The 72,089-nt window shown below is 30.3% G+C and overlaps 3 protein-coding genes across 7 annotated transcripts in view; 1 reads left to right on the top strand and 2 right to left on the bottom strand.

The window, feature by feature from the left end:
• Nucleotides 1-24,270: 24,270 nt before the first annotated feature.
• On the top strand, nt 24,271-25,868 carry LOC122851959 (Golgi SNAP receptor complex member 1). The gene is made up of 5 exons (XM_044151493.1): nt 24,271-24,393; nt 24,581-24,756; nt 24,856-25,037; nt 25,114-25,182; nt 25,265-25,868. The coding sequence occupies exons 1-5, from the start codon at nt 24,360-24,362 to the stop codon at nt 25,500-25,502; spliced, it is 699 nt and encodes a 232-aa protein (XP_044007428.1). The 5' UTR covers nt 24,271-24,359; the 3' UTR covers nt 25,503-25,868.
• Nucleotides 25,869-26,748: 880 nt separating this feature from the next.
• On the bottom strand, nt 26,749-60,819 carry LOC122851957 (protein strawberry notch). Of its 4 annotated transcripts, none has more exons than XM_044151489.1 (8): nt 60,780-60,819; nt 46,759-46,852; nt 46,538-46,636; nt 46,205-46,441; nt 45,973-46,104; nt 42,301-45,756; nt 27,265-27,390; nt 26,749-27,194 (listed from the first exon to the last, which is right to left on the bottom strand). In XM_044151489.1, exons 2-7 carry the CDS (start codon nt 46,823-46,825, stop codon nt 27,284-27,286), a joined length of 4,098 nt encoding a protein of 1,365 aa, XP_044007424.1. In that variant the 5' UTR covers nt 46,826-46,852; nt 60,780-60,819; the 3' UTR covers nt 26,749-27,194; nt 27,265-27,283. The 4 variants fall into 4 exon arrangements, with proteins under 4 accessions (XP_044007424.1, XP_044007423.1, XP_044007421.1 ...); XM_044151488.1 differs by lacking the exon at nt 60,780-60,819 and adding an exon at nt 51,779-51,926; XM_044151486.1 differs by lacking the exon at nt 60,780-60,819 and adding an exon at nt 47,098-47,407.
• Nucleotides 60,820-70,927: 10,108 nt separating this feature from the next.
• Nucleotides 70,928-72,089, bottom strand: part of LOC122851958 (prenylcysteine oxidase-like) — a 2,369-nt gene continuing 1,207 nt past the window's right edge. For both annotated transcript variants that reach the window (XM_044151492.1, XM_044151490.1), the window contains exons 3-6: nt 71,987-72,089; nt 71,780-71,903; nt 71,352-71,701; nt 70,928-71,269 (exon numbers count right to left, since the gene is read on the bottom strand). The exon at nt 71,987-72,089 is cut by the window's right edge and continues 352 nt beyond it. In XM_044151492.1, the coding sequence (XP_044007427.1) occupies nt 71,009-71,269; nt 71,352-71,701; nt 71,780-71,903; nt 71,987-72,089 (838 nt within the window). In that variant the 3' untranslated portion in view covers nt 70,928-71,008. The remainder of the gene's footprint in view (nt 71,270-71,351; nt 71,702-71,779; nt 71,904-71,986) is intronic.

Here is a 72,089-nt window from a genome sequence, read left to right as displayed (position 1 = left end):
AACTTCTATCTTACCAACAAAAGTTCTTCCTTCAGTTGGTATCTTCTTTACCTACCGCGTTGTGTCGAACAAATCATAAAAATCTCGCTTTTGATTTCGATAGAACATGCTTGTAAAATACTAATGTAAGCATTGATTAATTTATGTCCTGAGCAAAGTAATAATAATTGTTCTGTTTGCTAATTGTGTCTTTCTGAATACCTAACATTATCCACATTAAATGACTTCGCATAATTAATATAGCCAAATGCATTCGCCACATTTAGATTAAGAATTAAATTAAGGGATTACCCCTGCATATCTAGAGACCTCTTGCGTATGAAATTTAGAAACATAATATTTCTATGAGTGCGAACGAGATAAAAAAGAAAAAGAAAATCTTGTTTCTCACTTCAACTTGAGTATTTAGACAAAGACAAAAATTTATTTTTATTTATTGTAAAATAAAAAGGTCTCAAAGCCTTATTAATTTTTATATCAAAACTTTCCTTATTGTTTCCTCTATCTATCTGTAGTTTTTGAAAAAGCTATCTGCGTTTTCCATAAAATGGCTAACCAGGTTTCTAAAAACTAAACCGGACTCTCCATAAGAACCTATGTATAACCTTCAAAAAAGTAGCCTACTTTAGTAATTAATTACTAAGTAATTAGCTACAAGAAAATTATCAAAAAATTTGAGCGTATGTATTATTATTTCATTAATCTGCTCAAAAAATTTCAAGGCTCTATCTGCGTTTTTGATTGGTAATGGTAATCCCTTAATTCCCAACTGTAAAAAATCGTCATTAAAAAACTTACAGATTCTCTAATTCGCAATACCTGTAGCTTCTTTTATTCAATGGTTTATTAATTACAAGAAAACTGATTATGACTTATGTGCGTAGTATATAAATGATTCTACGCGAAATTAACATACGAGCGTTAATTAGTTTTGTGACATTTCTTTACTGCATATATATCTGATTCCATAATAATTCATCCTAGAAAGCATTATTATTCCATTAAAATAGGATTCTCAATAATAATTTCGTATCAAGAATTCATTAACCAATTAAATTCAATAAAAAAGGATGTCACACTCGCTATCACTTCGTAATCGTATTTTATTCGTTCAGCCAATAATATCATTCAAATGATAATAGTTGGAATTTGCTTTTGGTTTCTTTTCATCAATGTGATGTCTAATTAAAAAAATTTATTATATCAAATTGGTTGATGATTTATTTTTCATACAACTATAATTACAATAGAAATGTTTTATAATTATTTTTAATATTTATAAATAAGTTTAAAAAAAGGTAATAATTTAATACAATTCTTTGAAATTTCTTATGTTATAAGTAAATCATTGACATTTTTATGATTTCTATCAGTTGATGCAAATTAATTGGTACTTTTACACTCTTCAATTGGCTAAAGTTTTGAATAAAAATATTTTCGGTCAAATGTTTCGCGCTGTAAAACGCCCGCTTAGTGATTTTTAAACACCCTCTACATTGTATTTTTAGGGACTTTTTATTTCGTGCAGTTCTACCACTCTGATGAACAAGATTTGGCCGCCCTGTCCTCAAGCCATATTGGTACATGTAATTTATTTGTTATATAAATATATATAATATCAAGGAAAACCAGTTTTAAGGAATTAATGTTGCTTGAAACATAATTTTTTGGCAACATTAATTTTTTAGCTCCATCCTTTCCTTAGCTACTGCTTTTCCTCGGACATTTTCTATTTATTAAATAAATGATATACATGTCATTTTATTTTTAAAAGATGGAAATGTCCAAGAAAAAGCAGTAGCTAAAGAAAAGATGTAGCTAAGGAATTAATGTTGCTTAAAAAAGAATTTCTTTGGCAACTGTAATTCCTTAGCTCCATCTTTTCCTCAGCTATTATTTTTCCTTGGGATTTTTATTTATTTAAAAAATAAAATGCATGTAATTTTATTTATTAAATAAATTAAAATGTCCAAGGAAAAGCAGTAGCTAAAAAAAAGATGTAGCTAAGAAATTAATGTTGCCAAAAAATTATGATTTGAGGAATTAATGTTGCTTTAATTTTAAATAACTAATTTTTTAAATAAATAAAAATCCCAAGGAAAAATAGTAGCTAAGGAAAAGATGGAGCTAAGGAATTACAGTTGCCAAAAAAATTCTTCTTCAAGCAACATTAATTCCTTAGCTACATCTTTTCCTAACTACTATGTTTAATTTTTATTTATTTAATAAATGAATTACATGTATTTATCGAATAAAAAAAAATTGTAGCGCGAAGGTTCCACTTTTATTCGTAGAAGGCGCTGGGAACGCAATGTAAGATACCTCGATGTATGAAACCGATGATGTAAGATGCGGTATCTTACATGGTATCTTACCTACCCAACACTGCTGGGTATAGCACTACGTGTATTTCGGTAGGGGCTCATTTGGCAGTCTAGTTCCTCCCGATTCAGCAGACAAGGTCTAGTTATTTTAATATCAAATGACAATCCCATTTATTTTCTACAATATCGGTCTCAATTCTACATTACCAGCTCGAAAGCAGATTTCGTCAAATAAATTGAAATAATATTAAAGAAAGCATAATTTATATTTTTATTTCAATCCAATTTCAATCACAAACTTGTCATAAAATTTTAGAATTTAAAATTTTGAAATTAAATAAGTAAAAAAATATTGACAAATTGCTGAAATAAAAATATTGCTAATATTTTTCCCATAGCTTTTTATTTATTTAAATAAATAAATGGTCATAGGAAAAATGGTAGCTAAGGAAAAGATGTTGTCACATGTTAATTTCTACGAAATTAATTTTGCCAAAGAAATTAACATGCAGGCAACATCCTTTCCTTAGCTACCATTATCCCTATGACCATTTATTTATTTAAATAAATAAAAAGCTATGGAAAAAATATTAGCTAAGGAAAGGATGTTGCCTGCATGTTAATTTCTTTGGCAAAATTAATTTCGTAGAAATTAACATGTGACAACTTCCTTTCCTTAGCTACCATTTTTCCTATAGCTTTTTGTTAATTTGAATAAATAAAAAGCTATGGGAAAAATAGTAGCTAAGGAATGCATGTTGCGTACTTGTTTATTTCTTTGGCAAAATTAAATTTTTATAAATTAATATGTAAACAACATCCTTTCTTTAGTTTCCATTTTTTTTATAATTTTTTGTTTGTTTTTATAAATTATTAGAAGCATAGAAAATTCAATTAATTTTCATAAGTTCAAAAAATGCCGATAAATGAAATGTAGGTAAAATAGTTATTGAAAAGTCGGTCTTGTAGAAAGTATATATCGTCTTGTTTTATCTGTCTGTCTGTCTCATTCTCTGTGTCTTTCTACGACGAAAATTGCTCTTCTGCGTTAATGTACGGTCCACTGGTTACAAAAAATAAGCCCCTACCAAATACACGCAGTGCTATACCCCTGATATATGTTGTAACCGATTTTCTGACCTGCACGGCGAGAACTATCGGCCAAGGTTAACAACGAGGATTTCTCACCATCCTCCTCTAAATCACCGGGGGGAGCCATGTTGGTTATCTCGGAAGCCAACAGCCGTAGGAGTAACGAGAACAAAATACGAGAACCTAACTCAGTCTTAGAAATGGTAGAGGGGCGCGGTCCACCTGATCGGACTATGAAATACGTAACCAAACCTGAGGGAACTATCGTGAACCAAGTATAGTGTGTTGCATACGCCTATATTACATTATATTGCGACTATACTACAGCAAAATACTGACGTCACAAGTATCATAAGTGTAGGAGCAAATATTCTACATATGAAATGAGTATTTTGTATAGGGAACCATACAGCGATCCATCCGTGACCAGGTTTTACACATACGTCGCCTTTGCAATAATAATATATCTCAACATTATTATTATTGTTATTATTTACAGCGATCCATTCGTGAACTCACACATACACATTTTGTAGCGAGAATATAATATTTATTATTATTATAATGAGAGAACCATATAGCGTGATCATTAGTATTAGTCTGCCATTGGAAATCCGGACAGAGTTTCACCAGGGCTTAACGTCTGATACCTAGGGAACCTTTACGAGAGATCCAACGATGTCGAGAGGACCAGTAGTGAACCAAGAGAGCCAGTCAAGAGAAGGTGATCAGTACGAGAGCCAGACAAGTTGTGTCGTCTAACGATAGCGTTCTGTGCTAAGCTACTGTGAGTCCTCTGAATCCCCACTCGCGCGCTCTCCCACCTATCGTCCCGGACATGCGCAGCACGCTTTCCTAGCCCGCAACACGAATAGGTATCCGATCCAGCCCGTAGCCTTCGGAGAGTTCGTCTTTTCGACGGATGGAGGGGAAAACTAGCACCGGTCGAGGTTTAACGTATCAAGTCTACTACGGGACCTCGAATATATACGAAACATGTGCCACACTGACACCACTCGTAGTAGACTTGACCCTCCACAGTGCCTATGCAGTGACCCTTAGAATTATTAACAATTAACTCCTATTAATTGTTAACAATTCAGTTGACATGCAAATAAATAATTAGAGCTCTTTTGTTAATTATTTATTTCGAGAACCAGCGAAATGATAAATTTCGTTACAATGTATACTTGCTAACGTCCTATCTCTACAATAAGTGGATTTCCTCCATGGTCAACGGTGCAGACTCTATCGTTTTCCTTGTCATGTGCTTACCAAAACGACGCGCGCATGTGACGCTTAGAGAAAGTTAGGTGCTTTCTTTTGACTGCGTTCTTTGGCCAGTTTTTTTTCACGCATTCTGACCGCGCAGTTGCGCAGAAGTAGAGAAATCAAGTAAAATTTTCGAAGTAAATATGTGTGCGTTACACACACTTACAAGAACTTGAAAACTCACGTGCTTTTTCACCTTTGCGCAAATGCGTGGTCGTGATGCGCTAAAAAAAAATTGACGAAAGAACGCTGCCAATAGGTGCTTTCTTTTGTGTATTTTTTTTTTTTTACTTTAATGCGCATGATCATGCACATGCGTATGTCATGCGAAATTGAGGAGAGAGCAGTGGCGTCGAAACAAATAATTCTCAAAAAATAAGAATTAAAACATGGCTGATCCAGCTCCTTATGTCCTACGCTTTTGCAATCTGACTTTTTGCCGACTGCGCATTTAAATGCGCATGCGTAAAAATAAACAGGAAAAAAAATAAACACCCAAAAGAAAGCACCTTTTGTGTATTTCTTTTCCTGTTTATTTTCGCGCATGCGCAATGAAATGCGCAGTCAGTAAAAAGTCAGTTTGCAACAGCGTAGAACATGAGGGGCTGGATCAGCCATGTTTTAATTCTTATTTTTGAGAAATTATTTGCTCAACGCCACTGTTCTCTCAACAAGTTGGCATGACAGGCGCATGTGCATGATCATGCGCATGAAAGTGAAAAAAAATAAATACACAAAAGAGGTGCTTTCTTGACTATGGTGATTCAGAGACTTTTCCATTTTTTTGATGGTTGTAAGTCTTTAATCGTTGCTTTTAATTAAATTTCCAAAATTCCTGATTCCATGATGAAAGCCTAATTCAAGAAATACAAAAGAAAATATGTAATTAAGGATATAAATTAAGTAAAACTGACAAAGGGTGCATTCCTTTAATAAAAAATTTTTTTTCGTTTTGCAATTTCGCCTTGTAATACCGGCCGAAATTTTATAGAAAAATCTGTTTCTTGTAGTGGCAGTACTGGCACATGACATTATTTTTTTTGGCTTCCAATTATTAGATGAATAACTGTTCAATGTTCATATCAAACTGAAATAAATAGATAATTGACTTGTTGTGATTGTTTGTTATTGTCACATAGGTCGTACCACACATTATCGTAAACTGTAAAGCCTAGAATATTGCATAGAGAAATTTATCACTTTTGTCGTTGTTTCTGTTTTTAGTTTTTAGTCGGTATTACAGGGCAAAATTGCAAAACGAAAAAAATTTTTTTATTAAAGGAATGCACCCAAAACAAATAGAACATACTGTTATTTTTGTTGATACGAAAGAAACACATTTTAACTTTTTAGGGTATATAAAATTCATCATTTCCAAGTGGTACAAGTGCTAAGGTTCCATCAGGTTTGTTTTATGTCATCCTAATCGCAACAGAAATAAAAGACTTTAAAAAAATCATGCCTGTTATTTTGGCACATGGAGTACTTCACCATCATGGTGCACTGTGATTTAAGCGAGCTACATTTGTAACAATAAATAAATAACAGCGTTTCAATATTAATGTTAGTACAATCAATAAGGACAGTTCTAAAAGGAATTCTAAAACAAAAGGTTATGTGTTTGCTTTAATAAAAAATAAGTGTAATACCTACCGAGTATGCTAATAAATGCATTATTTATTCCTCTTACTGCAAATTATGTATATGCAGATTGTGCATAAGACGTAGGTGTGTATCATTCATATTTTGCAAGAATTAATATTTAGTATGTAAATGTGACAGACTGACAGCTGACGGAGTTCTTTTCTAGAAATATTATAATTATTTTTCTGCTCGGTTCATTCCTATGCAAGCAAGCAAGCAGGAAGACGTGCATGTCTTCCCGGCCGATAAACTTATCTAAGGGATTACCTCGGCCAAATTTTGGGGTATAGGAGAGGGGATAAAGCCTATGTTTAAAACATTGGTCCGAGAGCCATTGCCAACCTCAAAAAGATGAATTTTTTATTTTTTTTTTTTTCGATAAAACAATAGTTTTTTGAAATAATTATTGTATAATAATCTATTATTATCAATCCCTGAAATATAATTGATCAACTGTTTATTCTTTTAAACATTTATTCAATAGTTAAAAAAAATGTGTAAATCGTGAAAAACCGCAAAAAAAAAAAAAAACGGTTGGTTGTACTGAGAGTGCGGTTGTGTTAGTGTATGATAGGCTTGCGGCAATGTCTCCCGGTTCCAATGTACGAAAAGTCGCGACAACAAATATTATGTATCCCCAGAATCTAGTTACCACACATTTCCAAGTCAAAATATTCCTAACTCAATAAAATCTTTTCAACAAAATTTCTAAATTCCGAGTTTTGTAATCACAACTTTTTCTTATCACAATAATATGGAAAAGACAATAAAAATAGTCTATTTGTTGTTCTTCAGTTTTGAATTGTTAATTAAACGATAATTAATGCAAAATTATTGTAATAAAATTGAATTGGAAACAACATCAAATTGATACTTATAATTATATTCAATCAGCTAATTCGCTGAATAAATTATTAGCTTGAACAAAAATTATAATATACATATTATCTATGTAACACAATTTCTTTTGCACACATAGTGCGAAAGACACTTTTTCTCTTTCGGATGATTTTCTTTTGTGCATTTTGACTGAAAATCATGTCGGTACAGTTGAGTTCTATGGTTAATTGTATTGTCTCAAACGATAAGTGAGCTGTTGAGCTGAACTGTTGTTCGGTAACTCAGTTTTCAAAATCAAGTATGATTATCATTAATTAGGGTTTGATTATTAAAAACAATAAAGTAATTTATTATCAGTTATAAATTTTATTTTCATTTGTATTGCCTCCTGACGTTCAGATTTAGCTTGTTTAACACATTCGTTAAAATGTTCTAACATTTCAAGACAAAATTTATAAACAACATTTGGAAATATTTGACCGAATAATAAAACTGATGAATCAATAACAGCAACACCAAGTAGTAATTGACCAGGTACTATTTTATTTGATAAAAGTGGACGATAAAGACAAAAAAAATTGTGTTCAAGAGCACCAGATCCAGCAGCACTATTGTGGCTGCAACTAAAAAAAGAGAATAAAAATATGAAATAAAATTAGTATAAATAATAACAACTCGACAATTAATAAAGAATTTATGCGTGTATATAGGTGTATAGGTGTATATTTTCTTTTTTTTTTATTCCAACAATACGACTCACGACGATTTGGTTCCATCTTTGCGTGGAATATATTCTCTAAAGTCATTTGTATTTTTTTCAAGCCATGTACTACCAACACGTACTTCACGATGTGAATGTAACTAACGTTGAAATTTGAATGACCTTTTATTATTTCACCAGTACCTTTTAAACCACGTCATAAAAAACCAGACATTAATATATTTAATACATCATCAATTACCATAATGATGACGAAATATTTTTATGATTTTTTTTATTAAATAATGAAACGAGAAAAAAATGAAACGGCAATTATGAATTGGGCACCACCATTTAACACAAGTTACTCTGTTTTTCATGTTGAAATTTTACCTGAAAATTCAACTCTTAATAATTCAATAATATCAATTGACATATTACCACCCCAAGAATCTTACATAACAATAAAAAATTTAACAGCTGGTGAAACATATAAATTTAAACTTTATACAATTTTAAATTTTAAAAAAAGCCTACCAATTACAAGTAAAAATTTAACAACAAATCCAAATAAACCTAGACAATCTAATGTACTATTCAAAAATGAAACAACATTACATGGGTATATTTTCACACTACAATATCAGCATTGCTCCATCTGATGCAACGCAACACCCCTTTATCAATTAAAAAATAATACAAATACTTCATCATTAAATAAAGCAATATTTAATAATTTAATACCAGGAAAATTATACAAAATAATTATAACAACAATATCAAATAATAAAAAATTAATTCCACAAATTCTACAACGAACACTACCATTAATGCCAACAAATTTAAAAATAAATAATAACAACTGAAAGTTTTAAAATAACATGGAACCCACCGAATAAATTATCACAGTTTGATTATTATAAGATAACATTATTAACCGATGAATCAACAATACTAAATCAATTAAAAAATCCACTCTCAATTTTTGATATAAAAATAAAACAACCAGATGATTGTGAATGTTTTGAAATAGCTCAAGTATTCAAGATAGTGTACATGTACAAATAAATTATTCAGAAATTGATGATGTTATTGATATACAAATTAATATTAATAATAAAAAAATAATAATTGATGATATTTTACCAGGTAGAAATTATACAATAATATTAAAAACAATGAGTAAAAATATTGTATCAAATAAAAATATAATTTATCAAATAAATAGACCATGATTCAATGATTAATCAAATTGTAATAACAAAAAATTCAGATATATCATGGAAAACAGATGTTAATTTAAGACAACAAAAATTTCAAATAATTTTAATAAGAAATAATACAAATACAGTGTTATCTAAAACAACAATTGAAACGAAATTAATAATACCAAATATTTATCCTGGTGCTTGTTATGAAATTATAATATTTTCAATAAGTTATGGTATAAATAGTAAAATAAATAGTGATATTATTATTAAACTATGGACTTATACATCAGTTTTTATACGTTGGATTGCACCAAGCAAATCATTGTTTAGTGAATTTATTGTTTCATATATTGCAAGTGATAATTTTAAATGGATAAAATTAACAGCAATAAATATAACTGAATAAAAAATAAGTAATTTAATACTTGGTAAAAAATATGTGATAAGAGATAATACAATTAGTTATGGTGTTGAAGGTAATTACCCAGCTGAAATTAAACATATTATTGCACCAAAACCAGTAATAAGTGTTATTGTTATTATTATTATTTATTTTATTGAAAAATTATTCAATATTTAAAAGTATATTGCCAAAAATTCAATGGTGTTAATAGGGTGACATCTACTGAAGCTTCTATTAACTAGACCATCAATGTTGAAAAGTAGGTTCCTATTTCCATTATAGAAAACATCTTTAACGACGTGTTACCATTCGATTTTCAGTCAAAATGCACAAAAGAAAATCATCTGAAAGAGAAAAAGTGTCTTTCGCACTATGTGTGTAAAAGAAATTGTGTTACATAGATAATATGTACATTATAATTATTGTTCAAGCTAATAATCTATTCAGCGAATTAGCTGATTGAATATAATTATAAGTATCAATTTGATGTTGTTTCCAATTCAATTTTATTACAATAATTTTGCATTAATTATCGTTTAATTAACAATTCAAAACTAAAGAACAACAAATAGACTATTTTTATTGTCTTTTCCATATTATTGTGATAAGAAAAAGTTGTGATTACAAAACTCGGAATTTAGAAATTTTGTTGAAAAGATTTTATTGAGTTAGGAATATTTTGACTTGGAATTGTGTGGTAACTAGATTCTGGGGATACATAATATTTGTTGTCGCGACTTTTCGTACATTGGAACCGAGAGACATTGCCGCAAGCCGTATTATATAGCTGCTGCGGCTGTATGTGTGTATCAATGTGGGATTTATTACTGGCGTTTTTAAACCTACGCGCCACAACATGGCGGATCACTATTCGGTGTTGCCAAGCGTACATTAAAATATAGTAGACGTCAATTTAGGGATGTGCGATATCACCAATATCGATATTATCGGATATCGCGATATCAAAATACGATATGGTTATCGAACCAATATTTTGGCGGAGTAATATCGGATATTCGATAATATCGAGGTAAATTGATTTTACCAACTGTTAACAAAAAAATGGTCGTCTATTTTTAAATTCAAAATTGATTACTAATAATAGAAATTAAATCGTAAGCTAATTAATACGTATACTTGGTTTTTTATGAAACGACTCGGATATTGCCATTACTTATTATTGAATTATTCATTTATTCATTTAATCATTTCAGATAAATACGCGTATTAATAACAAATTATGGAAAAATGATATTTGTTTCAGATAAATTGATAAATTGTTTCAGCTGTACCAACTTGCTTAGAAACACATAAAGAATAAATAAAAATATAACCTTTCTTATTTGTTGACAATTTGATATTTTGACAGTCAATCATTATACATATGTACTATACATGTGTAAATATAAATAAACAAATTTATTAATAACGCTAACCATTGTTGTTGTATTTTCTTAATGTTGGCTGTATCAAAAAATACTAGTGTGAAGTTAGCGGTTCTATGCTGAAAATGCTGCACGCAGCATTTTTTCAACATAGTCCTCGGCGGCCATTTTCTAGTAAATTTCTAGTGAGATATAATGAAACAAGTGCTATGGCATAGAACTTGATCGAAAAACTATGCTAGTGGCCACATGCCTTAATAATTGGGAGCCAAAAAAAATAATGTCATGTGCCAGTACTGCCACTACAAGAAACAGCTTTTTCCTATAAAATTTTGGCCGGTATTACAGGGCGAGATTGCAAAACGAAAAAAAATTTTTTATTAAAGGAATGCACCCAGCACCCGTATTCAGAGGATATTCTCATCAGGGCGTTTTTTTTTCGATGGTGGCGTTTGTGAAGCTTTTCTATGTGAAATCTATATAAAAAAAATTTTGTCAAGCGCCATCAGCGGACAAAAAAAGCCCTAATGAGAACAATTTTGCCCCGTGAATACGGGTGCAGGTCGTCGCACAAGCACCAAACATGGCCGACTTTTAGGCGCGCAATATTTAAACCATCTTTATAGCTTACATCTGGTCTATAACAGAAACAGTATATAACAAGAAGTTAACACTTAATTTTTTTCAATTAATAATTAATTAAATATTCTGAAAAATTGACAAAGTTAGCAGACAGTTTAATATAAATAGTTGTAAAAAAGTGAAACAAAAGTTACTCGAAAAATATAATTTTTTCTTTTTTAATATAAAAATAAAATAATCGAATACAATTTTTTATCTGACAACAAAATATATTTTTTTGGCTTCAGTAGGCTTTTGCCTGTCGCATACTATGAATAAGTAAATAAAATAACTCAATTAAAATGTTTTTTAAAAATGGACAATTTTTCGAATACATTAAAAAGCTTGTTAAACTTGTTTTTAATTTTTTCTCGTTTTCTTTCTGACTGTATCCTTTTTTCTCATTCAACTCGTAATTCACAGTCTAAACTAATATTTATTTTCTTTAAGCTTTCTACTTCCTAGTTTAAACTCGAAATTTCATGGTGATAAAGACGATGTTGATTTTGAAGCATGAAATTAAATTCTATTATATTTTTTCATTATTTCTGCTTGTAATTCATCAGCAAGAATTGATAAAAAACTGTTGAAAGTATCAGGATAAATATTATGAGTAAAAATTGATACTAAATGATCCTCATCTAAGTTTACTAGTGGCAATTCAATCTGCTGCTCATCGCTTGGTAAAGATTTGGTATTATTAGACTTTGGTAACTTGAATAAACTCTTTTTGTTGTCAGTGGTATATTCATTTATAATTACATCAAGCAATGGTCTGGAAAAAGATTTACCTAAGTTTATTGTTGACAACTGCTTTAGTGATTCAAATGAAGTCCAACTAACATCATGTACTAAAAAAAAATAACTATTAATATTTTTTTATCAAGACAACTTTAATATAAGTTAAAATTCAATGTTTATTCTTACTCACGTTACTTTTATTTCGGTGGATTTTACTCAAATAATCTATCAAAACATCACCAAACAAAGTTGGTACTGCATTTGGTTTTAATTTTTTTTGAGCCATCCTGACGATGTTGTTCATATTGAGATTCATCATAATGGATTTTCATAAATATATCTGTGAATATCAATATTTTTTAACTAGTAAACTAATAATTTTGATCAGAAAAAAGAAAATTATGTGAAGAAATAAACTTACATCACATAACCTTGAGCTTGGTTTTATTGTTTTCACACAATTTTAGATGGCTGTTAACTTCTTTGAAGATAATGTCAATTTGTATTGGTTGTGGCCACAAATAGCTTTCATCGTTCTTTACTGAAAAAAACAGATAATAAAATAATGTATAGTAAATAATGAATAAATGATAGTTTTAAGCAATAGTATTTAAAGAAATATTGACTTACGGTGTAACTAAGTCACTGAGCTCATTTTTAAATAGTTTTGTGTTGAACTGTCTACCTAAAGAAGTTCAGATGTTGAAATGATTATGCATGGACACAGCCCTGGTGAAAATAATTTTGACAAAATTTGACAAAATTTGTCAAAAATTATTTGTCAGATTTTGTCAAATTTAGTCAAAATTTGTCAAAATTTGGCAAATTTTGAGAGGAAATTGGGACTCCTCAATTTACGGACAATCTAATTTTGTTAAATTTTGGCAAAATTTGACAAATTAAGGTCAATTTTGTCAAATGATTTTGTCAAAATTTGACAAATTTTGCTAAAATTATTTGAATTAAAAAAAAAAAAAAAAAACCTAGTTATGTTGTCTGCATAATCATATTATGTACCCAATTTCCGACAGTTATATATCATTTTCATAAGTTTAACACATCATCTATAGAAATCTGTCTATCTGTTCAATATTTCCATATGAGTGATGGATATATGATTTTCTCTATATACTAACAGAACATTACATGTTTGCATGCGAGAAACATTCATCAATATTTTATTTTCTATTTTGTTCTAATTAATTAATATCATCAGTAGCAAAGAAGGTAACAATTCGACGATATCTTCCGGTTTATAGATAAATTTTAAAAAATTATCAAATTCATATAATTTCTTCTAAATTAACGGTTTAAAAAAAATTTGGCAAAGTTTGAGAAAATTTGTCTAGATTTGACAAATTTTGTCAAATGTATTCAAAATTTTTCGAAAAAAAATAATTTTTTATAATTGACAAAATTTGACAAATATTGCCAAATATTGACAAAATTTGACAAATTTTGACAATATTTATCAAAAAAAAAAAATTATAATTTACAAAATTTGTCAAATATTGCCAAAATTTGAAAAAAAAAATTTATCAAAAAAAAAAGTTTATTAAGATTGACAAAATTTGACAAATTTTGTCAAATGTTTTTAAAATTCATCAAAAGAAAAAATTTATTAAGATTGACAAAATTTGACGAATATTGACAAAATTTGACAGAAAAAATTTGACAAAATTTGTCAACATTAGACAAATTTTGACAAATTTTGTCAAATGTTTCCAAAATTTATCAAAAGAAAAAATTTGACAAAATTTGCCAAAATTAGTTAAATTTTGTCAAAATTTGCCAATGTTTACCAAAAATTGAAGATTTTGGCAAACTTTAACTAATTTTGGCTAATTTTGACTTATTTTGTCAAAATTATTTTCACCAGGGAGCTGTTGACAGCGTCTTAACAATATCCCAAGCACATACATTTATTATGATAATTTCCGTCAATCGTGAATTATTAGGTATAAATATTGTATATTATCCAAATTGTTTTCACCGTCTTATCAATTTAAACAAAATAATTCGATAAACAATTATCACTGAATATGACAGACCATACACAAACCATTTGTTTTGATTTGTTTATTAATAATAATAACAATATTAAATATAATATAGCGAATAATGCATGCGCGCGCCGATTTTTATTTTTTTCTTGCGTGCGTACGTGCAATCGTACGATTGCAAGTACGCATACTTTGGTGTTTTCTGTGTGCGTTCGTACGATTGCACGTAAGCACTCAATGTCCCTACCCGGCTTCCGTAGAATTCAGCCTTTAAAAGCCTTGCAAGACTATAGCGGTGTAGCTGCGTGAACCTGGCACCCCACTTTATCGTAGAGACTTGTAGTATGGCTCATTTTGAAGGTCTTAATTTGTAGTAATTTGTAGTGAAAAGGGTTTAATTTGTAGTTCAAAAATTAAGGGTGAAAAAAGGGTTAAAAGGTACTTTCTTCAAAAATTGACTTAGAGCGATGAGAGTAGGGCCAAAACGTTCGTTGGAATTTGTAGTAATTTGTAGTAAAAAGAGTTTAATTTGTAGTTCAAAAATTAGGTGTGAAAAAAGGGTTAAAATGTACTTTCGCAGAAAATTGAAGAAAAATAGTAATGAAGAGGTCAAATAGCTTTCTTAGAATTTGTAGTAATTTGTAGTGAACAAATTTTAATTTTGAGTTGAAAAATAATGACACAAAAAAAAAATTTTTTTTTTTGGAGCAATAATCATGATAAAATTGCATAACTTTTTTGTTGACAACCAGAAAAAAATTACGAGTAAAATAAATGGAGAAAAAATCGTGAAAAATATAAATATATTTTTACTAAACCAGTTTCCCAAAAAAAAAAAAGTCAAAAAAGTGGAAAAAAAAATTTTTTTTTTACTCCAAAATATTGAATACTAAATAACTTTTTTATTTATTGACCAAAAAACAAACTAAAATATTGGATAGATAGAAAAACATCCTAGCTAATTTGTAGTGAAGAAATTGGAATTTGTAGTTGAACCATTTGTCCGGAAAAATTATTTCTCTCATATAATACCTTAATAAATTATTGCGTAACTTTCTTATTTATTGACCAAAATTCAAACTAAAATATTAAATAGATAGGGAAACATCCTAGCTAATTTGTAGTGAAGAAATTAGAATTTGTAGTTGAACCATTTGTCCGGAAAAATTAATTCTCTGACATATTCCCATTAATAAAATATTGCGTAACTTTTTTATTTATTGACCAAAATTCAAACTAAAATATTGAGTAGATAGAGAAACATCCTAGCTAATTTGTAGTGAAGAAATTAGAATTTGTAGTTGAACCATTTGTCCGGAAAAATTATTTCTCTCATATAATACCTTAATAAAATATTGCGTAACTTTTTAATTTATTGACCAAAATTCAAACTAAAATATTGAGTAGATAGGGAAACATCCTAGCTAATTTGTAGTGAAGAAATTAGAATTTGTAGTTGAACCATTTGTCCGGAAAAATTAATTCTCTCATATAATACCTTCATAAATTATTGCGTAACTTTCTTATTTATTGACCAAAATTCAAACTAAAATATTGAGTAGATAGGGAAACATCCTAGCTAATTTGTAGTGAAGAAATTATATGAGAGAATTAATTTTTCCGGACAAATGGTTCAACTTCTTCTTCACTACAGGATACTCTCATCTACAATTGAGTTTGATCAATAAATAAAAAGTTACGCAATATTTTATTAATGGAATATTTCAGAGTAATTTTTCCGGACAAATGGTTCAACTACAAATTTTAATTACACTACAGCTAGGATGTTTCCCTATCTATTTAATATTTTAGTACGGTCAATAAATAAGAAAGTTACGCAATAATTTATTAGGTATTACATGAGAGAAATAATTTTTCGGACAAATGGTTCAACAAAATTCTTTCTTCACTACAAATAAGCTAGGATGTTTTTCTATATCCAATATTTTAAGTTTGTTTTGGTCAATAAAGTTATTTAGTATTCAATATTTTGGAGTAAAAAAAATTTTTCCACTTTTTGACTTTTTTTTGAAGGAAACTGGTTTTAGTAAAAATATATTTATATTTTTCACGATTTTTCTCCATTTATTTTACGTAATTTTCTGGTTGTCAACAAAAGTTATGCAATTTTATCATGATTGCTCCAAAAAAATTTTCTTTGTCATTATTTTTCAACTCAAAATTATTTGTTCACCTAAGCATTATACTATTTCTTCACTGCAAAACATCCCTTTTCTTTTACTACTCACCCTTACACCAGCCAAGTAAGCAGCAAAAACTTTCACCTCTACGACAAGCCACACGCTTTTTGTCTCCCGCGCTATAGAAATCTCATGCAAGTTCTTGCACGAAAAAATAGAACATGTCCCTTTGGCTGCGATAGTCTTGCAAGACTTTTTAAGGCTGATTTCCACTAAAATTCTAGTAATTATCTAGTGATGAAAGATCTTGCTGCAAGATTTTGCAAGCATTTCTATAGCGGTGTCTCCACGCTATAGAATTGCTCGCAAGATCTTGCAGCAAGATCTATCATCACTAGAATTTTGGTGGATTAACCTTGCAAGACTATCACAGCAAATGACCATGTTCTATTTTTTCGTGCAAGATCTTGCATGAGATTTCTATAAAGGCTTGTGGCCACTAGCATAGTTTTTCGACCAAGTTCTATGCCATAGTACTATGGAAGAAAAAGTTCACATATAACGGCTATAGGGCAGCGTTTTAATCGTTTCTTGATACCAACTTGCTTACAAACACATAAAAGATAAATAAGAATATAACCTTTCTTATTTGTTGACAATTTGATATTCTGACAGTCAATCATTATATATATGTACTATACATGTGTAAATATAAACAAACAAATTTATTAACAACGCTAACCATTGTTGTTGTATTGTTTTAATGTTGGCTGTATCAAAAAAAACTAGTGTGAAGTTAGCGATTCTATGCTGAAAATGCTGCGTGCATATATGTAATCAAGAAGACTAGAAACCAGGAGAGTCAACTATGTACATTGGGAATGGGACAAAATATGTCGTGAAATAAGGCTTGTACATTTGGCCACGGAGAGGCGCTTTCGGCGTCTCGCGAACCAAAATTGTTCACAATTGTTGTTGATATTTTAATGCTGATTTGTACTATTTCACGTATATCAATTTGATATCAAAATACGCCACAAGTTTGTTATCTAAATTTATACAATAAATTGATTGTATGTAATAATTTTTGCTAAAAGAAAGATGTAGCTAAATAAATTATTTCGTAGTCTAAAAAAATTGCTCAACTATTCGCCACAAATATTTTAATTTATTATAGAAAATGTTACCAAGAAATTAATCTAGACAACATATAAATTTATTTGGCCACATCTTTCCCTTAGATACATTTTCTAATAGCTATTTAATCGATTAATTATGGAAAATATTTTCTAAGAAAAGGATGGAACCAAATAAATAAATTAACAGTCTAAATTAATTCTTCAATTATTTGCCACCAATATTTTGATTTATCATATATAATAATTTATATATGATAAAATAATTGATTTAGCCAAATAATTTAATTTGTAGTCTATATTATATTTTTTATGATAAATAAAAATATTGGTGGCAAGTGAATAAGGAATTAATTTAAATAGACTGTTAATTTATTAAGTATATGTATTATATGTATTATATTCAATACATGTGTGCGTGGTTCGTGGGTCGACAACAGCGCTGAAACGGCGTTTTTATAAAGCCCCTGTGTAAAAGTTTACGACGTTTTTGGTCCCATCCAGCCTATCCCCCACTACAGGGAGTTGACTCTCCTGGTCTCTAGTCTTCTTGTATGTAATACTCTTATATTGCTAGTGTCCTATCTTTACAATGAGTGGATTGTTCTCCAGAGGCAACGATGCAGACTCTAGCTGTGTTCGATGGTCGTCTCGGCTCAGTTCCGTCTCACTTACGGCTCACTTATGGCGCTAGCGACGTACAGTTGTTTGAAGAACTACAAGGGCACAAAATCTCAATACAGGTGCCTATCTATAGCTGTGTTCGATGGTCGTCTCGGCTCAGTTCCGTCTCACTTACGGCTCACTTATGGCGCTAGCGACGTACGGTTGTTTGAAGAACTACAAAGGCACAAAATCTCAATACAGGTGCCTATCTATATCATCACTGTAAATAAACAATATTTATTGGGGCATTAATACAGTGATGATATAGATAAGCACCTGTATTGAGATAATGTGCTCTGGCCAATTGTATCGAAGCTACAACAACCTCATCACTGTAAATAAACAATATTTATTGGGGCATTAATACGGTGATGATATAGATACGACCTGTATTGAGATACAATGCTATAATAGCATCAACTTTCATCACAAAATAATATTTATTGGGGCATTAATACAGTGATGATATAGATAAGCACCTGTATTGAGATTTTGTGCCTTTGTAGTTCTTCAAACAACCGTACGTCGCTAGCGCCATAAGTGAGCCGTAAGTGAGACGGAACTGAGCCGAGACGACCATCGAACACAGCTAATATCGGCTTCCTTGTCGTGTATTAACGAAAACAACGCGCGCATGTGACAAGAGTGGGGCACTCGGGAAATGTCGGAAGCTCACTCACACTACTCAAAAAATAAATAAATATAACCTTATTAAAATCTCAATATTGATGTTTTGATTAAATTTTGGAGTATTTTTTAAATTCTTTTTTAATTGAACACTTTTGCTTAAGGTTTTGTTTATATATTTTTTTGTGTAATGTGGTGTCATGCCCAAATGTTTTTATAATTATTTGGTTTTTATTTTGTAGCACTACTGATAGCTGACTATTTACACTGCATATAAATACAGTGCCTCCGTAATTTAAATCACAAGTTCGACAGTGTCGAACTTGTGACTTATCTCACGGATTTGCGCATGCTCAGATCGCTCAGAATTATGTCGGCCATGTTTACAAGCGAAATGTTGCTTGTCGTGAGTGCCCTTACATACATGGTAGAAATACTACAGGTATGGCAGTGCGCAGCCTGGTTTGGCCGCTGTGAATCGACCAATCAAAACGTCACCTTCTCGCCACAAAAATAGAAGACTTTATGCGCGCGCGATACAAATTTGTTAAGAAAATTTTCAAGTTTTTTTTAAATTTTTCAAAAGTTATCATATTTATTCAACTAGATTTGGTATATTTTATAATGATTCACATACATCAATAATAAAAATTAATTAGTTATATTAAATAAATAAATCCAAGTATAATAAATACAACACAACCTCCATTGTTTGTGGCATAAAAAAAACAACAATAATGAAAATATTATAATTTATTTGTTAAACTGTCTTGGTTTTTTTATTTTTCTGATTTTTTATAAACATGCTCCACATATATTTATTAGTATTTACAACAATATAAAAAATAGTTGTCAAAACAGTATGTTAGAGAGAGAGGCTCTTATAATAGAGATTGCGTGTTAGAAAGAAAAGCAAAACAGCTCGATGGCGCGTTGTTGATTGGTTGAAAAAATAAGGCTGCGCAGAACGCGACGAAAAAAGCATGGACTACTGCCATACCTGTAGTACTTCTAGTGTCCAATTCACAGGGCATTACAATTTAGGTCTTTTTTCCTCCACTGGCGGCGCTTGTAGAGCTTTTGTATCTGAAATCTATATAAAAAAAATTTGACAAGCGCCATCACCGGCAAAAAAAAGCCCTAAATTGTATAAAATTTGCCCTGTGAATTGGACTGCTGACTTCTACCATGCTTACATATATGGTTCTGTCTTTTTTTTTGGTCAAGGGCTCATGTCAGCGCTGCAGCTGGTAGTTTTTCGAACTGACTTACTCCGAAATTGAGGCTTCAGTGACAGCCTATGCTTTAACACAGTAAAAAAGCAAAGCTTGCACTACCTATTCACCTCCATGTACCCTCTGCAGCAACTGTAATTCCTTAGCTCCATCTTTTTCTTAGCTACTGCTTGTTTTTGGGATTTTTATTTATTTAATAAATAAATGACATGTATTTATCGAATAAAAAAAAAATTATGGCATGAAGGTTTCACCAAAAAATCATAGAAGGCGCTGGGAACGCAGTGTAAGATACCTCGATGTATGAAACCAATGATGTAAGATGTATCTTACATGGTATCTTACCCACCCAACACTGATGAAGACTAGAGTTCTCTAGAGTTCTCTAGTCTTCATGATCGCAGCCCGGCTTGCGGCCCGAAGCGCTAGTTTCGGTTACACCGTTCAGGGTGAACATCCGAAAAATAAAGTCTCTTTAAGCTCATTTAGTCCGTAATAGGGATATTGAATGTCGGTAAATATCCAGTTGGCACTATGTCCGACTTGAATACTTTACGTAAATCGACTTTTCCTAGTTACATATTAACCTATTTTGCTTTTATCCGATATAATGTTATGCCACAAGATGAATGATAAATAAGATATATTTATTATGTTTAAGAGTTATAATTTTCGATGATATATTTTTTTTTATTTTCTCATATTTTGTAATAATAAATTTATGACACTATGTATTTCTATTAATTAGCATATTTTAATTTTTTAATTTTTTAAATTCATGTTATTACGATATTTATCATAATATATGAGTCACCTTTTAACAAAAAATAATGTTCAATAATTATACCGAATACGATAAAAATCACTAGTAATTTTTTACGAGTTTGTGTCTATGAGTTTGTGTCTATTCATCGTCTGAAAAAAAATCCGTCTTATATTTATATGTAGAAATAGATTACAGACAACAAATAATCAACGGTAAAATCTATCGTAAAAAAATTGGTTCATCTATATACATGGAGTACTCTTATTATCAAATTCCGCTAGTACGAATGAGCCAAAAACGATTTTAATCAAATGTATATATAGCTAATTCTACTTTTCTATATTAAAATTATTGTCCGTTTAATTGATATAGCCGAATAATAATCTATGTATATTATTTTACAACCTCTTTTTGTTTTCAGATTCAATCAGCTAAGCCGATCAATAGCTTTCTGAAGTTGTATTTTTATTGTCTAATCATATATTCATTTGTTCTATATTTTTCGCAATGTATTTTCTCCGTTCGAATATATTAACCATTATAGAGTTTCTGAAATTTAATAAAACCCTAGTGATGACTCCATCATAATTATGTAACACTAGATTTTTACAATGGTCAGATTTGCATTTGTTATTAAAACGAAATACTAGAAATCCTGATTCATCCGCAAAATTAATCGATAAATAGGGCCCTGTTTTACTAACTCTTTTGGCAAAAGATGGCGACACTATTCAAATTTATTTAAAATTTATAGACATAACCTCAAAATATGCTGTCAAAATACATACATCAATGTTGTTATTGTTGTTGTTGTTGTTTTTTTTTTTTATAGTTACATCATTTATAACATCAAAAATTTTTTATTCACAATTTAAGGCTATGTATAATAATAATAACAACAACAACAATGATAATAATAATAATCGTAGAAAAACTGTACGCCTAGAATTTCTGCCTTATCGACGGTATTTTTTGGGTGATAAATTATACGGCGGATGAATCAGGATTTTCACATTTTGGATTTTGTAGAGAACCGTTTAATTAAAAACCATTATTTACATAGTTGTATTAACGTTGCATGCACACAAGCGGTCAATAATCTGATTATATTATTTTCACTTTTGACTATTGTTTATTCTTAAGATTGAAAACTTTAACGACTCAGGGTGACAGATGATTTTCACGGTGGTATGACTATGAAATTGGTGTAACAATACAATAGGCCTAAGGTACAATTATACGATGCTTAAGGTACAACTAGGGCAAAATGAGAGACATCTGGCGGATGTTTGCTAAAAACATTATATATTCATGAGTGCGAAAAGGACGAAAGATTAGAAAGAGAATACTGTTTCTCACTTCCACTCAAGTATTTAGACAAAGACAAAAATTTATTATCCTCTATTAATTAAAATTGAATATTAAAATCTATACTAAATTTGGGTGATGATTTTTCGTCTTTTTTTCTAGTTTTATCCTTTAGTTTTTGGTAAATATGGCATTATTTTTTCAAGTATTTCGATGGGGTATTATGAAAAGCCGAACATCATTTTCCATAAGAGCCTATGTTTAACCTCAAAAAAAGGACCATCTTTAACAGTTAATTAATCAAAAAAACATCTTATAACAAAAAAACTGATTAAAGAAAAAGGTGTATCGTTATTTCAATTATCTACTCTATAAAATTCGTGAAATCGTCATTATTTTTAATTTTCCCTAGTTGTACCTTAAAAAGTTCCATAGCATTTTTATAGAATTGTTTATTCGAATTAACTTTTTTTGATTGTGCACAAAAATAACAGCTTCCTATTTTCGAAAATTGGTGTAGAAATAGAATATTAATTTTATTGAAACAATATTTGCGGACACATAACTATTTGGTTGTTAAGTGCAAATTCAGAATTCTATTTTATTATCGTTTATAAAGTGGCATTTAATTCTTTATCAATATTTATTAAAATGATAAAAAGTTGTAGAATAAAATTCGCTTTTATCACCAACTCGTATTAAGAGAATCAAAAGTTTAGTGTGATAATATCATATATTTTCCAAATATATGAACAAAAAAAAATTATACTTTTATCTAATAATATTTTTAGTAAATATTATCAACTCACATGAAACATAATTTTTTTTTAGTAGAATTCAGTAAACGGCAAAAAAATGTTTATCATTTTCAATATAATGCAAACAACAATATTCGAAATCTCTAAATTCGTTCTAATCTAATTTATGAATGATAATTATAAACGTTAATTAATAATTTCTATTTTTAAGAGTTCGGCCCACTTTAAGAAAAGTTCATTTACGAAGCTTACACTTCAGAATTTGGAAAGATCCGCTAGTCGGCTAAACCATTACGGCGGCAACTTGTTCTAGCTCACAAATCACAATAGATGGAATCGCAATACTAGGTGTGTTCGTTCACTTTTCACACCGAGCGTATGCACGGAGCGTATGCAAGGAAGCGCTAGCGTTTTGCGGTCATTTGAAGAAACTGTAGTAACTAACATTTACTATTTATTTATTGCTATTCGTTTTTTCCAGTTCTTTCGCTCTCTTTCATTATTATTAATTGGTAATTTGTTCTTGCGTCCGAGAAAAAATTATTAAATTAACAAAATAAACACAATGACTGAAAATAACGAATGTTTAAGTAAATTTTAGTTACTAAAGTTTCTTCAAATGACCGCAAAACTCTAGCGCTTCTTTGCATACGCTCCGTGCATACGCTCGGTCATGGTAGAAATATATACCATGTACGCACACAAATTCATTGCGCATGTATGGAAGCCGAATCCCCACTCTTGTCATTGCCTAAATCTTCTAAGGACTGCGACAGAGAGATTGTCTGCACCGTTTGAGGAACCAGCGTTCCACTTATGGGAAAGCATGGTAGAAATACTACAGGTATGGCAGTGCGCAGCCTGGTTTGGCCGCTGTGAATCGACCAATCAAAAAGTCGCCTTCTCGCCACAAAAATGGAAGACTTTATGCGCGCGCGATACAAATTTGTTAAGAAAATTTTCAAGTTTTTTTTAAATTTTTCAAAAGTTATCATATTTATTCAACTAGATTTGGTATATTTTATAATGGTTCACATACATCAATAATAAAAATTAATTATTTATATTAAATAAATAAATCCAAGTATAATAAATACAACACAACCTCTATTGTTTGTGGCATAAAAAAAACAACAATAATGAAAATATTATAATTTATTTGTTAAACTGTCTTGGTTTCTTTATTTTTTTGATTTTTTATAAACATGCTCCACATATATTTATTAGTATTTACATCAATATAAAAAATAGTTGTCAAAACAGTATGTTAGAGAGAGAGGCTCTTATAATAGAGATTGCGTGTTAGAAAGAAAAGCAAAACAGCTCGATGGCGCGTTGTTGATTGGTTGAAAAAATAAGGCTGCGCAGAACGCGACGAAAAAAGCATGGACTACTGCCATACCTGTAGTACTTCTACCATGACATGTTCCATTTTTTCGTGCAAGAATTTGCATGAGATTTCTATAGCGTGGAGACACCGCTTAAAATGGCCAAGATGACTGAAGGAGTTAATTGGGAAGGTAAAATTAATAAATTTAACATTTGTATAATCTTTCTTAATGCAATCATACTTATATTAATAAGTAGTTGATCATACTTTGATAAGATGAAAAGTTTATTAGTTCATACAACAAAAAATTAATGCTTGAATAAAATAGTTGACAGATTAGTACAAAATTGTTTTTTTTTCATTTTTATATTTTACAGATTTTCGTAAACAAGCAAGACAATTAGAGAATGATATTGATGCAAAACTAGTTTCATTTAGTAAGCTTGGGCTTAATGCTGCATCCATTCAATCCCGAACTGATGAAGCACCACTTCTTAATGAGGAGCACATTTTCGAGAACATGGCATCTGAGATTGAGTCTTTGCTGTCCAAAGTAAACAATAGGCCATCAATAAGCTACTTTATTTATTGACACTTTGATAAGTATTCATTTACTTCAGCTACCACTGAATTATTTAATGTTATTATTTAGCTCTCTTCAATAAATGAAAAAATGAGTGGGGTTCAAGCGAACGGAGCAGCAATGCTACATACAATGCAACGTCACAAAGAAATATTGAAAGACTACAAATTAGAATTCAATAAAATCCAAAATAATTTCACCAGTAGAAAAGATCGGGAAGATCTATTGGGCAGTGTCAGAAAGGATATTAAGTAATTTTTAACTGTGATTTTTGTTGTCAGGATTATCAATCTATACATTATTAATTTTCTTTTACTTTTTGTTTAGTAATTATAGAAGTGGTAGTGGCTTGAACAGACGAGAAATGTATTTGAAAGAAAATCAACACATACATAAGTATTACTTGATGTTTTTCTGAATAAGATCGCCACTAAATAACTTATTTCATTTAACACTATAATGACATGTTTGATTCCAGCTCCGACCACCTTATAAATGACCAGATAAGCATTGCTATAGAAACACGAGATCATCTGGTAAGCCAACGTCAAGCCTTTAAACGTATTCAAACAAGATTTAATGATCTGTCAAATCGTTTCCCTGCAGTTAAGAGTCTCGTTCAAAAGATAAGCATTAGAAAACGACGTGATTCTTTAATTCTTGGTCTTATTATTGCTCTCTGCACGTTTTTAATGCTTCTTTACTCGTTTCGTTAGTTTTTATGAATCCATAACTTAATTTTTTTTAAATAATAAACATTATGCTTGTTAATCTCAAAGATCAATTTTTATTTTCCTTCAAAACTATAATCATTCGAAGTTTATAGTATACTATATTAATACAATTGTCATGCAAAATGTCATGATTAATTAATTTCAAATTTTGATATTTATGACGAACAGTGGGCTGTGAAAAAAAAGTTTTGAATACAGAAAATTTTGTGGAAAAAAAAGGGGTCTTTTGAAGATTAAACTGTACAAAAATATATTTTATACGATCCTGATAAGTTTTTTTTCAGTCTTATGTATATAAAAATAAGTTTAGAAAATTAAAATAAAATAAGGCTAAAAATTCAAAGAGTTGGAAATTGATTCTATATTATTAAATAATTTCTACTGTTATTAAATTCATTTCACTAAATTGTTTTTTTTTATGCTAATGTAGTATGTTAATTGTAAATTTAAGATATATATATATATGCAAGAAGCATTTTTAATTATAAATAACTACTAATTTATTACCAAGAAATTCATAAAATAAATTTTATAAAAACATGAAAAAAAAAAATAATTTATCTAAAATATTTATGTATTTTTTGTCTCCTGTTTATCCAGGTCTTATTAATGCTGATTGAGTAAGATAGTAGTAAGCTCCACTAATAATTATGATTTTTACATATATTAAAATTGAAGTATGAATAATATATTCAAGTTTGAACAAATATTTTGAAAAACATTTAAATATTATTGTTACAGATTTTTTTTTTCTTAATTAAGTGCAAATAAAAAAAAAAAAAAAAAAAAAAAACTGTTAAAAATAAATGAACAATAAACATTTATTTCTTTGTTTTAATAAATTATCACTTTAGACGTATTTTTTGTTTATTTGTGAATAATTGATTTTTTTTCAATTTCACTTTTGTTTTTTGAATATAAATAAATATATCGAGTCTAAATAAAATACTTAATAGACACTTAAAATTAATAATTAATTATCAGACGAATATTCTTTCTGCCAAAAGGAATAATTAAACCAATCAATCAATTGTTTGTCTTCTGAAGTATTTTCAATGATATACAAGTGACAGAAGTGTATATTGAACTCACTAATTCTTTTCAATATTAAAGAAAAAGCTGTTGAGTTGCCAAGAAATACGATAAAAGTACTATTTTTTAAATTATCAGTAAGCAAGAATATTTGCGAATTCTTAAAAAAGATAAGTTTCTCGTTTATAAGAGCACCTCGACTTTATTCCTCACCGACTATATTTTTTTTTTCTCAACAAAATACTAGATTATTTATAATTCTTCTTCTATCAAGTTCACGGAATTCAAAATAATTTATGATATATATCATTAGTTGACGAGGCGGCATTAAATCATATTACAATAATAAGAAAATAAAAAAAAAATGTAAATAGAATTTATCAGTAAAGAAGAGAATCGAATAGTACACTAGACAATATCGTTTCGTAACTGAAAGAAAAAATGATGCTTCTAGTTTTTGTTAATAAATTACCGTCTACAGACATTAGTTTAATTTCTTGACTTTAATAGAAGTTATTTTTTTTGCTTTAACATTATTATTCTTCTTATTATTATATTATTATTTTTGTAAATGGTCTTCATCTGGTGAGATCTAGTTCGTTGCTTATCACACGCGATACAGTCTATTCAGTCCTGGGTTATCTGAAATATAAATAATTATTGTAATAATCAATACTACAAAAATCAGTCATATACTTAGTCAAAATTTTACCTCTGTGACACGAGTGTGTTTAAAAGGTTTGTTCCTCAGTTTTTTCAGCGTCAGCAGACAGTGCATTACGAAGTGGTTCCATGCATGATTTTGGAATCAATGTGCCGACAATTTTCATTCCATCATCTGAAAATTTTTAAACTAATTCTAAAAAAAGTAACGAACGATTGAAACCTGTAATCATTTTAAAATTAAAAATGTGTGTAGAGAAAGGGTGATATTTTTAACGCTCATTCTATCGGTAAGATATAAGTATACCTTAAAAAAATAGTGTGGACAAGCTGGGTTTCATTCCTCAAGCCACGAAGAATTATTTTAGTGGTAGACCCATAGAAGCATATGACTAACACTATACTGAATTTTTTTTTTTTCAATGAAAATACATCAATTATTATCTAGCGTTTATATAGGTGACAAAATATATTCAAATGATGCGTTTTTTTTTTTCATTGATAAAATAACTCATCAGCAATTATGAATTTTTGCTTCAGATTCGGATCTAAATGCCTGACCAGGGCCAGATCCAGAACCTTGATCCATTTTGGATCCAAATGTCTGACCAGGACCGGATCCAGTATCTTGATCTGTTTCTAATCATGTATCCTAACTCTATCCTGACGATAACGTCAGACAAGACTGATCCAAACCTTACGAAAAAACATTACATCTGGATCCGATTCAGATCCAGATGCTCGATCCGGACCGGATTTGAAATGAGGCAACCCTAATTCGGTCTGGATCCTTATCTGAATTTCTACTCGGGTATAATAGCTGTGTTCGATGGTCGTCTCGGCTCAGTTCCGTCTCACTTACGGCTCACTTATGGCGCTAGCGACGTACGGTTGTTTAAAGAACTACAAAGGCACAAAATCTCAATACAGGTGCCTATCTATATCATCACTGTATCAATGCCCCAATAAATATATGTGCTGCACCCGTATTCAGAGGATGTTCTCATTAGGGCGTTTTTTTTCCGATGGTGGCGTTTGTGAAGCTTTTCTATGTGAAATCTATATGAAAAAAATTTTGTCAAGCGCCATCAGCGGAAAAAAAAAGCCCTAATGAGAACAATTTTGCCCCGTGAATACGGGTGCTGAGGATGCTCTCATTAGGGCTTTTTTTTCCGATGGCGGCGCTTGTGAACTTTTTATATAGATTTTACATAGAAAAGCTTCACAAGCGCCACCATCGGAAAAAAAACGCCCTAATGAGAACATCCTCTGCAGTCCAATTCACAGGGCAAATTTTTTACAATTTAGGGCTTTTTTTTACCGCTGATGGCGCTTGTAAAAATTTTTTTTATAAAGATTTTACATACAAAAGCTTCACAAGCGCCGTGAGTGGTGAAAAAAAGCCCTAAATTGTAATGCCCTGTGAATTGGACTGCTAAATACGGGTGCAGCAGTCCAATTCACAGGGCAAAGTTTTTACAATTTAGGGCTTTTTTTTACCGCTGATGGCGCTTGTAAAAATTTTTTTTACATAGATTTTACATACAAAAGCTTCACAAGCGCCGTGAGTGGTGAAGAAACTGCAGTCCAATTCACAGGACATTACAATTTAGGGCTTTTTTCCTCTACTGGCGGCGCTTGTAGAGCTTTTGTATGTGAAATCTATATAAAAAAAATTTGACAAGCGCCATCACCAGCAAAAAAAAGCCCTAAATTGTAAAAAATTTGCCCTGTAAATTGGACTGCAGTGTTGGGTAGGTAAGATACCATGTAAGATACTGTATCTTACATCATTGGTTTTATACATCGAGGTATCTTAAACTGCGTTCCCAGCCCCCCCCATGATTTTTTAGTGGAACCTTCATGCCACAATTTTTGTTTATTCGATAAATACATGTCATTTATTTACTAAATAAATAAAAATCCCAAGAACAAGCAGTAGCTAAGGAAAAGATGGAGCTAAGGAATTACAGTTGCTGCAGTGGGTATAAGGAATCATTTTTTGAGCAACTGTAATTCCTTAGCCACGCATCTTTTCCTTAACTACTGCTTTTCCTTGGACATTTTTATCTATTTTATGAATAAAATACATGTAAATTTATTTATCAAAAATACAAATGTCCAAGGAAAAGCAGTAGCTGAGGAAAAGATGTAGCTAAGGAATTGAGGTTGCCAAAGAATTATGTTTCAAAGAAATAATGTTGCTTAAAATATAATTCTTTGGCAACCTTAATTCCTTAGCTACATCTTTTCCTTAGCTACATCTTTTCCTTGGACATTTTTATTTATTTCAAATAATATTACATGTATATTATTTATTTTAAATAATATTAGATGTATATTATTTATTTGATAAATAAAACTGTCCAAGGAAAAGCAGTAGCTAAGGAAAAGATGTAGCTAAGGAATTACAGTTGCCAAAAAAATTCTGTTTCAAGCTACATTACTTTCTTAAAACATAATTGTTTGGCAACATTAATTTCCGAGCTACATCTTTTCTTAGCCACTGCTTCTCCTTGATATCTTATATATTTATTTAACAAATAAAATACATGTACCAACATATATCGAGCAATGACAGCTCATTGTCGAGTCGACAGTCGGTAAGAATGTTCAAAAATGGCGTCTCAGGTATCTTACAGTTTCTTACAGTATCTTACTGTAAGTGTAAGAAACCTCAAAAATCGACCATTTACCCCTCACTGCTGCTCATAGCCAGGCCCAGTGTTTCAGACGCCCGACAGTTTAAGGAGGTTATGCACAAATTCATTGCGGGTGTTGCGGGGCGCTTCTGACGTCACAGACAAAACTGAAATCCGACTACACTGTAAAAAAATAAAGTGAAAAGCGCCTGCGCCCCATATACAATATATGGGGTTGCGGGTATGTGTGTGTGTTTGAACATGCCATACATTGCCACATCTAATTTTTGTAAAGTTTATAATTAATTACTCATTAATTGACCGATCAACATATGAAAATTTTTCGCGCAATTAATAAAACTCGGTTTCTAGTATATGTGTGATTTTTTTCAAGACTTTTTTATCATTTTTTTTATCCGAAAAAAATGGTTGAAATCTCCATAAGAGCCAATGTTAAATATTATTTTCAATAATTAATTACAAAAAATTTAACCGATCAACATAAGAAAATAATTATACCGTTGTATTCAGAATGAAAAGATCTACTTGTGTACAAAATTTCAGAACATTCTCATTATATTTTTTAAAAAAAGAGTAATTTGTGCATAACCTCCTTAATCACATATATATTGAAATTTGAATGGTGTAGTGCTAGTTAGGAAGCCCATCGTGCTTTTGTACCTTATCGCATAACGATTTGAAATACGTTGATTCGACGTGCCTTGATAAGTACAATAAGCAGTTTCAGTGGCCGACCGTTTTAGTGGAACGACAGGGGGTGGCTGACGGTCAAAGTAGGTGGATGAGGTAAGTTAAGGTTGTTTTTAAATCGCATAACCGGGCGACGTTTTGGGTTCACAAGATAGATAGATAGATAGATAGATAGATAGATAGATAGATAGATAGATAGATAGATAGATAGATAGATAGATAGATAGATAGATAGATAGATAGATAGATAGATAGATAGATAGATAGATAGATAGATAGATAGATAGAGAGATAGATAGATAGATAGATAGATAGATAGATAGATAGATAGATAGATAGATAGATAGATAGATAGATAGATAGATAGATAGATAGATAGATAGATAGATAGATAGATAGATAGATAGATAGATAGATAGATAGATAGATAGATAGATAGATAGATAGATAGATAGATAGATAGATAGATAGATAGATAGATAGATAGATAGATAGATAGATAGATAGATAGATAGATAGATAGATAGATAGATAGATAGATAGATAGATAGATAGATAGATAGATAGATAGATAGATAGATAGATAGATAGATAGATAGATAGATAGATAGATAGATAGATAGATAGATAGATAGATAGATATAGATAGATAGATAGATAGATATAGATAGATAGATGAATAGATAGATAGATAGATAGATAGATAGATAGATAGATAGATAGATAGATAGATAGATATGAATATAGAATGAATAGATAGATAGATAGATAGATAGATAGATAGATAGATAGATAGATAGATAGATAGATAGATAGATAGATAGATAGATAGATAGATAGATAGATAGATAGATAGATAGATAGATAGATAGAGTGAGAGAGAAGAGAAATTTTTTTATTCGTTGAAGTATAGATTGTACGTAGTAGAAGATAAATTCATACGACAAATAAAAGAAATAAAATAAATAATAATAATAATAATAATAATGCTATTTTGAATGAACTTAACCTTAAATAAATACTGTGATCCAGGCAAGTTCTGTTTTAAATGGGCATTTTAAAACAGAACTTGCCTGGATCACTGGCCAGTGAACCATATTGTACCATTAATTGAAGGTTTTTGATGCTATCTTGATCAGGATGAACTTAAAAAAATACAAATTAAAATATGAATATTGATTGATCAAGTCTTGGTCAAGTTTGGATCGGGCCGGTCATATAAAAGATGAGCTAAAGATAGCTCATGCTATCTTGATTAGGCTATCTCTAGTCAACCTTGATTAAAACTTGATTAGGCATCCGGAGTTAAGGCAAATCAGGCTACTTCAAACAGATTTCCAGTCAAGAGGCGGGCAACAAATAATACAAGTCCCTACATTCTAATAATAGTCCAGTCAAAGAACTTCGAAGTTCGTCAAATTTCTCAACGAGAAATGAAAAATATGGGTAGGTTCCTTGAGACTAGCTGATTAAAGATATGTAAAAAAAAACTGCATCAACCCCCGGTAAAAGGTTGAAAAAAAATAAATAAAGTTTATTTTTAGAATAACACATAAAAAAATAATTTTACAGGGATAAAGTTTAGTAACTTTTTGTAGAGAAAAAAATTTGCAATTTTTTGGTTTTTTTAGTTTTTTTTTAATAGAAGGGTTGATTTAATATTAGGGTTCAAAGTTTGAATTAATCGCGTAATCGTTGTGAGTAGTGGGGGAGCTGAAAGTTTCAAGGGAGAGTTGAGAGGGAAATATATTGATGTCGCACTCACACTCGGTTACGCTCGGCTACGCACGTTCATTCGGTTCCTATATCTGTCTTCTTTAAATATATATCTTTTCTTTTTTCTTTCAAATCAAACTCTGAGCCGATTTTCGTTTTCGAAGCATCCACGGCCGAAGAATAATAACAAAAGCAATTGTTTATTGTTAAATTAATATTAACAATTGGATACTAGCTTCAATAGTTGACCGATTTCAATAATTTTTCTTTTTGTTTTAAAGGGGACAATACAAACTTCAATATGACTGTAAAAGAAAAATTTTTACTCGAAAAATAACAATATAATAAATTGTTTATTGTAAAATTATTATTTAAAAATTGAATTTCTATTTTAATAATTGATTTATTTCTTTTTTTTCTTTCGTTTCAAAGAGGACAAGACAAACTTCGATATTTGAAAAAATAAAAACAATTTATAAACTTGAAAAACAACAATAAAATTAATTGTTTATTGTAAAATTATTATTTGAAAATCGAATTTCTATTTTAATAATCGATTGCGATTTCTTTTTTTTTTTTTTTTGTTTCAAAGTGGGCAAGACAAATTTCAATTTTTTTGAAAGAAAAAAAAATTTATAAACTTCAAAAACAACAACAAAATTAATCGTTTATAAAGTTTATAAATCGTTAGTTTTTAATAATAATAAAGTTTGTCTTCTTTTTTTTTTTAAAAAAAAAAAGATAAAAAAACCATCAATTGCTAAAATAGAAATTTAATTTTTAATAATATTATTCAATATTATTTATTGTAAAAATATTATTTAAAATTGAGATTCCATTTTAATGTGATTGATTGATTTCTTTTCTTTTTCGTTCCGAAAAATAGACAAAACAAACTTTAATATTAAAAAAAAAAAACAATTTCTAAACTTGAAAAACAACAATAAAATTATTTGTTCATTGTAAAATTAAATAATAATAAAAAAAAACAAATCGCAATCAATTATTAAAATAGAATGTCAATTTTTAAATAGTAATTTTACAATAAACAATTAATTTTATCGTTGTTTTTCAAGTTTATAAATTGTTTTTATTTTTTCAAATATCAAAGTTTGTCTTGTCCTCTTTGAAACTAAAAAAAAAAAAGAAATAAATCAATTAATAAAATAGAAATTCAATTTATTATATTGTTATTTTTTGAGTAAAAATTTTTCTTTTCACAGTCATATTGAAGTTTGTCTTGTCCCTTTAAAACAAAAAAAAAAATTATTGAAATCGGTGAACTATTGAAGCTAGTATCCAATTGTTAATATTAATTTAACAATAAACAATTGCTTTTATTATTCTTCGGCCGCGGATGCTTCGAAAACGAAAATCGGCTCAGAGTTTGATTTGAAAGAAAAAAGGAAAGATATATATTTAAGGTTGATTCCGAATATCTGAATTTTTGATAGACTTTCGATTTTTTTGGCTTATTTTCTAAATGAAATAATCATCTATATTGTGAATTTTTTTGAATTTTTTCTTGTTTGCTTTTTTCGAGATATTTACTGTCAAAGTTGACAACTTCAACACACAAGGTATACGCGTTACCTCATGTTTTTACGAATAACTTTTTTTTGTGTTGATTTAAAATTGTACATTTACTATCAGATTGTAGCCCTGGACAAGATAAAATTTTGATAATTATTTCAATTTTTTCTTCTTTTTCTTTCAATAAATATTTAACTTTTAAACTATTAAATTTTGCTAGATGCGCGGCACACTGACATGAAAACAAGCATGGTTTTAGCGTACGACGTAAACTTTGTTTGCTAGTGTGTTGCCGCGCACACACATACTACTAAAGAACTTGGTTTTTTCATCAGTGGCGCCACAAAAATTTCAGGACACGGGAATAAAAAACAGCGTTATTAATATACGGGCCCTTCGTGGCATAAATATTGGTACGGCGATGGGACTTGGAATCAACCTTAAGGGATTTGGACGATTTTTTTCGGAATATGGGAAAGAAATGAAATTTATACAGTAGATTTTTGAAATACTAATACATTTTATGTGATTTTTTGGTAATTGTTTGGAAGCTCGTTTTTTTTTTATTAATTTTTAAAGTTGACAACTTTTAACATTGGCTCTTATGGAGAATGCGATTTTTGTCAAAAAAAAATCCATTAAAATACCAATATCTCCAATCGACAATACACTGAAAAAAAAAATTCTAAAACCAAGAACAAAGCTTCTGTGAAATAGAAGTTTTCTTCTTGCAAATAATTTTCTTGAATCATGAACAATCTGTTCTTGATTTGTGAAAAATATTTCTTATTTTGAGAAAAAAAAATTTTTTGAATCAAGACGTCTATGTCATAATCCATGACATGTACGTCTCGGTCCATGAAACATTTGTCTGAACTTTAGAAGTATCCTTCTTGGATTATGACAAAAAGTTTCTTGGTTCAAGGCAATATTGTCATAATCCAAGACTATTTTGTTATAATTTTAGAAGTATGCTTCTTGGATTGTGACAAAAAGTTTCTTGCTGCAAGGCAATATTCTCATAATCCAAGAACATTTATGTTATGATTTTAGAAGCATCCTTCTTGGATTATGACAAAAAGCTTTTTGCTGCAAGGCAATATTGTCATAATCCAAGAACATCTATGTTATGATTTTAGAAGTATCCTTCTTGGATTATGACAAAAAGTTTCTTGCTTCAAGACACTATTGTTTTTGAACAAGAAAAAAAAGGATTGAATAATTAAATAAATAAAAAAAAATTTAATTATTGTAATTTATTCCTATTTGGTTTTTTTGATGTTGCTCTGATATACATTTTTTTTTTTTTTTTTTTTCTGACAACTGCTCGGACTTGAACCCCTGTTACACTAAAGTCTACCTATGCTAGTACCCTGCCTTAACCAACTTAACAAAGGACGCGAGATTTCTCATCGAAGATTTTTTGTTTCTCTTGTGTTACAATCATCATAATAAAAAATTTAAATTATTGATTTATTTTTTTTATCTGATAATATAAAAAAAATTAACGTGAATGAAACAAACATTTTATAAGAAAAAAAAAATTAGCGTGTTGCGAGTACGCGCGGGGGAAGTGAAACTTCTTTCAGAGTAGTTTCATGTCACGCTGAATATTAATAATAATAATAATAATAATAATAATAATATTAATCCTGACAATAATATTCGAATATATAAATATTATTATTAATAATAATTATTAGTATTTATATTTCGAATATTATTATTATAAATTTTATTTTTTATATCTCACATTAATGGAAGAAGGGCGTAAGTGCCATTTTTAGGAATTTTTTTCTTCTAAAAGAAAAAAGGCGTGAGTGTGAATTTCTAATTTTCGGGCTTTGCATCTAATTTTAAGGCCTTAAACGCAATTTTATTTTAAGAAAAAAAAAAGTGCGTATGTTCAGGGACTTACGCCTTTTTTCCATTCTCAAAATCATTTTTAATAAAAGATGAAGATTTGTAATTATTTTTATGTTTTTCGTATTGATAATAAATTATGTATAATTATCAGAAAACAATCAATAATTATAAAATCCTGCCATTAAATAAATTTCAAATAAAATTGAAAATATGCCTTTCATCTTTTATCAAAAATTATTTTGATAACGGGAAAAAGGCGTAAATCCTTGGACATACGCCCTTTATCCTTTATCAAAGGTTGTTACGCCCATTTTCCCTTTTTTTCAAGTATTAAAATTAGATGAAAAACCCGAAAATTTATAAATTTGCCCTTACGCCCTTTTTGCTTTAAAATTGACGTTTTTGGCACTTCATTCTTCAATGCGACAATATAATTGATACCATCGATATTATTACTAATATTATATTGATATTATTGTTAATCATAATATTATTGGAGTTATTATTATTTATAATAATATTATTCATATTATTCATAACCATAGTATAAATAAAATAATAATTTCAAAAATATCATCGATGATAATAATATCAATATAATATTAGTAATAATGACAATAATATTATCGATTTATAATAATATCAGTGATATTAATAATATAAATAATAACATTGACAATAACATTCATATATAAATATTGATAATTATTAGTATTTATATTCAAAATATTATTATTATAGATATTATTATTAATATCAATACTATTGTGAATAATTGGTAATATTATCAAAATTATTGTTGTTATAATTATCATCATTTATATATATTTATAATAATTTTATTGTTATTATAATAATGATTCTTCAACCCCGCGAGATAACTATTGCTTAATACGTTTAAATGAATTTTTTTTAAAAATCAATTATTTAAGTATTAAACTCAGTTGAACTGTTTAATAATATTTAAATAAAAAAAAAAAAGTCGCTCACGCATACACACATAGCAGCTGACGTTCCGAGTATTTATCTGCTTGTGGCCGAGCGTATACCAGAGATAGTATACCAGAGAGAGTATACCAGAAAGAGTATAGGAGAGCGTGTGACAGAGAGTATAGGAGAGCGTGTGACAGAGAGTAGAGGAGAGCGTGTGACAGAGAGTAAACGCGAGCGCGTAACGCTAGCAGGGCCTCGAATTTTTTTGCTACCCTCCGTAAAGAAGTTTCACTTAAAAAAAAAAATAGTAATAATAATAATAATAAAATAAAAATAATAATTTTTTATGGAATGTTTGTTTTATTTACGTTAATTTTCTTTATATTATCAGATGAAAAAAAAATGAATAAATAATTTAAATTTTTTATTATGATGATTGTTACACAAGAGAAACAAAAAATCTTCGATAAGAAATCTCGCGTCCGTGGTTAAGTTGGTTGAGGCAGGGTACTAGCATAGGTAGACGTTAGGGTAACAGAGGTTCAAGTCCGAGCAGTTGTCAAAAAAAATGTATATCGGAGCAACATCAAAAAAATCAAATAAGAATAAATTACAATAATTTAATTTTTTTTTTATTTATTTAATTATTTAATCTTTTTTTTTCTTGTTCAAAAACAATAGTGTCTTGAAGCAAGAAACTTTTTGTCATAATCCAAGAAGGATACTTCTAAAATCATAACATAGATGTTCTTGGAATATGACAATATTGCCTTGCAGCAAGAAACTTTTTGTCATAATCCAAGAAGAATACTTTCAGAATCATAACATAAATATTCTTGGATTATGACAATATTGCCTTGCAGCAAGAAACTTTTTGTCACAATCCAAGAAGCATACTTCTAAAATTATAACAAAATAGTCTTGGATTATGACAATATTGCCTTGAACCAAGAAACTTTTTGTCATAATCCAAGAAGGATACTTCTAAAATTCAGACAAATGTTTCATGGACCAAGACGTACATGTCATGGGATATGACATAGACGTCTTGATTCAAGAAATTTTTTTTTCTCAAAATAAGAAATATTTTTCACAAATCAAGAACAGATTGTTCATGATTCAAGAAAATTATTTGCAAGAAGAAAACTTCTATTTTACAGAAGTTTTTTTTTTCAGTGTATGACATCATGAAAAAAAAACTATCGGGTTATAAAATGAGACAAAACAAAACTTATAGAAAAAAAATAAAAGAGGTTTGGAGCTTAGTTTTTTTACAATTAATAATTAAAGTATGAAAAAATTGTTTTTTTTTGAGGAATTATTGAAAAATCACTAGAGACCTCTTGCGGATGACTTTTAGAAACACAATATTTCTGTGAGTGCGAAAAAGACAAAAAACAGAGGAAAAATGTTGTCTCACTCATCGTTTTAAAAAATCGTCCAAATCCCTTAAAGAAGACAGATATAGTAGGAACCGAATGAACGAGCGTGGCCGAGCGTAACCAAGTGTGAGCGCGACATCAATATATTTCCCTCTCAACTCTCCCCTGAAACTTTTAGCTCCCCCACTACTCACAACGATTACGCGATTAATTCAAACTTTGAACCCTAATATTAAATCAACCCTTCTATAAAAAAAAAAAACCAAAAAATTGCAAATTTTTTTCTCTACAAAAAGTTACTAAACTTTATCCCTGTAAAATTATTTTTTTATGTGTTTTTTTAAAAATAAACTTTATTTATTTTTTTTCAACCCTTTCCCGGGGGTTGATGCAATTTTTTTTACATATCTTTAATCAGCTAGTCTCAAGGAACCTACCCATATTTTTAATTTCTCTTGTAAAGAAATTTGACGAACTTCGAAGTTTCTTGATTGGACTATAAATATACATTCCAAAAAGCAAATACTCGTATATCCAGTATATTGTAAATATTTTCTACAAAACGTCTCAACTTGCTGCATTATGTTTTTGATATTTTTTATGCAACAAATATTCAAACGATAACAAAAGGTGTTTATGAACTATCTTCAAATTATTTATTTTGAAAATAAACAAAACGATTGATGGGAATGAACATAAATGAGCATAGGTTATAAAGAACGTATTGTACACTGAGAAAATTTTTGGATAATTATGAGAAAGAGTATCCTTGACAATAGATGAAGCTGAAACTAGCGCCCAACAGTTCCGCGCCCTATAGTCTACCTCAGCTAATTCTAGCGGCAGTATATATAGTCCGTAGGACGAGGGCAAAAAAACTAGACAGAACGTAAATGGTCAAATATTTTTTCAGTGGTTGTCCTTGAGACCCAGAACACGTTGCACCTACTCCATACCGTTTTGATTGGAAACCGTCCACAGATAAGCCAGGTGAAAAATCGATAATTTGCACAGCTCGTAATTACTTGATTTTTTATTTAATACTTTTAATTTTATTATTTTAATTTAATTTTAAAATCCCTACTAAATTAATTGGCACCCGACCGAGATATCAATTCTTGAAAATTGAAAAAAATACGAATTATGAGGCGCGTTGAAAATAATAATAATAGAGTGATTTCGACTTTTTGAAATATTTGTTGTTTTTTTTTTATGAAATTATAAACAATTAATAATCAGATAAATTGAATAATAATAATAACAACAATAATAATTATTATTATTTCTGTATTATAAAATTGGCCAATTATATAATATTTTTTTTGATAAACATTGACAGTCAATATTTTATTAATAATTTCAAGTGTGCATTAGGAAATATTGCTTGAAAATTACACTATTCAAATTACAATTTTTTGAATCGTACAAAAAAGTACTTGCAACCTGTTAGACAATAAAACTCCAAAAATTTTTGAAAAAATTCAAATATCTCTAGATAAATTACAACACGTCCCAGTATGAAACTTTTTGAAGAATTACAAATATAATAGGACTTTAATTTTCAAACCTACTTTGGAATTTAACAAACTATTTTGCGAAATCACTATATTGAGAAAATTACAATATTGTGATTGAAAATTTACAGACTTAATGAAAATTCAGTTTTTAAATCTATAAGAATTTTACAATTTATATGGAAAAATCACAATAGTTAGTTCAATTACAATATTTTTTTCGTAATTTCATAACAATTTACAATATATTGTGCTAATATTACCAACTTTGAATTTTAATTCGACATTACAATAGAAAATTTGGAGTTTTACCATGCAACGGTGTTGTAAAAGAATTGATAATTTACCAATATTTTTAACAATATATTGTTCATCATGCTATTACTCGACGGAAGTATACATACTGCCCCATTTTAATTTATCAATGAATTTTTTTCAAAAAATATGGCTTGAATTGTAAAATGTTTCAAGTAAAAGTTGTAGGGTTTGGAGGGGGACATAGAAAAAAAAAATAATAATTTGAAAAATCCAAAATGGCGGAGTTTCCGGTATAAACATAGTTTTTATAAACGGATACTGCATTTTTTTTTTGCACCAAAACGTTTTCTACATCAAAACTAACACTTTTTATTTGAAAAATTTTTCGATAAAATCACTTTTTTTTCAGCCCGATTTTATCTGTTTATGGATTTTCCTGAAAAAATATGGCTTTAAAGAAAAAAAAAAATTTTTTATTTCAAAATAGCGGAGTTTCCGGTGTGAACATTTTTTTTTTCGAGGTTAGGTGTAATTTTCTTTTATCAAAAAATTGTTCACATCAAGACTAACACTTTTTCTAAATAAAATTTTCCGGAAAAATCAATTTTTTTTTCAAAAATTCGTTAATGCTTTGAACTCCGCCATTTTGAATTTTCTTCGAAAATTTTTTTTTTTTTTTTGTTTTTGTCTTTTTGAGCGCTACAACTTTTCTTAATATCATTTTCCAATTAAAGCCAAATTTTTTCAGAAAAATCCATAAACAGATAAAATCGGCCCAAAAAAAACTGATTTTATCGAAAAATTTTTCAAATAAAAAGTGTTAGTTTTGATGTAGAAAACGTTTTGGTGAAAAAAAAAATGCAGTATCCGTTTATAAAAACTATGTTTATACCGGAAACTCCGCCATTTTGGATTTTTCAAATTATTATTTTTTTTTTCTATGTCCCCCTCCAAACCCTACAACTTTTACTTGAAACATTTTACAATTCAAGCCATATTTTTTGAAAAAAATCCATTGATAAATTAAAATGGGTCAGACTGTACCTATATATTTTTTTTTTCATACACCAATTATATCAGTTGATAGTATTATGATTATTACAAATTCATTAGTTTTATTATTATTTATAATTTATATGATGAAATGTTTTTTTGCTTTTTTCGCCCTGACGTGGCTTGTCAAATTAAATATACAAATTAAGCTATAAATAGAAAAAGTTTAAGATTATATTTTATGAATATTAATGATTATGTTAGACTTATTTGAACAAATAGATTTTCTTTAAACCATTTTATTTTGAAATTTTACTTATAAATATTTTTTCTTGGCAATTTCGATTTTTTTAAAATAATGTGATAATGTAAATAACTATTTTATCGTACAAGCAAATTATATCACTTTAGGTGCTTTCTTTTGGGTGTTTATTTTTTCTCCTATTTATTTTTGCGCATGCGTAGTTGAATGTGCTAAAAAAAACTAGCCAAAGAACGCTGCTTTTATCATATCACTAGGTGAGGGCTTGGGGACCTGAGCGCCCAGAACGTTCCGCCCGACCTGAGCGAACTTATGAATATAAAAGTTCCTGATTGTGGAATTTCGCGCATGCGCGAAAATTCCGACGAGCGTGATTAGACGCAAAGTTAAAAGGTGCTTTTTTTTGGGTGTTTATTTTTTTCCTGTTTATTTTCGCGCATGCGCAGTTGAATGCGCAATTAGCAAAAAGTCAGTTTGCAACAGCGTAGTACATGAGGGGCTGGATCAGCTATGTTTTAATTCTTATTTTTTAAGAATTATTTGTTCGACGCCACTGCTCTCTTCTCATGTTTGTATAATCATGCGCATAAAAGTAAAAAAAAATAAATACACAAAAGATAGCATCTAGCATGCGCGCATCTCTTTTTTTTGTCAAAAAAAATGGTATAAAAAATAAAATTGTTAGTCCTTTATATTTTCTATAACTTTTGAACAAATAAACATAAAAAAATTTTGTCAAGCTCAAAAAATTTCTAACTTAATTTTTGAAAGCCACACTCTTTTCTAAAAAATCGTTAAAAGCAATCCTTCATGGCTATTTTTATATTAGAACATACTGGACACTACTTATTATTATAAACAATTGTTGATTACTAATTAACGCGAAGCGGGAGCGTCTTTTTGCTATAAAGTTCTTTAGTTCACGTTAGGTGATGCGGAATTATTTCAAGTTTTAGTATGCAAGATTTCAAGAAAACCGTAAGAAAGCTCTGTTTTTAATGTCTTAGAAAAAGTTAACTCAATTATGCACGCTCCCTCAAAATTTGAAAGGAAAAAAAAAAAACATTTATATATTTCCGGTGTTGAAAAATCATTAATATCAACTCTATGTCAATTTTTTCAATCGTCATTGTTTCATTTTTCGATAACAAATGCGCTACTCTTAAATGACAAAACTCTTTAGTATACATAACTTATTTGAAAAATATTGTCAATAGGTTTAAAATAATATAATAAAATACTCATAAGAATAGTAATAATTATATTCAAACTCACCAGTTCTTAGACGTATGACTTGCATTTTAGAATTATTACCAGACCGTGTTGCAAGTATCGACTCAACACGACTCCAAACACTCAACACCGAACCAGCAAGAACGTTGTAAGATCGTCGACGTAAACCGATTTCACAATCGATGCCAAGTGCTGATTTATTTTTGCAATTACCCTGCCAATAAGCATGTGAGCACGTGTCAAAGGATGCCTCATACTGTTGCGTCCAGTGAGGTTCCGCCTCATCGGGCGATACTTTTTTGTATTTTTTTTCGAGCTCACCAAGTGATTCTTGTCGCATTTGTAGCCCTGTGTTGGGACGATAAATCATATAAAGTTGATCCTTTTTACCTTCTGATTTTTTTTTTCCATTTTCAACTGCACAAGCAAGTATTGCTGTCTGTTTGCCATTCCTGATTTGATGACTTAGATAATAGCCCTCTTTGGAACCAACTAGCTCCGAATATTTGTCAGTGGCTTCAATCCAACTCATGCCCCTCTCAACATGAACAACATGGAGTTCAGTTGGTGCTGTACCAGTTGCGTGCTTTCGCAAAAATCTGTACAGCTTGACACGCTTAACATTTTCACCAGATGTACCAAGATCAAGTATACCCAAATCAAACTTACCAGTTTTTTTAGCTTGGGCAATTATTGCTGCTAGTGTGTCAGTAAAATATTTGAACAAACGATTTTGTAAGTCAACTGGCATTCCAAGTATACGGTTAAGGAATTTCGACATATTATTGTAATCTTTGTCGAGTGACAATACACCAGGCATTGTTTCACTATTGACGATAAGTCCAACACCAACAAGAGCATCAGCAATATCTTTGAAAAAATCACCTTTGTAGTCTTGGGGTGGTGGCACGATTGGCGAATCATAGTTCATAATTGCTCTCATTGTTGCCTCCAGAGCTGATCGACCATATTTGTTGTCAATGTTAAACTGTGACAAATCACGTGTTTCAGTCGCACGTCGATCACCATGAGTCAAGGCACCAAGACTCTCCAAACGTTTGGCAACAGTAGAAGCGAATCTCCGCTCACCAGCTAAATCAGATATCAAAAAAATATACTCCGGTGCGTTGACCTGATTCGATCTGTGTGTTCTACCAAACTGTTGTATTGCTCTATCAGCACTCCATGGTAACTCGAGAGTTATGTGAACACGACGCATTTGATTAAGAGCACGACGATCACTCTGCAGAGATATACCACTACTCGCTGCTTCAGATATAATTGCAACCGTTTTTTCACCATCCATGAAACGCTGTTTTTCAGTCAAGTTCAAAGTTTCGAGTGGCACATCAGCTTCTGAGCGTGATTCATACTGTATGCCATTTTCAGTTTGAACAACCCTGCCTTTTCTTCCCGTCATTTCAGCAACATTTTCGGGACCTCCAAGCTCGTCAATTAGATGATCAAGAGTATTTGCTGGTAATCGTTCACCAAGTTTTTCAATTTGTGCAAGTAATTCTTCTTTCATGCAACAGGCACGCTCGATAGAATCTCTTGGCGGTGCAACACTCATGGATTTGCTTATTGAATACAGATTTTGCATAGAACTAGACCCACTACTATCGCCGTTTTTCTTGTGATTTCTTTGATTTGCAGTTTTCTCGGCCAACATTGATTGTATTTTGTCTTGAGTACTTAGACGTTTTTTTACTGGTTTTTTAACTTTTCTATTCGGATTTTTCTTCTTTCGTCTGTCCCATGGATCAGCGTCTGAGTCACTGTCATCATAAAACGGATTGAAATCTGAACTCATGTTGCTCTCATCAGATGGATTGTCATCATCAGAATCACTTCCAGATACTTTGAACTCCGAGCCTGAGCTGTGACCACTGTTGTTAGCACCATTTTTATCTTCTTCAGATATTTCTTCTTCCGATGACCATGCTCGTACTTTTTTGGAAGCTCGCTGGGCAGCTTGTCTGACTGGTTTTCTCTTGCTACCACTCGCAGCAGTTAGTACTGGATCCTCATCGACAATAGATATTGGTCGTTTTGGTGGCTCTAAGCCTAGTAAACGATGGATGCGATTACGATCAGGAGCCGGAAAATGTTTTTCTACTAATGTCTGCAGGACACCTTTAGCCGTTGACACAAAATCATTTAATTCACCATCATCACGCTCAAGCTGTTCAAGGGTCCTTGCTTCACCCGTTGATTGTAAACCAATTACAACACACTTGCCACATTTAACAGCCTCACGCGCTACACTTACAGCGTGTTTAACTTTAGATGCAATACATAGATATTTAAAAAACCGCTGATGTGAGGACCAAAACTGTCCCCACATTGTTTTCCTCATACGACTTTCAGCGTCAATTAATTCAGCAGCTTCTTGAAATTTGTGCATTGCATCAACCCATAACTTTACTGAATCGTCATACATTTTTGTGAACTCTTTGTTTAATGGTACTTCTTCAATTTTAAATGCAACACCATGAAAACTAAGCTGTCGTGCAATGTACATACCACGTAATTTCATGTCCATTGCAACGATTTCCATAGCACCAACACCACGTTTCTCCACAGCAGCAATGAAATCGAGAAAATCGGGAAATGGTGTGCCTTCACCCCACATACCAAGACGTACCATGTATGCCATGTTTTTTGGTTCTGATGCACCAGTTGCTGATGCATAGACGACCCGAGCTTTTGGCAATTTGTTTTGCAGTTCAAGTACGGTCAAGCCTGTTTTTGTTGGCTTAGAACTACCAGTTGGACATAAGTTTTTAGCTCTATGACATTCATCAAATATTATCAAACCATCAAAATCTTCGCCACACCACTGGAGTAATTGTTTCAATCTGCTTTTGTACTTCCCACCGCTTTGTGATGATTCACCAATCAATGCCGAGTATGTGCTGAATATAACACCTTTTTTGACATTGCCATTAACTGCTGATGATATTTTGGCATATTTAAATTTATTCAATGGATGCACATCAATTTCTGAGGCACCAATGTCTTTTAAATCTCGTTCAGCATCATATTTCAAGTCGTTCGATACTGATACCCATATGGCACGTTGTCTATCTTTTATCCAATTTTCGAAAATAATACCAGCAATTGTTCGACCTTTACCAACACCAGCACCATCACCAACCAAAAAACCCGCACGCGTACCATCTGATAAGAGCTGCTCATGTTGCTGCGATGCGTATGTTATTGATTCCAACTGAAGGGCTGACAAGGTACCTTCTCTAATTGTTTCCTCAGGTATCGATATACGGTACCAGACATCAGTTGGTTCAACACTTGATAATGAGGCTGTTTCCACAACGGGATCCGGATGTTTACGTCCAAGTTTTAATTTAGTTGGCATATAATCAGCATACGTTTCGGCAACACCCATTTCCTCGTCATCAACTTCGTCTTCTTCGTGAATTGTTGGCTGCATCATTTTCGTTGAATTAATTGCATTCATCCATGGAGATGGAAATCCTGTAAATTTTTTTTTACTTGATTTATGAAAGGTATCGAAGGTTTTTTCCAGAAAAAATACAAAAACCAAAGTTATGTAACAAAAAAAAAGTGTACAACAATTAAATTTAATTATAACATAAAATCTTAAAAAAAAAGAAAAAAAAAAAGACGTATGTGTGTATTTGTGTTTCCTTTTCAATATAACTTTTAGTATTTTATTATTATATTACAGACCTGGGAGACTTCCTGGCCAATTTTGGTGAAGACCACTTTGATTGAGCATTTGTAGGAATGGATTTACACCCATATTCATACCAGCCATACCCATAAAATTGCCCATTAAAGCATTCATATCCATGCCCATCGCTATCGACAAAACAAGGACATGGCTTGCAATATAAATATTGTCCACAATTATCCCAAAATACACAGAAATTTCATGTAATTTAATTGATTATTTACTGACCTTGCTGAAGAATGTTTCCTGCATTAAAGCCAGCAAGTGGAGAAATATTCTGTGAAAATCCACCAATATTACTTGTACCACTACCACCTCCAGCTAATTGATTCATTTGGTTTACATTTTGATAACCTTGGACTTGTGTGTTGCCTTGTGATCCAGCAAATCTTATTTTCTCGTAACCAAGTTTTGGATTTTTAGTCACAAGACCTCCAGGTATTTTACTGGGAAACTGATTGCTAACTGAAATCATAAGTTATCAATCGAAAAGCATTTCATTGATTACTTTCAATAATGTAATGAAGAATAGGAAAAGTGGTTTTTTTTTATTATACTAACATTCAAAATCCCCCTCAGCTTTGATAGCCGATGTTAAACTGGAATTCTCATTCTTGATACTGGGGATTTCAGCTGCAGTAGCAAGATCCTTTCCACCACCTTGATTTATAATTAAACACGTGAATTATTTATCAATAAATTCGCCTCACCAATAACCGATATAATAATAATAATAATAATAATAATAATAATAATAATAATTTTTTCTATAGATAGACTACCTGGAACCTCAATCTTGTCAGGATCTTCATCGTCGTCAAAATCACTTCCACTACTGTCGTCACTCATTGAAGTATCCTTGTCTTTTTTTGAAGACTATTGAAAAAAAGCGTGATGTGACCGACAGAAAACAGAAAATAGATCGAAATAAAGTATTGATTTTGTGTCAAATAAAAAATAAATTAGGAATAGAAAAGCCTAATATAATGATTTGCTATTGAATAATTATCACCTTCAGAATATAAATAATAATTAATTGTTGTTACATAAAGAATACAAAAACTCGAGTCCTAACGATAAGGTTATGTCCAGAATAAAAAAGAATATATTTAGTGACAAACCTGCATGAAGTGCGTAAACACTTTAACACTTTAACTAATATACACAAACAAACACGTGGGCTTTCTAAAATCGTCGCAAACTACGAAACTAAAACTACATTTAGTAACAATAATTCAATTGTTTATTTTATTTCATTCCGTGTCTAAAAACAACAAGTTCAAATATGATTATAGGTTTTAGGTAAAAAAAAATTTCTACACAATTGTAACTTAAGTTACTCGTAATCCAACATTAATAATAAAATGTTTAGAGTTGTTTTTTGTACTTCTAATACTCGACAAATAAATGTACTCAGTGTAAGAAACAGTGACTAACGTGCACTAACGTGAAGATGAAGAATAGGAAAAAAACTATATAGCTATATAGAGTGAAACCCGTGAAACCGGCAGAAAAAGATCATGAGAAACCATATGCCCATGCGCGAATCACTGAAATATAATAGGTGCTTTCTTTTGGGTGTTTATTTTTTTTCACTTCAATGCGCATGATCATGCACATGCGTATGTCATGCAAAATTGAGAAGAGAACAGTGGCGTCGAAACAAATAATTCTTAAAAAATAAGAATTAAAACATGGCTGATCCAGCTCCTTATGTCCTACGCTGTTGCAATCTGACTTTTTGCCGACTGCGCATTTAACTGCGCATGCGCGGAAATAAACAGGAAAAAAAATAAACACCCAAAAGAAAGCACCTACATAATAAAACTGGAAGCTGCACCCGTATTCAGAGGATGTTCTCATTAGGGCGTTTTTTTTTCCGATAGTGGCGTTTGTGAAGCTTTTCTATATGAAATCTATATAAAAAAAATTTTGTTTAGCGCCATCAGCGGAAAAAAAAGCCCTAATGAGAACAATTTTGCCCCGTGAATACGGGTGCAGCACCCGTATTCAGAGGATGTTCTCATTAGGGCTTTTTTTTTCCGATGGCGGCGCTTGTGAACTTTTTATTTAGATTTTACATAGAAAAGCTTCACAAGCGCCACCATCGGAAAAAAAACGCCCTAATGAGAACATCCTCTGAATACGGGTGCCGAACTTCGTGTCGCCGAGAGAGAAACTCAATGGTTGGGATGTTGTCCTTGTCGGTACAGTCACGTCAACTATAATTGGTTGAGACTACTGAAATATAATGTAACTTTTGTACCGTGTAGTACTAGTTTGTTTTGATGTTGACTGTACAAGATTCAATGCAATTCAATGTGCGCATGCGTAAGTGATAGGGAATGCCAACCAATATATTGCTATCTCTAACGACACTCCGTGCATTGGCTAAGCATAGGAGTTCACCTTCCAGTTTTATTATATTTTAGTGGCGCGAATATGGAAGCACGCAAAGGCAAATTGTATATCAGCACCCGTATTCAGCAGTCCAATTCACAGGGCAAATTTTTTACAATTTAGGGCTATTTTTTGCCGCTGATGGCGCTTGTAAATTTTTTTTTATATAGATTTTATATACAAAAGCTTTACAAGCGCCGTCAGTGGAGGAAAAAAGCTCTAAATTGTAATGCCCTGTGAATTGGACTGCAGAGGATGTTAGGTGTGTTCGTTCACTTTTCACACCGAGCGTATGCACGGAGCGTATGCAAGGAAGCGCTAGCGTTTTGCGGTCATTTGAAGAAACTTTAGCAACTAAAATTTACTATTTATTTATTGCTATTCGTTTTTTCCAGTTCTTTCGCTCTCTTTCATTATTATTAATTGGTAATTTGTTCTTGCATCTGAGAAAAAATTATTAAATTAACAAAATAAACACAATGACTGAAAATAACGAATGTTTTAGTAAATTTTAGTTACTAAAGTTTCTTCAAATGACCGCAAAACACTAGCACTTCCTTGCATACGCTCCGTGCATACGCTCGGTGTGAATAGTGAACGAACACACCTGCACCCGTATTCACGGGGCAAAATTGTTCTCATGAGGGCTTTTTTTTTCCGCTGATGGCGCTTGACAAAATTTTTTTTATATAGATATCACATAGAAAAGCTCCACAAACGCCACCGTCGGAAAAAAAACGCCCTAATGAGAACATCCTCTGAATATGGGTGCTGTTCTCATTAGGGCTTTTTTTCCGATAGTGGCGCTTGTGAAGCTTTTCTATGTAAAATCTATATAAAAAGTTCACAAGCGCCGCCATCGGAAAAAAAAGCCCTAATGCGAACATCCTCGGCAGTCCAATTCACAGGGCATTACAATTTAGGGCTTTTTTCCTCCACTGGCAGCGCTTGTGAAGCTTTTGTATGTAAAATCTATATAAAAAAAATTTTACAAGCGCCATCAGCGGCAAATAATAGCCCTAAATTGTAAAAAATTTTCCCTGTGGATTGGACTGCTGCACCCGTATTCACAGGGCAAATTTTATACAATTTAGGGCTTCTTTTTGCCACTGATGGCGCTTGTTAAATTTTTTTTATATAAAATTCACATACAAATAGAGTGGGTATAAGCAGAGTGGTGCCAAAGGCGAAAAGCTGCCCTGAAGTGACGTCACTCTGCTATACCAACTACATACAAAAAGCAGGATATGGCGGACCTGAACCCGCTATTGGCACCACTCAGCACCCGTATTTACGGGGCAAAATTGTTCTCATTAGGGCTTTTTTTTTCCGCTGATGGCGCTTGACAAAATTTTTTTCATATAGATTTCACATAGAAAAGCTTCACAAACGCCACCATCGGAAAAAAAACGCCCTAATGAGAACATCCTCTGAATACGGGTGCAACACCCGTATTCACGGGGCAAAATTGTTCTCATTAGGGCTTTTTTTTTCCGCTGATGGCGCTTGACAAAATTTTTTTTATATAGATTTCACATAGAAAAGCTCCACAAACGCCACCATCGGAAAAAAACGCCCTAATGAGAACATCCTCTGAATACGGGTGCTGCAGTCCAATTCACAGGGCAAATTTTTTACAATTTAGGGCTTTTTTTTGCCGCTAATGGCGCTTGTAAACATTTTTTTTATATAGATTTTACATACAAAACCTTCACAAGCGCCGTAAGTGGTGTAAAAAAACCCTAAATTGTAATGCCCTGTGAATTAGACTGCAGTTGAGGAAAAAAGCCCTAAATTGGAATGCTCTGTGAATACGGGTGCAGTCCGTACGAACTTAAAAATGGCGGAGTTTAGAAATATTTTGATCCTTTGTTGTGGTAGACCTAATTTTTTTCATTTGAAAACAATCTGATCAAATTTGACATTAGCCAATTTATTTGACAGATTTGAAATAATTAAATAAAAACTCTGTCAACTTAAACCGGCACCCATCACTGCGACTATGGCAGCTTCACATGAAAACAACAACAAGCGCCTTTATGTTTTTCTATCGCGACAAACCATTCTTGTCGGCGAATCGTTATTGCGGGACCCGCAATAACTCCCGCAATACGGGACCAAGAATAGCACCCCTGGTTCTGAAAAAAATAGTAATACTTAATATTTTAAATTTTTATAAATCTGTGGCCTTCTCTCTGGCTATAGTGATGTATCATAGTAACTTTTAACATTATTAGGAATTTCATTTTTTTCGTCGCCATTTTGAAGTTCGTACCGACTGGGTAGCCACGGAACACACTCACGTCTCAAAAATCACTCGGAAGCCTGCACCCGTATTCAGAGGATGTTCTCATTAGAGCGTTTTTTTTTCGATGGTGGCGTTTGTGAAGCTTTTCTATGTGAAATCTATATAAAAAAATTTTGTCAAGCGCCATCAGCGGAAAAAAAAGCTCTCATGAGAACAATTTTGCCCCGTGAATACGGCACCCGTATTCAGAGAAAGTTCTCATTAGGGCGTTTTTTTCCGATGGTGGCGTTTGTGAAGCTTTTCTATATGAAATCTATATAAAAAAAATTTTGTCAAGCGCCAACAGCGGAAAAAAAAAGCCCTAATGAGAACAATTTTGCCCCGTGAATACGGGTGCGGGTGCCGGAAATTCAAGATTGTGAACATAGAAAATTTTTGAATTTTTGTTGTGGTAGACATGATTTTTTTTTCATGAATGGTACAAAGCAAAAAAATATTATTGTTTAATTATTAATAATAATTATAAAAATACTTTTCACAACTGTAATAAGTAAAAAAGCGAGTGGCATATGCAATATAGCCAATTTTGTTGTTTACAATCTACATTAACCTCCAGTAACTTTTAAGTTTATTTTATTCCAATATTTTTTCGTCTACTCCGCCGCTTCCGGGCTTCCGAGTGATTTTTGGAACGTACCCCTACAAACGCACGTGATTTTTCAGCTACTGCGCATATGCGTGGTCATGATGCGCCAAAAAAAAAGTCAAAGAACGCTGCCAAACAATGATAGGGGACGTTCCAAAAATCACTCGGAAACCTGGACCGGCGCAGTAGATGAAAAAATATAGTGATAAAATAAACTTAAAAGTAACTAGAGGTCACTGTAGATATTGTAAGCAACAAAAACAGCCATATTGCATATGCCATTTACTTTTGTTACTTATTACAGTTGTGAAAAGTATTTTTATAATTATTAGTAATAATTAAACAATAATAATTTATTGTTTTGCGGCTATAAAAATACATGAACAAAAAATCATGTCTACCACAACAAAATATCAAAAATTTTCTATTATCACAATCTTGACCTTCCGGGTTTCCGAATGATTTTTGGAACGTCCCTATAAATAAAATAAATAAACATTGCACTTACACATCGAAAAATACTGCCTCATTAATTATCACATGTGCGTGACTACCACCATTGAAAAAAGTCTCTGCTAGAGTGGGTATAATCAGAGTGGTGCCAATAGCGGGTTCAGGTCCGCCATATCCTGCTTTTTGTATGTAGTTGGTATAGCAGAGTGACGTCACTTCAGGGCAGCTTTTCGCCTTTGGCACCACTTTGCTTATACCCACTCTAGTCTCTGCGCTGCAGCAGAGCTACCTGGCGGTTAAAATATAACTACTTCACATTGTTGGTTTTGGGGACGTTTTTGACTCAATGGTCCAAGAGAGCGTTCGATAGCTTTCCAGTTTCCAATAAGAATACAACTCGATAAATCAAAAACTTGCTATGAAAAAAACCTATTTAAATATTTGAAATTATAATGTAGTAGTGCTGATACTACAAAAATATTAAATGAACCATGATAAAAATTGGCTAGATTTTTGGCCTCGGCCAGCTATCGAACGTTCCCCTATAGAAAGCATGCGTGACAGAAAACACAATATGAATCCAAAAAAAGCCGCGAATGTTTCGACAAGTATCTACACAAATTGACGAATTTCTTTTTTACTTTTCTGTCCGTACTTTTTTCTGAGAGAGGAAATCGCGAGAATTCCTGGTAATACGTAGGTAAAATAAATATTTTATACAAAATAATTTTTTTCGGACAAACATAAGCTGATGATTGGTTTTGCAATTGTGTAATAATTATTCATCTGGTTATTTTTGTGTAATAAATGTATTTCACTTACCTTTTTTTTTTGGCCGGGTCATTATATACAGGCCAAAATGTACTCTATATATTAGCTGTGTTCGATGGTCGTCTCGGCTCAGTTCCGTCTCACTTACGGCTCACTTATGGCGCTAGCGACGTACGGTTGTTTGAAGAACTACAAAGGCACAAAATCTCAATACAGGTGCCTATCTATATCATCACTGTATCAATGCCCCAATAAATATTGTTGATTGACGAAATGACGATTGTTGTTGTTGTTCGTTGTCGTTTCAAAATTTATTGTTATTTATTAAGACTTTAATTTTGTGATAACAAAATGAGTTCATAATATTATTTTGATTGTTTTCATCTATTTCCTATGTATGAAAGATAAAAAATTATTGTTCAATAGCACAGATAATAATTCCATCTCCAAAATTTGTATTTTCATTTTTATTTCTTTCATTCACTATTTGCTCTCACCTGAATTATATTTTCTATATTCATTTTGATTATATATTTATCAACTCATTGTAATAGATTATTATGATGACACTGTTTGCATAAAGTAAATAAACAATATTTATTGAAGCATTGATACAGTGATGATATAGATAAGCACCTGTATTGAGATTTTGTGCCTTTGTAGTTCTTCAAACAACCGTACGTCGCTAGCGCCATAAGTGAGCCGTAGCCCGTAAGTGAGACGGAACTGAGCCGAGACGACCATCGAACACAGCTAATAGGTGTGTTCGTTCACTATTCACATCGAGCGTACGCACGGAGCGTATGCAAGGAAGCGCTAGAGTCGTGTGGTCATTTGAAGAAACTTTAGTAACTAAAATTTACTATTTATTTATTGTTATTTGTTTTTTCTAGCTCTTTCGTTCTCTTTATTCATCAATAATTGGTAATTTGTTCTTGCGTCTTAGAATAAATTATTAAATTAACAAAATAAACCCAATGACTGAAAATAACGAATGCGTCGGTAAATTTTAGTTGCTAAAGATTCATTAAATGACCGCATGACTCTAGCGCTTCCTTGCATAACGCTCCGTGCGTACGCTCGGTGTGAAAAGTGAACGAACACACCTAATATGTGGCAACACCCTTCCTTAGTTATTTTTTCCATAGTTTTTTATTTTTTTATTTATGTAAAAACTTATTGGAAAAATGTCTATGGACAGAATGTTGTTTACATGTTAATTCATAAAATATTAATTTAGCCAAAGAAATTAATACGCAGGCAACATCCTTTCCGTAGCTAATACTTTTCCCATAGCTTTTTATTAATTTAAACAAATAAAAAGCTATAAGGAAAATAGTAGCTAAGGAAAGGAAGTTGTCACATGTTAATTTATACGAAATTAATTTTGACAGAGAAATTAACATGCAGGCAACATCCTTTCCTTGGATAATATTTTTCCCATAGCTCTTTATTTATTTAAATAAAAAAATGGTCATAGGAAAAATGGTAGCTGAGGAAAGGATGTTGCCTGCATGTTAATTTCTTTGGCAAAATTAATTTCGTATGAATTAACATGTGACAACTTCCTTTCCTTAGCTACCATTTTTCCTATGACCATTTATTTATTTAAATAAATAAAGAGCTATGGGAAAAATATTATCCAAGGAAAGGATGTTGCCTGCATGTTAATTTCTCTGGCAAAATTAATTTCGTATGAATTAACATGTGACAACTTCCTTTCCTTAGCTACCATTTTCCCTATAGCTTTTTATTTATTTAAATAAATAAATGGTCATAGAAAAAAACGGTAGCTAAGGAAAGGATGTTGCCTGCATGTTAATTTCTTTGGCAAAATTAATTTCGTATGAATTAACATGTGACAACTTCCTTTCCTTAGCTACCATTTTTCCTATGACCATTTATTTATTTAAATTATAATAAAAAGCTATGGGAAAAATGGTAGCTAAGGAAAGGATGTTAATTACTTTGGCTGAATTAATTCTTTAGAAATTAACAGGGAAGCTACATCCGTTTCTTAGCCATTTGTCAATAGCTTATTATCTGTTCAAATAAATTAAAATACATTACTGTTGTTGTTTTTATAATCAAATATTGTTCATATTATTTGTTTATTCTGTAATACATCTATTAATATATCAACAAAAAATTTGACATTCGAGAGTTTTATGCTGGTATGGTAGACAATTTTGATGCCATAGGGGGCGTTCCTGAGTTTCATACTTTCATACTTTCATACCGGTATTATACCGGTTTAATACTTTCATACCGGTATAAAAGTATTAAACCCAAAAATCGACCATTTACCCAACACTGGCCGTAAGTGAGACGGAACTGAGCCGAGACGACCATCGAACACAGCTATAGTCTGGTCAAAATCTTTCCAACTTGGGGAAGTTTTAAGTTTTTTAAAACAAAAAATATAGGGGTATGTAATCGGGGCTCGCGAATCGAATGGTGGGGTTTAAAATTTGATAGGGACAAGGGAAAGGGTTAAAAAAAAATGATTAAATATAAAAAAGTCAATTACGCGTTTAAACTAAAGGGAATTCCCGTTAGACTTAGAGTAAAATGTTTCAAGTAAAAGTTGTAGATAATAAGATTTTAGGGGGGGTAGTTCCTATAAGTTTTTTTGTTTTAACCGACCGCTACGCGTAATTAATTTTTAAAGTTTGTGATTTTCTATTAAATCGTTACCCCTCACGTGTCCCCACCCAAAACGCCCATGCGCGAGAGCGATAGGGTGCATTCCTTTAATAAAAAATTTTTTTTCGTTTTGCAATTCCGCCCTGTAATACCGACTAAAAACTAGAAACAGAAAAAACGACAAAAGTGATAAATTTCTCTATGCAATATTCCAGGCTTTACAGTTTACGATAATGTGTGGTATGAGCTATGTGACAAAAACAAACAATCACAACAAGTCAATTTTCTATTTATTTCAGTTTGATATAAACTGTAGCGATATTTATCGCCTACCTTAAAAACCCATCTTATTTTATTTGTTAGACTTTCCGCCGGTGATATTATTTAATTATTTATTTAATTTTGTATTTAAAACTCCAGCTGATGCAGAGAATATTTATTTAAAATACTATTTATTTATTTTCTTCGGTAAAAATCGGGGTGAACCCGGTAAAATGTATTCTGATTTATTATTGTTATTATTCGAAACTCCAGCTTGATGCGGAGAGTATACAAATTCAACTCACTATAGTTAAAAAGAAGAGGGTAGTAGTATAAGAATTCAGACTACGTATTGTTTTAGAGTAGCACAAACTCTCTCTCTGCTTTGGGACTCCGAGCTGAACAGTAGTTCTCTCTGAATAACCAAGTATTCTGAGCCTCTATGGGTTATCCCTGAGGATAGCCTCGTGTTCGTTTTGGTTATGTTTGACTGAGGTTAGTCCTGGTCTCGTTTAGCTTTTGATTGTTAATTTCGCGTGTATCTTTGATTTAAATTAATTATTGGAGGTTTGTGACGACGAACTACGATTAAGTTGATTTAATTAATTTGGATTTTTGGTAGAATAACGCGTAAATTAATTTTCCGATCACGATTTTAGTTTTGCTTTTGTATATGAATATCTTTTGAGGCTATTTACGGATTTAGAGTCGATTTACTGGCGGTTTGTGTAAGCAGATTTCGATTAAGTTGAGGTATTCTCGATTCTAATTTTTGGTTATAAAATATGCTATTTTGGATTTTTGATACGTTTTTAATTATGTTTTGTATTTTATTATTGAGATTTTGAATATAAATGTTAATTTACTGCTTTGCTTAAAATATTGTTTGTTAAATTTATTCTTCAACTTATTCTCACACACAACTTTACCCGTCCCTCTCTCCATAGCCCACACCCTGAGCGACCCTGAGGTTTTCCTCGAAGGCTGAGTCTATGGAAGGTTTGTTTCGATTGAGTTTCTGGTGTTAATTTTGTGCTTTTAATTTCCGATTACGACTACGATTTGGTTTAAGATTTCGACTACAATTAAGATTATGTTTGAGTTTCCGTTCCGTTTCCGTTACGTTGCAGTGTTGCAGTTGGATTTACAGCAGGTTTTATGGTTCTACTCCGATTTTACTCATTTTTCTAGTTATTATTGTTATTATTGCGTTTGAGAATTTATTTTATAATTTTGAGTTACGAAACTACGTTTTTCAGTTATTATTATTATTATGTTACTCATTTATTAATTTTTGGTATTACTGTTTGGCCTAAAAATCGAATAAACCAATAATATATTTAATATTTATTTTTATTTATTTATAAATATTATTTAAAAATATTAATTCCTATAGCAACGGTCCGAGAAGGTAGCTGACTCAAAATGTCACGTTACAAAACATTGAACAGTTATCTATCTAATAATTGGAAGCCAAAAAAAATAATGTCATGTGCCAGTACTGCCACTACACGAAACAGCTTTTTCCTATAAAATTTTGGCCGGTATTACAGGGCGAAATTGCAAAACGAAAAAAAATTTTTTATTAAAGGAATGCACCCATAGATATATAAAAAAAAGAGATAGTGTTATTTCGACCCGACGCTGCCCGACTGTACCCGACTCGACGCACATACACACACACAACTATTGTATTTACGCGCACTGTGATAGTATTAGTGATATACACTTTTAAATTCGATTTCAGGCAATTTTCTTATTTCTCGCGTTGTCGGCCCGGAATAACAACAAACAGGAATTGTTAATAAAAAAAAAAACTTAACAAATGGCTCCAATATTCAAAAATGCATCAATTTTGAAAATTTCTTTTTCATCGTGTTAATGATTACATGCACTATCGTATGCTAATAAAAATACTATCATTTCTATTTTCTCATGACACGTAATTATTTTTGAGATAAAAGAGGTGGTTTTTTCGCGAAAATGCCCCAAGACGAAATTAATCTACTACAATCAAAGAAAATTTTCCCGTTCTTATTTTATTTTTTCGTTGATTATTTAACAAATTATTCACGATTTCTCCGGCAAAAATATTTTTTTTTTTAATTCTTTTCGCGACGCGTAATTATTTTTGAGATAAAAGGGTTGGTTTTTTCGTGAAAATGCCCTACAATGAAATTAATGTAATACAATTAAAGAAAATTTTCCCGTTTTTATTTTATTTTTTGGTCAATTATTTAAAGAGTTATTTGATATTTCTTCGACAAAAATATTTTTTTTTTTATTCTTTTTGCGACGCGTAATTATTTTCAGGGGAAAAGGGGTCGTTATTTCGCGAAAATGCTATATGTCGAAATTAATGTACATAAATCAAAGAAAATTTTCGTGTTTTTATTTTATTTTTCGGTCAATTATTTAAAGAGTTATTTGATATTTCTCCGGCAAAAATATTTTTTTTTCTATCCTTTTCGCGACGTGTAATTATTTTTGGGGGAAAAGGGGTGGCGAATAAAAAAATTATACGATATAGACATTTTCGCGAAAAAACCACCTCTTTTATCTCAAAAATAATTACGTGTCATGAGAAAATAGAAATGATAGTATTTTTATTAGCATACGATAGTGCATGTAATCATTAACACGATGAAAAAAAAATTTTCAAAATTGATGCATTTTTGAATATTGGAGCCATTTGTTAAGTTTTTTTTTTTATTAACAATTCCTGTTTGTTGTTATTCCGGGCCGACAATGCGAGAAATAAGAAAATTGCCTGAAATCGAATTTAAAAGTGTATATCACTAATACTATCACAGTGCGCGTAAATACAATAGTTGTGTGTGTGTATGTGCGTCGAGTCGGGTACAGTCGGGTAGCGTCGGGTCGAAATAACACTATCTCTTTTTTTTATATACGAGACTGAGCACCCGCTTGCGCGGTCGTTTTTATTTAACTTGAATGTCGATGTCATATGTTCGGAATGGTTACGTTTTTTTGTATGTTTTTTTATAAACATATAATAATCAGATATGCATTTACATACTTTGAGTTTGTTATTGTATCAGTAGCCTTTTTCAATTAACTGTACATACACTGAGAGAAATTTTAACTAAAAATTAAAATCATGGTTGGATAGAAATTACTATAGTACTTTGTAATTTTTGTTTTAATTCTGGGACTGGCCGCGAGAGTCGGAATCCTACAATAAAATTATGTAAAATGTGTAAAATGTCAAAAAATTGTTGGGTTACTTCAAGCCTCTATACATCGTTATCTATTGCAGATAGACATGGGGTTGAGTGAAGTTTATTATTGAAAATTCAATTCTAAACAATTTATAAAGAATTACTTTTTTTGATTAATCTCTTAGATAATGAGTTATGAGTTAATTAAAATAAAGACATACATGTTTTGTGAAAACAATAAAAATTATTATATGGTTGAATAAAAAATACTGCACAATTTAATAAATATTCTTATATATATAATAAAAATTATCATGTAGACATATAAAAGTTAGCATAGACTTAAATATTTTTTACTATATAGCTTTGTAAAAATTCTGTTTGTGGGACGAAATAACACAAAGATGGCCGACCGATTGAACAAATGATTGAACTGTCATGTAATTTCAAGCATTTCTACAGCCTTATCTGTTGAAGCTAGGTATGGGGTTAAGCGAGGTTTATTATTAGTTATTTATTTCTAAACAATTTATCAAGAATAACTTTTTTCTATTTAACAATTAGTTTTCGAGTTTTGAGCGTGTAAACAGAAAAGAAAAAATGTTGCCGGGAATTGATTGCTATTCTCCGTGAATCTAGCACAAACTGCCCAACTTAACACAAAAAATGTCCAACTTTTAAATAAAATTTGTAATAAAATTTAGTAAATTCTAAAACCGGTAGTGGGTAAATTCTCAGTCTGCTAGATTTTACTTGTGAGTGTCGTGAATTTAGTCATTTTTTTAAACAGAAATTACAATAAAATTGTGTAAATTTTATGGCTTAGTAGTGTATATAGTCAATGGCCAGATTTTTTACATAATTTTATTGTAAAAATTATCTATCAATATACGAATAATTCTTATAAATGACGGGGGAACGCAGTTTTTACTATTTATTTTGTATTTTTTTCTTTTACGTTTGTAATTCTTAGTTAATATTTCTCTCAGTGTATATATATAAATACATAAACAAAAAGAAATATGCATATCATGATAAATATTCCGATATTCAGTGCGAATATTCTATATCAATTCCATTAATATCAATTCTAAATGAGTGACAGTTTTTTATCTTTCACTTAAATCATTAATATCTATAAAGTTTTATTTCAATAGATAATTTCAATAATTGCATAATGTTAATCAACATGTGATGTTAAAGGAAAATCAAAAAATGACGTGTAGATCGTGCCCTTCGGGCACTCAACTTTGACTTTCTATTATTCGTTTTAAAAAAAAACTATTATGTGGATCCCAGCTTTTTTGTTCCAAATTGTATTATTGATGCTGATGGTGTTATTCAATGATTATCGAATCAATCAATACAATTTGACCATTATTTTGGCTCCATTTTACTCATTGTATGTATGTAAATATTTATCACTTTCTCATTCATGTTTTTCGACAAATTATAACCTATCTTAATTTTTTATCAACTGATAGCATTACTGATATTTATACCAAACGTTGCTTTAAGTTTACTAAATTATTTATCAAATGTATTTGATTTAATAATATTTTCAATTAAGGGAGAACGGCTCCCATTGAAGGAAATTATAAACTTCTTTTTTTATTGCGTTTTTAGATAGTTAAAATTATGATGAATCTATTAAAACAAACTTCTAAGTCTCTAACAGAGTTAGTTAAAGAGTTATAATGTTTATAAAAAAAAAAATTTAACATGGGCTCTTATGGAGTAATGAAAAAATGACCCTCCAAAACAGTAGTTATTGCAAAAAAAAGTATAGATCGGAATTATTTTGTATAGTGTTTTTTTGTGAATATGAGTAAATGAAATTATTTAGAGCAGATGGACAGTTTTAGTTTTGTCAGTTACTATCTTATTGTTTATAAAAAATAGCAATTAAAAAAAAAAAAACGCTAATTTTATCATTTTTTTTTTCTTGTCAACAAAAATATGGCAACTACGCATCGGATTCGTGTTATAAATTTGATGGTATATTATCGACTGCGTCTCTGAAACACGTGTCTACTTAGATCAAACGTTGCCAAATCGCTTTTGTTGTGTATGTGTGAATTTTTTTTGAATATTGTGTGGGTAAAAAAAATCAAAAGTTTTCACGTCAGCGACTGGTTTTGGTACAGGCAAAAAAAAGAGCTCATGGACAAAACTTTTGGTTGATATGATACGTACCGTTCTCCCTTAAGTTTTGACCATTTTAATGTTGTATATGCTGTTGTTGATGTATTAATAGTTGGAACAACATGTTAACACCGAATAAAATGACACTTGACATTGATTTAATTGTTGCATCTGGTTAATGTTTTAATAACATACTCAAATAACACTTTTATTGAAAATATTTCATAAATAAATAAAGTATACTTTGACATTATTGCATCTGTGACAATGAGGCAAGGTATTCTTCTATTATTTTGTTTACAATGTACTCAATAGTGTTCATAACTATTAAATTAACTTAGCCACTATTTTAAATATATCGATTTATTGAATGTATCTAACGTATAACGTGTATGTGTGTGACTAACTATAATGAAAATGGATGTGTCGACAGCGTCAGCCAATAGAATGACGAATAAACGTTGCCACGTGAAGTTAACTGAAAGTGTCTTGTCCTTTTTTATAAAGGATCTATCGCTCTCGCGCATGGGGGTTTTGGGTGGGGACACGTGAGGGGTAACGATTTAATAGAAAATCACAAACTTCAAAAATTAATTACGCGTAGCGGTCGGTTAAAACAACAAAACTTATAGGAACTACCCCCCCTAAAATCTTATTATCTACAACTTTTACTTGAAACATTTTACTCTAAGTCTAACGGGAAACGTGTTATTGACTTTTTTATATTTAATTATTTTTTTTTAACCCTTTCCCTTGTCCCTATCAAATTTTAAACCCCACCATTCGATTCGCGAGCCCCGATTACATACCCCTATATTTTTTGTTTTAAAAAACTTAAAACTTCCCCAAGTTGGAAAGATTTTGACCAGACTAATATGATTGATACATTTTTCAGAAGGCAAATTAGGCGCGTGCTTGGCATTTATTTCAGTAGTATAGAAAAAAAACGAACTGTGTGTGGAAAGCCACTCGATAATATACGATTGTTGCAATATTACAAAAAACACTTGTGTCAATGTATAAATATAACTATATATGAAAAGGGCCAAAATTGCGATGTTGCCAAATATCAGTTTTCTTATAATTACACTCACAAGGGAAAAAATCGCGCCATTTTAGACCGCTTAAAAATGAAAATACGAAGAAAACTGGTTCTCGCGAGTATTTTTTTCCAGGTTATGCACAAATTTTGGGAGTTTATACGAATAATTGAATAATATCATAAGATGTGTGACGTATTTGCTTATATGATCACGATTGTTCACATTATCCAAACTTCACCGGATGTAATCCGATATTTTATATTCATTTTATTAATAATTTATTCAGCATTTTGTCAAAGTGTAAAATACCATAATCTTTTTCTTTTTCTTTTAATAAAAATACAATATTCTACATCCGTTGAAGCGAAGCTAAAATAAGTCAGCAATAATTAATTGCTGAGTATCATGAGAATCGTTTGTAATGATTGGTCAAGAAGTGTTCCTACCATAAAACATTCTTGTTACCAGTCCTATAAAAGCCTATGTATTTTCAGAAAAAATTGCTCTCGTAAATAAATAATTATTAAGGTAACATCTACCTTCTTTTCGGCATATATTTAAATCATGTAATCTACAAATAAACCGTTTAATATTTAAAATATAATTTACTTCGATTTGTGTTGTTAATTAATTAATTTTGACGCCACTTTTATCTTCAAGTGATTATCATCAAGTTATTTCATATCTACAAGGTTGACCATCCAGATTGACAACGCCTTCTAAAATTTTGGATATTCACGTATATAACATCTTTAATAATAAAACTACGCACATTTACCTCTAATCCTGTTACCCGGTTGGGAATAACAAAATAGAGGACTTTAAAAATATTGTTTACCGATTAGTTTATTTGTTGTTTTTAAATAATTTAATATTTATTTTGTTTTAAGTTCAATTAAATTATTTTATAAAAACTAAAATAAACCTGTCTCGTATCAATTTTGGTGTCAGAAGTGGGATATACAAATGTGAAACGTAGATTTTTATAAAAGTGGAGTATTGTTTTTATAATTTTTTTTTACACCAAATTAAAGTGAAATAAAATCAAAATTTTAATTTTGCGGGAGTCACACAAAATTAATTTTCAATTAAAAATTCGATGCAAAATTTAATACAATCATTTTAAAATTTAATAAAAATATAAAAAAAAAAAAAAAAAAAAAAATGTTTAATGGGAGAACATTCCAAGATGAAATTACTCGATGTCGAAAACATTACAATATGCTCTTTGTTTATTATAAAAAACCAAATGTGTTTAAAGGTGAAAATAAAAATAAAGTTGAGAATAAAAATTATACGATAAATCCACAACCATCAACGTCAAGAAATACTGCTTATGATTATTATGAACCAATTAATAAAACAAGAAAAAACGATAGAAATTTAATCAGTACAACCAGAAACGCACTGGATTCAATTAAAAATTGCGAATTTATTAAAGAAACTAATAATGAAGGTAATCAAAACAATATGATGTACGAAGAAGATATACATACATTATTCGACGATGAAATAAATAATAATATAATCGACGACGAGAAAAGAATAAATAATAGTATAATTTTTGATGAAATGAATAATATAATCGACGACGAGAAAATAATAAATAATGAAATAATCTACGATGAAATAAATGAAATAAATATATGTTACGCACAAAGTAACGAAAATAATATTATCGACAATATGATAATCTACGACGACGAAATAATAGATAATAATAATAATAATAATGTGTATGTCAACGAGACAAAATATGATGATGATTGCAAGAATATAAAAAGTTTTAAAAATAATGTTCACAATAAAGTTAATAAAAAATTAGTAAAGTGCAAAGGTGTTAATACTAATGATATAAAAATAAATAAAGCGAAAAATAATAAAAGCAGTGACGAAAATGATGAAGTGAGTGATAACACAGATATCGATGCAGTGATTCAAAGAAAAATAAAAAGCAAAGAAATTATTAAAGTGTTTAAAAACAAAGAAATAAATCATTCTGTGAGTGTTAAAATAAGTGAGTTGCAAGGGTATTCAATGAGTGATAAAAAATTAAAATCAAATACTATTAAAAGTAAAATTATTAATGAGACTAAAATTAAAATCATTGAGGGGATTAAAAATATTATTGCAAAATTTGATGAAGGGAAAAGACCTAGTAGAGGGAGATTAAAAATTAATGAAAAATATTATAATTCTTGTAAGAATCGGGTAGAGAGTATATGGGTTTGTAATACGCGGAAAAGGGGTAAGTGAAAGAAGAGTTCGCAGGATGCGAATTTTTCGGGGGCAGGAGGATATATTATGTGGTATAAATGGCAACACCGTAATACTGCAATTAATTCAATGATAGCCGTCAGAAAAATGGAAAGAGAAAGTAAATAAAGAAGAGAACAACATCAAGTCAACATGCACCTACAACGAAGTTAGAGAATCAGTTACAATTGCAGTCGACTACAAGTAGAGCAGATGATCAAAGACCAGGAAGTTCTCAACTTCGCTCAAATAAAATATACACCTGATTTTTTAAAGAATAGAATTAATATTTAATCGCAATAAAATCATTAGCAATTTATTTTTCTGAAATTTTGATATAGATAGTAATAAATAAATAATTAATCGTTATTTATTAAATGAAAAATTTTAAATTCAAATTTAAATATAAATTCAATAATTAATCAAAAAAAAAAAAAAAAAAAAAAAAATATTTCAATAAACAAATAAATATTAATATTTTAAATCAATTTTAAATTCAGATATAATTAAAGTAGAATCAAGGAAATAGTAAAAAAATATATAAAAATAATATAAGATATTAAAGATAAAAAAATAATAATATTTAAAAAGGGCTATATATATATTTTAATAATCATGGTATAATAAATAAAATCTTTTATTTTTTCTTTTCTTAATTCGTTGCAGTCGTTTTTACAGACTGTCATCGACTTTTTTTTGGGGGGAGTTGTGACGTATTTGCTTATATGATCACGATTGTTCACATTATCCAAACTTCACCGGATGTAATCCGATATTTTATATTCATTTTATTAATAATTTATTCAGCATTTTGTCAAAGTGTAAAATACCATAATCTTTTTCTTTTTCTTTTAATAAAAATACAATATTCTACATCCGTTGAAGCGAAGCTAAAATAAGTCAGCAATAATTAATTGCTGAGTATCATGAGAATCGTTTGTAATGATTGGTCAAGAAGTGTTCCTACCATAAAACATTCTTGTTACCAGTCCTATAAAAGCCTATGTATTTTCAGAAACAATTGCTCTCGTAAATAAATAATTATTAAGGTAACATCTACCTTCTTTTCGGCATATATTTAAATCATGTAATCTACAAATAAACCGTTTAATATTTAAAATATAATTTACTTCGATTTGTGTTGTTAATTAATTAATTTTGACGCCACTTTTATCTTCAAGTGATTATCATCAAGTTATTTCATATCTACAAGGTTGACCATCCAGATTGACAACGCCTTCTAAAATTTTGGATATTCACGTATATAACATCTTTAATAATAAAACTACGCACATTTACCTCTAATCCTGTTACCCGGTTGGGAATAACAAAATAGAGGACTTTAAAAATATTGTTTACCGATTAGTTTATTTGTTGTTTTTAAATAATTTAATATTTATTTTGTTTTAAGTTCAATTAAATTATTTTATAAAAACTAAAATAAACCTGTCTCGTATCAGATGTCATATCGATTGTTTTTTATATGAGAGTATAGAGAGGAACAAGAGAATGTGCTTGAACGTCATGCAATAATAAAAACTCAACTAAGGTCTAAGATCATTATTGTTCAGAGTAAATTCTAGGAGGTATCAGTTTAGAATCTTTACGGCTGCGCAGTATGCACAACGACTACAAATCGTTACATAATTTAAGAATTCGCGGCAAAAAAAAAAAAAAAAAACTATTTGCCGAACTAGAGTCGTTATGTTGGGGTACGTTCCAAAACCTCCGTTCTGTTCGGTATATCAAGATGGCGGACTTTTGTACCTATCTTAATTGCTGGGTAGAATCGCCGCCATCTTGATATACCGAACCGAACGGAGGTTTTGGAACGTACCCCTGAGATTAATTGTATTATGAGGTTTCTAACTTTTGTTGATAAACAAGAAAAATTATTATAATACAAAAGCATGAGTATATGTATGGTCAATTGTAATGTAAATTAATGAATATTTATAATGAAAAAAATTTTTTTGCTTCACACCCCTCGGTACATCGATCCGTTCCTTTCCGTCTGATTGTAGTGACATCTGTAATTATGTACACAAAAAAGTAAAAATTTCTTTTTTAAATTTTCAAAAATGTTTTTTTACAAAAAAAAAATACTATTGACAAAGTTATAAAATATACATATAATCTATACTTTTTTTTGTAAGCTATACTTAATTGCAGAGGGTCCGGATGCAATAACACGTCAAGCGCTCGAAGACAAGAAAATGCTATGTTCCCGCAGTCCAATTCACAGGGGATTACAATTTAGAGCTTTTTTCCTCTACTGGCGGCGCTTGTAGAGCTTTTGTATGTGGAATCTATATAAAAAAAATTTGACAAGCGCCATCACCGGCAAAAAAAAGCCCTAAATTGTAAAAAATTTGCCCTGTGAATTGGACTGCAGAGGAACGAAATTTATATATACCTTTATATACCTTTATATATTCACATATAACTTTATAAAATTTTATAAAATTTTATATAATTATATAAAAATTTAAAGAATTTTTAAACTCTCTATATATAATTATATACAACTTTATAAAGTTACATACAGCTATATATAATTTTATAAAGTTATATATAAATGTGTACAAAGTTGTGAACGATTTGTGTATAAGTATATATAATTATATAAAGCTATATATTTCTATATGTAGCTGTATAAAGTTTCATATAGTTTTATAAAAGTATATAAACTTGTATATGAATATACGAAGATATTTTTACCCAAGGAACGATCGTTATAAAGGGATATAAAGTTATATATAGTTATATACAATTGTATGAAGCTATATACAATTGTATATAACTATATATAATTTTATATACCTTTATAAGGTTATATGTAGCTATATATAGCAGTATAAATAAGTTTTATACCTGTACAGTTTTATATAAACATATTAACCTTCAGTGCCGTAACAAGGGGTGGGCAAGAGGGGCAACTGCCCAGGGCGCAGTGTAAAGGGGGGCGCACTTAGAAGCGCGTCACAAGAAAAAAAATATTCTTTTTTAAACAATTAAAAAAAAAATTATATTTTCAGGAAAGAAATTGACTACTGTCATTTATGATCATTCAGATATTACATAAACATGATTGTCTTTCTAAATTTTGAAGTTAATCGTCCTCATTATTGTCATTTGTTATTTAGAGACAATCGTGCTAAAACAATATTAAAAATGCAAAATAAGACGTAAAATGAAAAATATACTTAATAATTTGAATTGAAATTTTTTTTTGTTTCTTCTGACAACGGCCAAGACACGATCCTCTATACTCTAAAATTCTACCTAATTCTACCTATCACTAACATCGTACTATAACCGACTTAACCAGTAACGCAGGTTAACATGGACCGATTTTTATTCTGCTTGTATTGACTATATATGCCAAAGGTTTGCCTATCCTTTTTTTAATTGACATAAATTGAGATGATTATGGCAAATGGCTGAGAAATTAATTCAGATTACGAATTTATTTATTTGGTCACATCCTTTTCTTAGCAACATTTGCCATAATTAATTAATAAAAAAGCTATTGCCAAATATTGCTGAGGAAAGAATGTATCACCAAATATATTATTTCCTAGTCTAAATGAATTCGTTAGCTATTTTAGACAATAATTTCAATTTATGATAGGAGATATTGCTAAGGAATTAATTTAGACTAGGAATTAATATATTTGGTTACATTCTTTCCCTAGATACATTTGCCATAATTAATTAATCAAAAAGCTATTGGTGACTGTTGCTAAAGATTGGATGTAACCAAATAAATTATTTCATTATCTAGATCAATTTCTCTGCAATGGTTTCTATAATACAATAGAATCATTGTGCCAAATTGATTGTATCTTCAATAGACTTCGATGACATCATAGATGAATTTTCCAGCGACAACGCCAGAAGACAAAAACTGTTTTGATTTTCTAATGATCTATTCTTCATCTATAGGTATCACTTTTAAAATATTTTGTCTTCTATATTAATATCCACAACAATTTTTATTTAAAAAATAAAATAATTTCAGTATATTCTGGCGGTTTTGCTTGTTATATATATTATTGTTAAATACACCTAACAAATGATTTCTTTTTTATATATTATATCGATAAAAATAGGGCGCAAAATATAATTTTGCCCAGGGCGCAAAAATTCCTTGTTACGGCACTGTTAACCTTCATAGAACATAATATTTATAAATTAGTGAACCAAAGTTTCAAATAATAATATAGAGCGAGTTCTACGGGTTAATTTCTTTATAACACAGATTCTTTATTATTTATTAAAATGTAAGTCACATTACACAATAAATATTATTTTAATTAAAATTGTATCACATATTCTTTCTAATGAAACGTGGTATTTTACAGACATAGTCACCGACCCGTATGACAAGTCTTATGTTCTGTATCATACTAAATTTGATCAACATATATTCGCTGGCTTCTTTAATTAGAATAATGTGTTCTATTCGGATTCCAACAGCATCATGAACGAAAAATGATAGGCTACTATCGGAAAAAAGGTTAATAAGTATAATATGTTAAGTATGTAAGCAAAGAAGGTATAATAAGGTAAATAGAGTTTACACGGAAGAAAAATTCCATCAAATTTTACTATGCTGCCACATTACCGAAGAACTATCTTTTGACTATTAAAAAATTTACTATCATTTTAACGAAAAAAAACAATTGTAGTCTTGAAAAATTAAAATGTACCATACCAATTTTCTTACGTTTTTTTTTGCTATTTCCCGATGAAAAAATTACAACGCATAAAGAAATTTTTACAGAAACCAAATTTAAAATTTAAAATAATCCAGCCTAAAAATTACATTGCAGCATAGCAAAAATATATTTTTTTTTTCGCTTTGTATATTTATAAAATTCACTCTGCTGTTGTCGACAAAATGAAAATGATCCTCTGAAAATTTACAATGTAGCATAGTAATTTTAATAACTTTCTTGGCATTCCTGTAGGTATCACTAACAAATACAAAGCAACATATTTAAAATTACAATGGGGCATAGCAAAATTGATGACGGACTCAGAAATGTCAACTGCCCCCACTTTTTAGTCGACTGCGCAGGCGTGACTTTTGCTTGTTGATGTAAAACAAATGAATTTTTATTTTCACATGCGTTATCGTGGCGCATCGGATACTGCGTAGGGTTCAAGTCCTGAGCCTGGACAGTTTTTTATGTCTACGTATTTAAGGTTGTTGGTAAATAATTGAATTTCTACTCGATTTTTTTTTAATTAGGCTTATTTTTTAAATGAAATAATTATCTATCTTGACAATTTATTTCAATTTTTTTTGCCTCGGCTTTTTTAAGATAATGACTGTCAAAGTTGACAACTTTTATACACGAGTATAGGGCAAAACAGTTTTTTTTTTCTTAAACAGCGTATAGTAGATTCGTTGTCTACTCGAAAACTGATTTTTTTCTATCAAATTGTAGATAAGAAAAAAACGAATATAATTTAAAAAAAATAAGTAATGTTTGCCTCGGATTTTAAAAGTTATTCAAGTTTAAAAAAAAAAAATATTTGCTTTCTCGCGGCAAGTGATGCACATAGACGTGACACACACAAGCATATAATGTAGCTGTGTACTGTACTTGCTTGCTAGCAGTAGTGTTAGTGTCTGTCTGTATATGCACGGACACACTCAAAAGCCGGTTTTCGAGACAGAAGCGCAACAAAATTTCGGGTACCCGGGCATGAGATTTAGCGTTACGATATACGGGCCCCTCAAACTACAAATATTGGTTCGACGATGACTTTTACCAACAGCCTTAATGTAGAAAAAAAAAAAAAAAAAAAAAAGAAAAACATTTCTTTATAATATTTTTTTTGAGCGTTTATCCACAAAGCAAATTTTGCGTTTGACCATTTTAAAATACAGTTATATATACATTTATACAATTTTATATACCATTATACACTTGTATAAAATTTTATAAAAGTAATAGTTATTGATCTTTATATAAAACTTTATACAATTGTATGAAGTTTTATATAGTTATATAAAGTTTTATACAACATGTTATATATAGCTTTATAAATAAAGTGGCAATATAAAACCATATATAACTTTATAAAATTTTATACAATTATATAAAGTTATATATAAATTTCGTTCCTCGGGTTGCTGTGGGTGGAAAATAAGAAAAATTAAAATTGAAAAATTAAAAAAAAAAAAAAAAATACAGTCGTTGATAAAATTAAAAAATACATATTTTTCTCTAAATAAATTTTTTTATATGATAATTAGTTTACGGGATAAAAAATAAAAACGAAATTTTTTTTTTTGAAAAAAATACTTCTTTTTAATCATATAACTCACATAAGCTACCGATTGCAACAGTATAATCAAAAAACTCATTTATTTATATTGTTTAATTTTTATTATATGATTATTTAATGTCGAGGAAAAATTCAATTTGTCTAACTTTGAATGAAAAAAGAGTCGGAGAAATTTAAAAATTGAGTAACTTGTCAGTGGCAATATTGTTGAGCAGTATATGAAGAAGTTTTTTACAAATTTTCAGATATTTTTATTGATTATTTACTGAGTTATTATAGTTAGTTATAGTATAAGTTACTATATGGATATACAAACGCGCGAACGTACGCGTTCGCGAGAGAGAGGGCTGACGATCACGCATACATAGCCCTAACGGTAGCTCGCAATTTGTTGTTAAATTAATAACTCAGTAAATAATTAATAAAAATATCTGAAAATTTGTAAAAAACTTCTTGATATATACTGACAAGACCCTTCAGTTACAAAACTCACCGATAAAGTTAGACAAATGAATGTTTCCTCGACATTGAATAATCATATAATAAAATTAAACAATATAAATAAATGAGTTTTATTAATACCGGCAACATAATAACTACAGTCAAAATATTATTTAAATTAAAATTATGTTTTTGTTTTTTTTTTCTACGAAATATTTTGTCTTTCACGAAATATCATAGTTCAACATGTTGACTACTGTGTGGTTTTATTTTTTTTAGTTTTTGTGAATTATTATTATCGCATGTTTTCATGTAATTTTTGTGTGCTAGAATAGCAACATTTCTGCCTCCAATTGCACTCATTTCCATAGCGCTCGCAGCCCATTCAATTGCATTTATGTAATACAACCCATCATGTAAACAAAATCTGTCTGACCTTTGACGAGTGTTGTACTGCGGATAGGCTTTCCATTTTACTTCTTTAACATAAACCACCTTTTATAAAAAAAATTCGAGTTCCATTAAAATTGATTGTTAATTATTACTTTCTGCTTTTGATAATGATTATTTAACATACTTCCGAAAATATTTTATTAATCACTTGTCGCTCCAACGAAGTTTTGGAGAATATTTTCCAAACATCGGATACAGTTCCTTTAACTGTTTCAAGTCTTGATATAGAGCTGATTGTTGTCTTGTTTGGATCGCAGCTAAAAATAGCATCAAAAAAATCCTCATCCCCAAAGTAAGACGGCCTTAAAGTTCCTTTTACAAATGTTGCATATGTGATCTGATATTTGCCAGGAAATTTGAAGTTCTTAGTACTATCGAAATTGCGGAATTTAATTGGCATGTCGTGATCGTCGGTGAGAGGTTTTCCTATAATAACAATGTCATAATTTTCGAAATGATAATCCTCTGAACTTCCTGAAAAGTTGAGTTTCACTTTATCTAGTTCAAAGTATAAAATTGTTGGAGCGAAAACATAACAAAAACGCCAGTTACCTGGACTCTTGTAACGTAGCGTATACTGAGTTTGCTCCGTTTTAGTTGAATTTAACGTTATCCTGTCGACAATTGAAGAAAAAAGTTCAATATTATCATTCTGCTTGATCAACATTTCCGGAACCTACGAAAAAAAAGTTATTGTTTTATTTTTCTAATTAAAAAAAGTTATTTGTATAGAAAAGTATCAATAATAATTCTTCCGACTTTTTTATTGCCTCCTTTTATTGACCATAATGATGATCCAGCTCCTGCAGCGGAAACACATCCGACGAAACTCTGTACATTATTTTCTTGTCCATAATTTACA

Source organism: Aphidius gifuensis, linkage group LG3 (genome assembly GCF_014905175.1).
Source record: "Aphidius gifuensis isolate YNYX2018 linkage group LG3, ASM1490517v1, whole genome shotgun sequence".
NCBI lineage: Eukaryota > Metazoa > Arthropoda > Insecta > Hymenoptera > Braconidae > Aphidius > Aphidius gifuensis.
Note: the sequence above shows the minus strand (reverse complement) of the source record. Positions and strands in the feature narration are given on the sequence as shown.

Bases quoted from the DNA above. Each gene is read 5' to 3' on its own strand.
- LOC122851959 (XM_044151493.1), top strand. From the start codon at position 24,360: ATGGCCAAGATGACTGAAGGAGTTAATTGGGAAG. The intron at 25,038-25,113 runs GTAATTTTTAAC...CTTTTTGTTTAG, and splicing joins AGTGTCAGAAAGGATATTAA to TAATTATAGAAGTGGTAGTG. The intron at 25,183-25,264 runs GTATTACTTGAT...GTTTGATTCCAG, and splicing joins GAAAATCAACACATACATAA to CTCCGACCACCTTATAAATG.
- LOC122851957 (XM_044151486.1), bottom strand. The intron at 46,442-46,537 runs GTTAGTATAATA...TTATGATTTCAG, and splicing joins AGCTGAGGGGGATTTTGAAT to TTAGCAATCAGTTTCCCAGT. The intron at 46,105-46,204 runs GTCAGTAAATAA...TTTTGTCGATAG, and splicing joins AGGAAACATTCTTCAGCAAG to CGATGGGCATGGATATGAAT.